Source organism: Caloenas nicobarica, chromosome 2, assembly GCF_036013445.1.
Source record: "Caloenas nicobarica isolate bCalNic1 chromosome 2, bCalNic1.hap1, whole genome shotgun sequence".
In the NCBI taxonomy this organism is placed as follows: Eukaryota; Metazoa; Chordata; class Aves; order Columbiformes; family Columbidae; genus Caloenas; species Caloenas nicobarica.
In genome coordinates, this window is record NC_088246.1 from 134,729,370 (window position 1) to 134,801,458 (window position 72,089).

The 72,089-nt window shown below is 43.0% G+C and overlaps 1 protein-coding gene across 3 annotated transcripts; it reads right to left on the reverse strand.

The window, feature by feature from the left end:
- Positions 1-19,850: 19,850 nt before the first annotated feature.
- TPD52 (tumor protein D52) lies at positions 19,851-60,084 on the reverse strand. Of its 3 annotated transcripts, XM_065629328.1 has the most exons (8): positions 37,276-37,447; positions 32,185-32,300; positions 30,362-30,510; positions 29,398-29,499; positions 28,350-28,376; positions 23,834-23,875; positions 22,327-22,375; positions 19,851-21,292 (listed from the first exon to the last, which is right to left on the reverse strand). In XM_065629328.1, exons 1-8 carry the CDS (start codon positions 37,445-37,447, stop codon positions 21,176-21,178), a joined length of 774 nt encoding a protein of 257 aa, XP_065485400.1. In that variant the 3' UTR covers positions 19,851-21,175. The 3 variants fall into 3 exon arrangements, with proteins under 3 accessions (XP_065485400.1, XP_065485402.1, XP_065485401.1); XM_065629330.1 differs by lacking the exons at positions 23,834-23,875; positions 28,350-28,376; positions 37,276-37,447 and adding an exon at positions 59,997-60,084; XM_065629329.1 differs by lacking the exons at positions 23,834-23,875; positions 28,350-28,376 and having other exon boundaries at positions 37,276-37,399.
- Positions 60,085-72,089: the final 12,005 nt, after the last annotated feature.

Sequence of the window (72,089 nt, forward strand, 5' to 3'; positions counted from 1 at the left end):
AAATGAACGTGCTAGAAAACAGCCTTATTCACATTACCTAGTCTAAAGAGATACATTATTTTTAATTGGATTCCATTCTGTCCTTATCTATAAAATATTTTTTAAAATAGAACAAAAAGAGAAGAATTTAAAATGTTTCCCAAATAAAATTCACCCTGGCAACCATTCAAACAGTGTAAATATTTAGACACAATTTACAGAGACAGCATTAGGTAATGTTTTATGATGCTCATTAAGCTGTCATGTTCTAAATCACAACCAGCATCAAATGATTTCTTCCCTTCTCTACTATTTAAGTTTGGCAAATATGCACTGTATAAAAGGTGTCAAGTAAAATCGCCACAGGATATACTGGAAATCCCTGCACCGGCTGCATACTCAAACATAAAGGAAATGTCTTTCTGATCCTACAGCCTGATAACACTGGAGTTGCTGGAGGGCTACTGCAGTCTTTGAAAACAAAGCTTCATTACACTGGCCTGGAGAGGTGCAGTTTAATCCTCTTTAGAAGCTGGTCCCGCAATCCTACATTTTAGAAAATTACTAAAAGCCATTGTGCTTTTGATGGGAATTGGTCATTAACAGTACAGGTGCAGACCACGCAGCAGCAGCAGTGTCAGCACAACCCCTTCCCACATTTTCTGGTTCTTAGGAATTCCACCTGATAATGGCAAGAGCAGGTTCTAACAGCACCTTTGTGCCATGGATTAAGTTGTTACTCATTTGGAGATGTAAGACAGTCACTTTCCTCTTTAGCACTCCATTTCCTCTGCGTGTTAAAACAAAGAAAAATATGCCACTTTCTTCTACAGCTGAAAAGCTACTTTACCCTTACTTTCCTACAGACCCTTTCTCTTTTGTATGAAGCTGGGATGCTTTACAGAATTGCTGTATGTTTTTGCCATAAACCACAAATTTAATACAGCATTTAAGTCAAAGTGTATCAAGAAATATGTTTTTACTAATTACAGTATATATTAAATAAGTACAGTGCATATTAAATAAGACCTTGAAATCACAAGGGTAATAAATACTCCTGTCACATTCAATAAATCCCAAATAACAAAATGCTGTTGATATTTTTAACCAAATACATCCATGCCTGACTCCAGTGCGATTTTACCAAGAATATCTTTGGTCTTTAACTAAACTGGTGCATGCTTCCAATCTCAATATCATCAATGCTGATAATTTAATACATTTTTTGCAATCCTATGAAACAGCTTTCCCAAAGAGGATAGGAAGAAGGAAAGCGATCAGCAAAAAAAACCCAAAAGAAAATAGCTGGCAGGTTATTCAGATGCTTATTCAATTTAAATTTTGTATCATTACTGTTCTAAGATTTCTTTTAGTTAATAGCTTGTGGTGTTTTGGTTTGGTTTGGGTTTTTTTTGTTTGGTTGGGTTTTTTTGTTGTTTTGGGTTTTTTGTTGTTGTGTTTTTGTGGGTTTGGTTTGGTTTGTGGTTTTGGTTTTTGTTTTTTTAAGGTTGACACTTGCTTTAGAAGAAATGTATTTATGCAGCTACTTCAGATTTTCCAAGCAAGGGATACCTTTTTTGTAGTTGCTCTTTTACCTAAGACAATCTTGAGGGTGGTATCCTTTCTTACGGCCAACTGGTGGTAGCATTACAGGGTCTTTCACTTGGACATCCCAAGAAATCACAACTGATAGGATCAGGACTGAGCAGTTTAAGAGAACGAGCTTTACAGACAACAACCTCTTGTAGGATTTTTGTTTCTTTTCAAGTAACTCCTAGCACGAGGTTACCTGCTCCCCAAACCCGGGAGGAAGCATGCAAGCAAACATGGCACAAGGTAAAGGGGGCTGCACTGGAAGCAAGGAAAAACTTCTCTACTTTGAGGGTGCCAGAGCACTGGAACAGGCTGCCCAGAGAGGCTGTGAAGTCTCCTTCTCTGAGACATTCAAAGCCCGCCTGGATGTATTCATGTGCAATCTGCTCTAGGTGAACCTGCTTTAGCAGGTGGGTTGGACTAGATGATCTCCAGAGGTCCCTTCCAACCCCAACCATTCTGTGATTCTTTGAGAGCACAGAGCCTTGCTATGAACCATGCAAGGAGGGAGCTGAGAGCTACAGGTCAGAATGAGACCAACGAAGACAGTGTCACAGTGGACGTCTGCTATGCGCTGATTGATCAGGAAGAGGGAGTGGATGAAGCCTCATTCAAACAACCAGAAGCCACCTCATGACTGCAGGCCTTGATTCCCACAGGGGACTTCAAATGACCTGATGTCTGCTCAAGCAGAAACATGGAGGGGCAGCAAGCAATCCAGAGCGTGCCCTGGTGGCATTTTTTTTTTCTAGAGTTGGCAGACAGCCCAACTAGGGCAGGTCTTCTACTGGACATGTTATTTGCAGGCAAGAAAGAACTGTTTGGGAATGTGGTAGCTGATGGCAGCCTTGGCTGCAGTGACCATCTGTGACAGAGCTTAAATACTGAAGGAAAGTGCTAAAGGCAAGTGGCAGAAGAGAGATCTGGGCTTCGAGACAGTGGAATTTGGTTTATTCAGGGTAGACAAGAAGCTGTCTACCCTGAAAAAGCAACACGAAAAGATGCCCAAAAGAGGCCATTGATCTATAAGGACAAACTCCTTGATGTTCTAGAAGTGTCTTCCCCAATGTGCAGAAGTCGAGCAGGCTTGGCAGAAGGCTCAGCTTCGGTCTGAACTCTACCACAAACACAAAATGAACAGTTATCGACTGAGATCAACATAGAAACACTTTTCAAGCGTGCAAGAACGGGACTGGGAAAGGCAAAGCTCCTCTCAATTTAGAACGACCAAGAGATAAAAAGTATAGCAAGGGCTTTACCACTACAGCAGCAGCAAAAGACTACGAAAAATCTTTGCCTACTGCCAAATGTGATGCTCACCCTGGGCCATCAATCACATTTGCTTTGATATCAAAAGAAGGAAGCTGAGTATACAAGTGCTCTGATAAAATGCTATCACTAACTTGTACAAAAATCTGTGATTATTTCTGTTAAATCTTTTTAAAATCCACTATTTCAGAACTGTTTATCACAGGAATCATATTTAATGTTTTAGACACAACAATCTTGTAGATTAACAAAGATGCTCCTCCTCTCTCAAGGAAAAAAGAGGGAAAAGAGATGGACTAAAAGATTCTGATGTTATGAATTCAAACACATGCTGTTTTGCCTACATATTAAAAACAAAGTGTTAAAACAACCTAGAGACAAATTAAACAGACAAGGTATCTTTGAATAATACATAAACATAAGGTGTTAAAGGCAGTTTAGAAAGCTTATAAACACTATTTCCACTAGAATTCATTAATTCTTTATCTCTTAGCTGTAACTACTGCATTCCCCAGCACAACTACTCCAGTTCCACCGCAGTTGTTCTAGTTTAGGACACACAGTGAAACTTGCCACCAAAGGCTACATAAAATAATCTTCTACAATATGGAATATTTGACGACATCAGTGCTGATAATCTATTACAAACAGTATTATCACAAATAAGTTGTAAACTCCCCAGTACATCACTTCACGTATATATATTTGGCATAAATAGTTCCTGCCTAAGGATGCTTACAATTTACATGGGACTGAAGTCTCACATTCGCAAAATTCCCAAGTATTTCAATAAATAGTGCTTGTTTTAACAACTTGGATGATAATCATTTCCCCTTTCCTCAGTGACAAAACATCCAGTAACTCCCTTTGGTCATCATAAGATGGAATAACATAGATAGCAATAATGCAAACTTGCAAAGGAATCTGCATTCAAGACAATGACATCTGAGCTACACAGACCTGTTTGTGATCATACTTTCATTCTGCACAATATGTTAACTTCTATATTAACTTCTATTAATTTATATTAACTTCTATTAACCACAAAATTCATATGAACTATCCAAGCTCAGTCCAGAAGACGGTCAAGTCTCATTAGACATGCATTTCCATATGTCGTTCACATATGTTAATTGCTTACCGTAAGTTTATTACTTACTTTCCATCTACTTCTGGTCTTTTGCACACACAGTGAAACTTGGCACCAAAATCTATATAAAGATCATCCTCTACAACATGGAATATTCGACCAACGACAATTTTATCTTTTGCCGGTCCCATCTGAATTAAAGGAGAGCGTCTCAACATGGATGCAAAGGATTCCGATTTTTCTGAAGGAACCTATAGATAGAAAAAAAGCCAAAAAACCATTTCACAAAACACACTATCTGACAGAGGAATTAAACTTCTAACATACAAAAAGGATGTATTCAATAAATTACAAGTAAACATTTCATGAGTCCAGCACATTTTTATTAAGACTTGTAAGGAGACATCTGGTATGTCTCTCCAACCTGAAACATTTTACACATTAAAGGTAAAACTTTCATTAATTAAGTCACACAAAAACATAACACTTTCCATCTCCTGAAAACATCTGCCAGTTAGGTAAGGTAAGTTGGTTGGCTAGGTAAGTTGGTTGGCTAGGTAAGCTGATTTTAAAATGCATTCCCAGTATTAGTAGATACTCCTGAAAAGAACATCTGCCATCTCTTTGTTATCTCAAAACAGAACTAGCAACTATTCATGCAACTATTTCATAAAGAATAATACTTAAATATTTATTTTAAAGAACAAGACCATTTTGCCCAAGCAGCAAAAGTAGAAAGCATGCACAGGACTGACCTAACACATTAAAAAAAAAAACAAAACAACCATCGCTTCTCTCATTTTTCACTCTATAATATCCAAATAAATACTTTAATTCTGTTCCTAAATAAACAAAATGCCAGTTTCTTCTCACAGAGCTTTGGGAAAATGGGAGAACATAAATCCTCCTGCTCTTCTTCGTCGATACATCTCTGTTCTGTGATCTGATAAAGCCAACTATCACAGGCTTCCCATCATATGCTAGGTGAAAATACCCAGCTATATCAAAGTGAGACTCATTCTTACATATGCTTTCCCTGATACACTAAATGTGACCACTTTTTAAGATTACCACCTTTGAAACACAGTTAGTAAGAAAGCCTTCTCGCCAGTAACGAATGAAAGGGGAGATGCATTTTGGAAGCAGTATGTACCTGAAATCTGAAAGTGAATCTAAGGTAATAATTTTAGATATGGATAAACAGATTCCAAAAGAGAGAGCTTATTAATTTTCCCCCACATTTAGCAGTAATTAAAGAATATAACAATTACTTCATGCAAGATTTAAGACTATTTTCAAGCCAGCAAAAAAACTAAACAGAATAATCAAACGACTAAAGGTTCCGAGATCTGTTGGCTTCAACAACACACTTTCCCATTGACTACTTCAAGTGGATGCTGAAAATCCATCTATATTTTATATGAACAGAGAATAATGCCATCATTTGCCATCATTTTCCACTTGTACATTTGGAAACTTTTATTCTTAGAGAAGTCAAAACAAGAAAGAGTTTTGAATTCCAGCTCTGCTGGAAGGCACGAACAGCACGGGCTGTTCTGACATGATACAACCTCAGGAATTACAAGCCAGAGATCTGACACCTGGTAAATTTGCTGCTTCAGAAATGGGAACTGTTAAATGTGGCATCCCAAGGACAAGGGCTGAACAAAGCGCAACATGCACACACGTGCACGCACACGTACCACACACCTCCCAAAAGAAAGTGGCTGGTGATGGTAAACCACAAGCAGAGCAGTAGGATTTTATACAGGAAAGCTCATATCAGATAAGGTTTCAAACAGGATTGTTTGGATTTCACAATGCAGTCTAAATTTAAATGCGTGCAAATTAGTCGTACAGGATGGATTTGTAAGTACTCCAAGAATAAATGCAAAATAGTGGAAGCAATAAGAGGAACTATTTAAATGAGATTTATCATATGAATTGAGGGGGCAGCAGCAATCTAGATGCAACTTTATTTCAATGTATAAGCCATGGGCTAAAAGTAAACATTTCAAAATTAACATCCCATCAAAATTACACCATCTGGGCAAGAGATTACAAATCAATCCACATACTGAAATGTCAAAACCTGTTTTAAGGGAAACTGAGGTACAAAGCAGTGCAAAATTCAGTGGTCTTCCATTGACTTTCTCACTATGAACTCGCTAGTTTGCAGAACCACCCAACTGCCAGGACACAGGTCTGTAAGTGTTGAAACCAGCCCAGCTGGCACTGCCATGCCTCAGCCTGCAGTCCCTCCCAGACAGAACTCGTGTCCCCTTATGGCGTGACAATGCCCACAGACAAGGGCAAAGACAAGAACATGGCAGCAATACATACACTCAGGATGATAAGGACTATCATCTTTTCATCCCATTTCAGTTATCCTTTACAGCAAGGCAAACTAATGAGAAAATTGGTCTAGTGGGAAAAAGTACTCCCCAGCTAAGTTCAGGTTTCAGGTAAAGAGCAGCTTTGTTTTCGTATTTCAACAGGATGCAAGGAGGTCCACCTATGGTTTGCATTAATTTGATGAATGCTACTGGAATCAAGTTGCTACACGAGATGATCCATTCCCAAGGAACAAACTGCCTTATCTTATATGTAGATCATCTGAAAATAGCCCGAGCTAGTACAAAGGATCAAGAGAACTTCTGAGTTTGCTATGAAGACTTTCCTAAATGATCTAGAAAGATGGCATTAATAATGGCCATTGAACACACTGAGCTTATTTTAAGCAATAATACAATTCACAGTAAATTCCTTCATCTCTTGACAATCACACTCAATTAATGGCATTCACCGCATTCTGTCACCTTGATACGACGGCACAGACAGCAGGCTCTCTACCCTGAAAAGACTTGTTGCTTGTGAAATTTTTATCTCCACATCATGAAGAAGGGTACAACAACATCCTATGGATTTCCTGGTTTGATCGCCTAAAAATGGTCCATTCTAATTAATAACATCCCTCTCCTTTTATCTCCCTGCTAGGAAAAAATACAGATACAAAATTCTCTCACATGCAAACTTGCCTGTGAAATAATGTCTGTAGACCACAGACAAGTGCTATCTTCACACATTGACAGATGTGCTCATTCCTTACTAGAACAGAGATTAAACTCACTAAGATACAGATGCTAATGTACAAACAAATCCTTGGTCATTCTTCAGTACGTACAGTTTTCCAAGAAGCCACCAGGAATCAGTTTGAATTCTACCACAGGTCTACAAGTCTTCTGCATTCTCCCTTCTGCTTCCTGGAGAGGAAGTTCTCAAAAGCATAAATATTTAATTTATGTGTACAAGAATCCTCAAGAGACTCAATTGCTTACTGCCACCAAGGATTCTTCTGTGGACAGTCTAGAAACAGTGAGTTCTCAGGAAAGGAGATCTCATTAAACAGTAATTTATCTCAAGCATTTAAAGAGATTTAATGACGTTTTGAGTACTTTCCTCCACAATTTCCAAATCTCCTCAACTGGATTCCACAGAGTAGCACTACAGAAAAACAATAAGACATAAGATAGCAGGGCAATGTACTTTATTAAACACTCTACTACTCTGATTCTTAAGGAGTATTGGCCATGTAGCTGTGACAGATAATGCATAGATAACATGTCAAGTTACAAAAATTTAAGAATATTACAAAATTCAGAATCACAAAGGGCACATTCTCTTCAGGTACCTGAAGTATGAAGCCTTTTTTTCCCCTCCTTCTTCTTAAATGCCTAACCTGTTTGATTTTTCCCTCTAATTTCTAGGTTTTAAAGTTTTTTACAAATATTTGGATGTCTTACTTTCTGTGAGCATAGTTCAATAAAAAAAACAGTAGCTCTTTCAATAAGAGAATAGTCTGCAAGATGATATATATTAACCAGAGAGTGGAAAAAAATCATAGATTTAAACCCTAGTAAGATCCAAACAAAAAAAATAACTCTGATGGAGGAATGGAACATAGGATAATATATCTAGAGCAAAGCCTATGACTATACAAGCAGGGTGGTCCGATCCCCCCCACCGAGTAATATCTCTTTAAAACCCCAGCTACATGTTGTATGTTTGCTTGCAAAGGCAAGTAGCACACATGTGAGAATGTGAGAGATATGGATGAAACACAAACAAGCGAGACGGGTAAATCTGACTGCTGCAGTTAAGGGGTGAATGACAAATTAATAACAAGCAGCATGCAAAGAACACAACCCTCCAAGAATATCAAATTTGTTTTCCTCAGCACTGTCATCCACAGCTAGAAAGATTTTTCTGTCCAAAGTTAGTTACACAAAAGACAGATACGGGAAAATTGATTTGCAATAACGAGTTAGTACAATGCCATAATCACTAAAGGCCCAATGGCTTGGAGATACCCAAAACTTGCCTGGAAAAGGCCCTGAGCAAGCTGAACCAAGTTTGTCCTGCTTGGAGCAAGGGGTCTGAACGGATGACCTCCTAAGATCACTTTCAACAGATTTTATTTTATTTAGGAAAAACAGGAAACTGGAAGCCTGCTGTAAGAATATTAAACCAAAACTCAATACATTAAGCCACTTCCTGACCAAGTATATATCGGTAACGGACCTGTTTCAATCAGCAACCTAAAAAGGTTTCGCTACCTACCAGCCTCCCAGACCTTGATTTCCATACCTTGTCACTACTAAAAGTGTGCACTGTTGTTCAGATGTAAACCTAAATCCCAGAAATTTCTTAACAGTTGTTGTAGGCATTACTAGTGTAACAGGTCATAGTGATTCACGCAGTGCATATACTAAATTCCTCTCTAGTGTACTTCTACTATTTTTTACTCAAATGAATGCAACAAGTTCTATTCCAGTCAAAACTTCCTTGTGCAGAGGAATATCACCTTCAAGGCAACAGGACCACATGGACAACAAACCGCAAAACCTGACGTCCTAATGGCCTTCCATCCAGAAACAGCACAATGAGCATCGCCAGCTCCAGAGTTCTCCTAAATTTATCAAAGAACAAGCATCAAGCTTTGCTTCCATCACCACAGTTTCCCTGTACATTTCAGTTCTTCTAAGAAATGAGGGTGAAGACTCAGGAGGAGGACTGAGAGGGCTGATATATGACTACACTGACTGAAATTTCATCATACATGCAGCTCAAAGTAATTTCTCTGGGTGCTGCCTTCTTTTTATACATAGAACTCTTTGGTCTAATGCCGGTGACTATTGAGAAGTTCAACAGATCTTATTCTGCTCTCAGAATGTAATCACTTAAATTTTAGGCTTTGTGCCTTTAACCCATCTCAAGCAGAGATACAGAGCTCTCAGTCTCCTCTTTGCAAGTAAGTTCAAGTACCTTCTACATCTCCAACTTTGAACACGTTCATGACTTTGTGCCTAGCAGCAGTGATTTTAGAGCTTTCTAAAAGCAAAGGCTCTTCTTCCTGTGTTAGTAGGAAAGAAAAGTTCAGAAAAAAAAATAGAAGAGCTGACATTAACATATATTACTTATTTACTCTAAAATATTATCAACCTCTGGGAAGTGCCTAATTGAGATTTCTTAAAAAATAACCCAGTCTTGCATCTTTAGGCTCATTCCACTGCACCGCTGCTCCCACCGAACCTGCAGAGCCCCTCAAACCTCCTGCAGCCACAGACCTTGTGTCACCTCTCCTGAAGTGGTTCTGCCCTGGGCAAAGTGCCCCGTGCTGCCCGTTTCAGGTCTCTGCCACTCGTGTCTCTACCCAAAGGACAGGCCGACACAGAATTGTTCTTCTTCTGCCTTCTATTTTTTTAAATACTGTCCCACAGTTTACGTACATCCATCAGGAATCGCCTCATTATACAGCACTAACCACAGTATTATGTACCCTACTCCTTTGCAGAAGGCTTGTGCCTACCATTATTTTTTCAGACAAGGTACAGCTCCACAGGCCAGAGATTCACCTACTTCTTTATTATCAACAGATACGTAAACAACAAATAGAAACAAAATCTGATAAATACTTGTACTTGTCATATACAGTACATGACTTGCTTATATCAGACAACTGAAGTTCACACTGTTTTCCAGTATATCCAATTTACAACCCAAACTGGGCAACCACAAAGGCAAGAAAGATCTCTTCGTTTTCCTTTAAACAAGAGACTTTTCCAAGTTATTCTATACAAACAGGTAAAAGCAAAGAGCTAACAGAAACTTCTTGCTAACAAAGGGTTTTGAAAATTAACTACTGTATAAAGCTGAAACAAAAGCAAGATTTGTGTTATTTAATATAAATACTTAAGGAAAATAGTCCAAAGAGAAAGCATAAAAGGGGGATCTGTGATTCAAAGCAGGAATAAAAGCAGTGATGTAGGGAAAAATCCAAGATTAATGACCGCAACGTCACAAAGGACAGCTCTGAAAGCAGTCAAGGGGAAAACTGGAAGGTTCCCTGCTAGTAAGCAAGAAGATATTTATAAAAAGCTTCTTGAATCACTTCCTATGCAAAGATTGTTACAAGGCCAAATTTCTGTAAAGACAGCACTTGCACACCAGCTGACACTATGATGATCTGAATTCTTTAAGGGAATTATTTTAGTTATAAGGATTTTAATATATTCTAAAATTAATTATTTAATATCTAGAGTCCAGTAGAATAAATATCAGTATAACTAAAAATTCCAGCAGATACCACATTCATTAATTTCTGCCCACATCCAAGTAATTATTTGAATTGCATCCTCAATGGCAGCAAACCCCAAATTATATGGGTTTGGAATAAACATAAATAGTGCCTGTAGTCATCTTTTTAAAGGTAAGTTTTGAAGAAAGCAAGAGAGGGGACAAGAAAACAGAACCACTTTTTAATAGAATAGGGTACTACAAACCCAGTGTTCAAGAATAGCAGAGTGAGCAAAAAGGTTTTCCTCCAAGACTCTAAAATTTGGAGGGAATAAACTCAGATTTTATGATCAGAAAAAGCAAAGGAAAACAACACTTTGGTTTTTTTGAAGAGGATGAAGGAAACTGACTGCTATATTTTCATTCTTAGCTTTATTGAACCTTTATTAACTTTCAAAAACCTCGCATACTTAGGGTTTTAATTGTCCAGAGTTATTTCCCCATCACAACCTTAAAACTACAAGCACCCCCAAAGAACTGCCAGAAAGCAAAGCAAATTTCTGCTGTTTCAACCGAAAGAGGAACATACATCCATTCCCCTCAGCATAGTGAAGAAATGTGGTTTAAGAAAGCAAAACAAACCAATCTCTTCAGCCAAAAAGGCTGGAAGTAAAAATCTGAAACTAAGTATTTAAGCATCACTTGGTGAGAAGCAGTTACTAAGTGTTTTGGCAAAGCATAATTTAAATTTCACTGTAGACATTACCATTTTTGGTGACTAACTTACTGTGCAAGCCTAATAGTATTTTGTAAAGACCTCTTCAATAAAACCTTAACGCCTTTTTTTTTTTTTAATACTGCAGGATTAGGCTTTAAGGAGGATAGGTATGTAAGCCAAGGTATCTCCATACTCACTCCTAACTTGAAGGAGAATTGTGACTCATGAAGAGGCTACCACACAAAAATATCTACAAAGCTATTTTGAAATGCATGTAATGCAGAAACAACCAATTTTCCCTGAAGAATATCTTCATTTTGCCCAAGTCACAGTTCCTATTTACCAAGCTTTCTCATCCCAAAAAGAATAAATATCAAAAGGACTGAACTTCATCTTTACTAAGAATAGGTCTATTCATATTTCGTACAATTATCCAAAGGGAAACAAACATGGTTATAGGAAGTTAGAAGTGTAATAGTTGTCACACTTGGCAAAGAGCACTGGAAGATTTTGCTTGGCTACAAATGCAATTTTTAAGCCAACTTCACATATTGAAATCACTTTTTTTTTTTTTTAGTGTTTTAAACTATATTTTGATTGGAGATTAGGAAAGGATTACACTTGTATTTTAAAAACAATGAAAGATTCACCATATACTATTTGATATCAGTTTATGTTCATCAACATCTTTCTATCAAACTCCATATTTTGGTACTTATTGCAATGCTGACTGATGAATATAGTATATTCCAAACGTAATTTTATTTTTTGCATACAAAATAGCTTTTAATTAAAAGTATCTCTGCAGAGAACATGTAATATAGTTGTATGTATATACTTGAATATATATTGTCTTCATAATAATGAACGATGTAATATTGTGAACTAAGCACATTTTTAAAAGAGATGCAAATAACAATTAACCAAATACAGGTAGCACTTAACCAGTAAAATACCATGGCGAAAACAACCTTTGTCTCTCATAATTACATTTTTTAAGTAGGATCATGCAGATCTCAAACAAACAAACAAAAATAATAGTAATAGGATTGGTACGCTGTGCATAATATTTAATATTTAACAGGTTCTCCTGAATTGCATTTTCAATATCAAAACTTCTTTATTGTCTAGAAATCTCTTATTCTTATTAAGGCTACCTGCAGCTTTTATCTATTTGAAAAGGTGTATTCCTTAGACTCATCATTGAGATGCAGTATGTGAACTGTTGAAACTCTTGAAAGAGCATAATTATTTAGAATACTTTGTAAAATTATGTATGTTACCCATGTCTTATCACACGCCGTAGCAATACTGCTCATAAAATAAACGTATTTTTTTCCAATTAACAGACTTTGTATGTCCTACAACAAATACAGGTGATTTTTTTTTAGTCACTATGGTTATACCTACCCCTTATCAGAAGAGTCCAAAGTACACTCTATTTTGTTTGAGTCTGAATTTTTTGGTATTTTTTGGTGACATATGATGAAAATTTAAAACTATACTTTTTCCTGTGACTTTACACAACTGTGCTTAGGAGGAATGGCATAAAATAACACAGCACCTCTGCAAAGGAGAAGGATATCACAGCTGTATCAAGAAAATTAAGCATCTACAGCTGCTTCTAGACCCTTTTTTGAATTTTCTTCATCAATCAATTGCCCATTTAAAATACCAGAAAGCAGAGAAATCATATTGCTGACACAATATAATGCTACTCAAACCACCCAGGCTTACCCAACAAATCTTAAAAATGTATAGTCTGCTGCACTGATTGACTCAATACCAACTTCTCTGTGTTTGTAGTAAAATAAAGATTTTCCAGTTGTCTTCACATTTTGACTGGATACACGGTGCAGAAACTGCAAAACAAGAGTTCCATAAAGAATTTCAAATGCAGCTTTGAAAATATGCTGCTGGCTTTGCAGAAGGATCATTTACTAAACAACACTGAGCTAAAAATTTATTTCGTAACATTAAATAGTACATAATTTGGCCAAAATAAAGCTGTTTATTTTTCTTGAATTTAAATAACTTCTATATAAAATTTAAAACATTAAGTATTTGTCTTTATTTTTCTTTCAAGAATTATTTTATAGCAAAAAATTAGAACATTGCAATGGTATCAATATAAGATTTCAAAAACTTGACACCTTCAGAGAGGTGGAAAGATAACAGATGACAACAAAGAGGTGAAGACAACAGTACAGCCAAAAGTTCATTGATGTTCTGCTTTAAGGAATAAAAGGAGAGCCAAGCCTCACTGCAATTTCTTCATCAGTAATAGGAAAGAAATTCAGATCACTTACAGTTATCTAAATATTTTTAGTACTTTATGTAATATATGGTAAGAGACGAAGAAAAAAACAAACAGGAACCAAGAGATGATTCCTACAATGCCCTGAAACTGTACATCCACGGCTTTTCACATTCCTCCCAGCTACCTCCAGTTCACAGAATGGTTGGGGTTGGAAGGGACCTCTGGAGATCATCTAGTCCAACCCACCTGCTAAAGCAGGTTCACCCAGAGCAGATTGCACAGGAATGTGTCCAGGTGGGTTTGAACGTCTCCAGAGAAGGAGACTCCACCACCTCCCTGGGCCGCCTGTTCCAGTACTCTGGCACCCTCAAAGTAAAGAAGTTTCTCCTCATATTCAGATGGAATCTCCTGTGCTTCAGCCTGTGCCCACTGCCCCTCATCCTATCGTTGGGCACCACTGAAAGGAGTCTGGTCCCATCCTCCTGACACCCACCCTTGAGACATTTATAAACATTGACGAGATCCCCTCTCAGCCTTCTCTTCTCCAGGCTGAACAGACTCAGCCCTCTCGGTCTCTCCTCATAAGAAGCTCCAGACCTCCCATCACCTTTGTAGCCCGCTGCTGGACTTCCTCCAGTAATTCCTTGTCCTTCTTAAACTGGGGAGCCCAGAACTGGACACAGTACTCCAGTACAATTCAACACACTTCTCCCCTGTGCCTGCACCAGTTCCTTAATGGGCTGGGACCAGCTCCCTCAGAGGAAGGTTCCCCCGTCCCCGCTTGCCGCTGGCCGCCCGAGGGGCCCACCAACACCCACTCACCAAAACTCACAGCCTGCGCAGCACCCAGAGTGCCCAGCTCTCCAGTGTCATTCTGAACAGAAATCACCCAGTCTCTACATCAAGGGAAGCGGGTGAACCTACTGCATGCATTACACGAAAAAGAAAATCATACCAGATGAGCACACACAGTCCTAAGAACAGCCCGTGGTGTTTTGAGCCCAGCATTCGCCTGTGCAGTTGGATTGTTTAGAACCGTGCATCATTTCTCTGAGCAATTCTGTGTTCATGTCCTTGCATTTTAGGTTGCTGTATGGGGTTGCCATGCTGAAATGAGACCCTGGCAATCCCGCACAACAGCACTCTTGCATCTTCAGCCTGGCAGTTTCTCCACTGACCACCAGCCTGGCTTTCCAGGCTATTTTTTCCAGGCTCCTGGAGGACAGGATGCTGTTCTAATAGCCATATTTAAGAGAGTAACTGGGATCTCCCACAGCAACAGTGGATGTAAATATCCTGTTGATAACAGTAACCACTAGGAAGGACTTCAAATCCTATTTAACTTTTACATTACGGTTCCGTGCAACTTCTTCTACACGCAGCCAATCAAGAGCAGGCCGTTGTCATTCACTTGCTTTTCTCTGCAATACTAGTAGTCCCAAGACAGTTTGAATTTTGTGATTCCACTCTGACAGCCAGTCATCCACGGCATATCACACATGCCTACCACTCGTGGACCTCCAGCAATGCCAAAGTGATCACTTGCTGACCCAGAGCTATCTGAAGGAGCAAATCTGAGACAACTGCAGCCCACAGCTCCTTGCTGCAGTTTTCCTCACACCGAGGACAGAGCTGTGCACGGTGCTCATGGCCTTGCCACACACATCTGTGTTCCTGAGGCACCGCTGCCTGTCACAGCTCTGCACAACTTAACTGTACTGTAATAACACCCTCCAAAGGGGCAGCCTGCATCATTTGTCTGCTGTTCACCAACAGAATTCAAACTCTTGTCTACTTCACTTCTGAGAGTGTTGCTGCAACACCACCTGAATTTTACAAAATGCGGTCGTGCAGGCACGTCTGCCATGAGCAAAGCAGGTCACCCGACAGACCCAGCTGGGCCCACAGCTGGGACAGGCCCACGTCAGAAGAGCCAAGTTTTGGTGCCTCAGCCAGAGCATTCACAGGTTAAAACTGCTCCTTTCAAGAGGTCTCAAGGAAAAACCAGCTCATTGCGCTGTAATGGAAAGGAGCATTTTGAGCAGATCCAGCTGAGAGGATGCTGAGGAGCCTGCGAACAGCCTTTATCTTGCACACAAACCTGAAAGTACCAGGATGCATTCGCAGTGCAGCAGGAGCAGACACAGCCCAAGTTTCTCAAACGCAGCCGTAGAAGTTGACAAAGTAGGGCAAGAGAAACTTCCAGGTAAAGAGAATTCACTCCAGCTCCCACAAATCCCACACCCATCAAGTCCCACCCTCAGTTAGTCAGCAGTTTCCAGTACTTGAATGCTGGCCAGAAGGTAATCTACCTGAGAGGGGAAACTGTGCCTGGCGTACAGGGTTTTTAAAATGCTGTTACATCTGTAATCAAACCAAAAATGTTTTAAAGTTATTTATTAACACTGGAGAAGCACTCCATCCACACAAGATTGTACTAAGAAATATTATACCATGAAAATTAAATGGGAAAATTGCACTAAATATAAATATTTTTGTTCTCAAATAATGGTAACTTCAGTAAAATTGTAGTTGAAAAGTAAACTTAAGTGGGAAGATAGATTGAAATATTTTCCACCAATAGTTACATTAAAAATAATTGGGTTTTTTTAATGCTTGATTTCAGAACACCCAGTGTTACACATTATTCGAAACTGAGCTTCCCAAGATACTGCATAAGCAAGACACATACATCCTTTCTAAAGAATATCGATGTAGCTTTCAGAACAGAAGTGTAACACATTCCTTTAAAATTATCACTTTTGTGTTTTAGTTTCTAATCTCTCCCCTAAAACATAAATAGATAAGGCAACTCTTTATATCACCTATCAAAATAGTTTTTATTTTCTTCTCTTTATGAATATTGATATGTTATTTTTTAAAATAGTGACAAGAAATCTAAGTATGCAGACACCCTCCTCAAGTTTCTGAATCCTTTCAGGAAAGAATCTCTGGCCGACTAAGTAAATTTTAAAATATGCATATTTCTGGGAGAATAATTTCTAATCTCTTTGTTTCAGAAATTAGTTATTATGATGTACCGACACCAACCCAGTCCTTTCCATCTGAACTTTTCCTAAAGTTATGTTTTTTCTTAATAAATGCTTTCCCTTAAAACACAGCACTCAAGGAACTAACTAGGAAATTCCTCAAATGTGCTACTTTTCCTGCGCCATCTAGAAAGAAGCGATGCCCTCTGCCGTGCCGGGTGCGGAGGTTCACCTGGACCCAAGTGCAGCATCCCTGTCCGGCTGCCTCAGCGGGACCTGCCGTCAAAATCGCTGCTTCTCAACAAACACTACATTTCTGCTTATGTCACTGATTTCTGACATCCACTTGGTGGTCTGTACACTTACCACGAAGTAAAAAAGCACTATGAGAAGTTTTATCATGCTATGTCACAAATTGCAGCCCAGTGGCAAAGCTATCATAGCGATAACCCATTTCTACCTAAAAATACATTTGACAAACTTCACCACTTATTTTTTTAAAACATTTTTTAGACTACTTAGTTCAGAGTGCACAAAATTATGCTAGGTATTATTACTTAGTTACTTCATTCTTACATTTTCTTCTTGTCCTGAGCTGGTAACCCAGCTTGGAAAATGAACCAACACTCACTGCTCTACCCCACATCAACAAAAATCATCACATCCTATGTAAAATGCAAGGTTTCCTATTTTCCTAGGCAGGCAGCTTTAATCACCAAATAAAGGTAACACTTAAAGCATCTCCTGTCCTAAAAGATTTCTTTATGTAATTGTACAGAAAAGAACTTAAAACTTGCCTTTTTTTGTTGAGTTTGAGAATCCAAACCTGAAAAGTTCTAAAAATGCAGAAGGAAAAGGCAGCAAGAAGTAAGCTGCCTGCTGTAGACAAGGTTAAATATCATGTGGGTTTCTCAGAACATTTTGCTTACCATATTGCTAACTCTTTAACAATTTAATCAACACTCAAGTGCCTACTCTATAAGTTCGACTATCTGCAAAACAGTAACAATAGAATTGTGAACTGAAAGTGAAAAATAAAACACAAGCCCCTACAAAATTACCAACATAGCAGAGAATAACACCAGGCAACTACGAAGCAAGGTCAGCAGCACACATTTGCTGCTCTGCCCAAAAAACTTAAAAAGCTACCTAGGAAAAATATCATCATGCTTTTTGAATTATCTTAGACAAACACATGCCAACAAGCCCATTTATCAAGTTTCCTGCCATCCGTATAAAACAAGCCACCGTCTACCAAATACCATTCATGCAGCTTCAAAAATGAGGGAAAAACAGCTGACATGGGAAACCAGTGTTATAACCACCTGTTATGGCCACTGACACAAGAGACACTGGGGGGAAATCAGCATGACAAAAATCAACGCAACAGACAGGGAAAGTGATGGTTATTCACAAAACCCCCACATTCATTTTACCCACTCGCACTCGTTCTTTCACAAATTTTGTTCGCTCACATTATCACGCTCACAGACTCACAAGCAGCACCTACCAAAGCGGTCTGGGCAGCACCACCCGGGTGCAGCTCCCAGAGGAAGGGTGGCAGCTACCAACACCTCACCACATCTCTCACGTTCTCCCTGTTTGACAGTCATAAACCAGGGTCTGGACAAATCTCTTAACCCTTCAGCATCCTCGATTTTACTCCCAAGAAGTGTTTTGTTTTCTTTTTTACTCTTGGAGAATTCTGCTTTTCTTCATTCACACGCACTATTCTTTCAACTCCTGTCTTGCTGCTTCTTTTGACACTTTCATACGTGCATTTCTACGTGTTTCACTCATATCAGCCTTAGTATTTCTGTTACAAATCCCTAGAGCACTGGCCTATCAGGCCTTTGATCCGACCTGCTAAAATTGCTTTAATTAAAAAATTTTCCACATTCTCCCTGCCTGCAAAAGCCAGAATATAGTTCTGCCTACAGAGCCGTACCTTGTATTCTGCACACCCAAACCTACTTGTACGTTTTCTGTATTATTTTGGGGTTTTTTTTAGGAGTGCGTTAAAAAGTAAAGCGTAAGGGCCCTCAGCGTCTCTGTAGGATATTTGCTGCGCGGGGCGGGGCGGCGAGAAGGGAAATAAACACGAGAGGGCAGCGGGAGCGCACACAGGAGGGTGAACCGGAGCCCGCAGGAACGCAGGCCGCCCGCACCGGCCCCGCCGGAGCCCCCCCGGGCTCTGCCCGGCCCTCCCGCCGCGCCCTCACCTGCCGGGGGCCGGTGGCCGCGGTACCGCTGCCCGGCCGCTCCTCCGTCTGCCGCAGGAGGGTCCCGCCAGGCGGCGCTCCCGCCGGCCCGGCACTGCCGCACCGCGTCCCCGCCGGCAGCCGCAGCCGCCACGGCCGAGCGCCGGCCCGCGCAGCGGCGAGGGCCCAGCTCGGCGCCATCACCGCCCGCGTGCGGGGCGGAGCGTGAACTCCAACCCCGCGCCACGCCCGCGTCACCGGCACGCGGCGGGCGCAGGCGCACTGGCGCGGGCTGAGGCGGGCCGGCCGCCATCTTGGCTGCGGGAGGCGGCGGCGGCGGGGCCGATCCCGGCGCGGGCGGCTCGTCCTGCGGCCCCGGGGGGCTGAGGCACCGCCCGGGCGCTCTTGCTGGAGGCGGAGACCCTGCTGGCCGCGGCGCCTGCTCTCCGCCGCCGGTGTCCCCGCCGAGGCGGCTTGCGGGGGCAAGGAACGAACCCCGCGGCCCCCGCCGGGCCGGGCAGTGGCCCCAGGAGCCGGGCCGGGAACGGGAAACGGGTGTCGGCTGCGGCAGGACACGGACAGCCCGTCAGGCGGCACGGAGCGGGGACAGGCACCCGGCAGGCTGCGGGCTGAGCGAGGCGCGGCCGAGGCCGACGGGGCGCTCCGGCGGCAGCGGCCCCAACCTCGGCCACTTGGGCAGCAAAACAAGGGAGTCTTCCTTCGTACCCGGAAAGCACCGCTCCGCACCAGATGAACTCTCTGTTCGTCCCTTAGATAGCTGAAAAAAGAACCCATACAACAAGGACCCTGTTCCAGAAGGACCTGCCCTACATGGTATAGACCCTACGGAGGAAGAGGTCTGCTCCTACTGTGCCCTTCAGTTCTCTGTACCTTTGTTAAGGTGCAGCTGTCAAAGGGTGAGGGCACATCCCTAACCCAAATTCTGAACTTCCCACTCTAATCAGGGCAGATTAATTTTACATACACCACTAGAAGTCTCTCTAGGCCTTGTCTACGCTGGAAATACAAAGCTCATCCATGCAGATCCCCCGTAGCACAGCAGCAAACATCACCACTACTTTGAAACCAAATTTAAAAGAGCGTTTTGATTACAAATAAAAATTTCCTACTTATTTACATCATCATCCATATTCACAAGACACTACATTCCTCACATACAGGTTTTTATTAAGCTCACATGTAATTAAGCATATATACTACATCTGACATGCTAAACAGGTTGTCAAGAGCTAGCTTTTTGTGGTAGTTGGAAGTCTCATGGATTTCACACAAATATTTCGAAACTTGTTTCCAGTTCTAAGCAGGGTGATAAAACACTTGCCTAAAGTTCTAACCTTACTGACACCACGTGCCAGAAACATACAAAATACAAGAAATTTGAAGAGAACATCAGAAAGCAACATGTAGAACAGGTCCTGTGAGAGTATAACAAGGTGCACCTCTCGAAGGAGATTTCTGGGGTATTAAACACGGACAGGGCTGCTAGTAGTACAGGTCTTTGACATGAGAAAAAAAAAAAAAAGACAGTGTAGCAGATGTTTTCAATGGTCAGCCTACAAGGGAAACAACATTAGCCTTTGAGAGCAATTCTCTTGATGCCAAATAAACAAGCACTTTCGTGCTCAGGCTTATTCTCACAGTCCATGCTTTGTTAGTGTAAATATGACACCATCATGGGTAAATTAAGATGAATCTATTCACGACCGATCAAAAGTTCAGAAGAGTGTATCTTGCCACATTAACATCACGGACAAAAAACAAGACTGAAAATGTTACTGTAACTGAACCACACCAGCACTACGAGGCATCTTCCTTCTGTTTGCAATGGTCAGAAGCTTCCTAGGTTAATAATCCACAGACAGATCAACGAATTTTAGATATTACCTATCTGCTTCTGTTGCATGAGGAACACGCTCATAAGACAGTACGTTCCTACCCATGTGTAAATCCTGCTATGAATAACTTGTTTAAAGCCTGCTAGTGCAGAAGTCCGTCCTTTAGCTGGGAGTGATCCTCCTAGGCCAGTGTTCTGTGCAGGCAACACTTAACCAAAATAATCACGAGGGAGTGAAGGAACAAGCTTCAGTTTGGCAGCAGCAGTAGATTCATAATGATTAAACTGAGCAGTAGTTACAGATTCAAAAGAAACTATGTATCCACAGTATATGTACAGTATAATTAACTTCTCAAAAGAGTTTTTCACTGCTATATTTTAAAGGTTGCCTTTAAATTATAGATAAGTCCTTCAAATGCTTGAAAGGCATAAAAATTCCCCTTCCCACACAAAACCCCAAACAATGTATTTTAGTTTCAAAAATATTTTGAACCCACAAACAAGCTTGGTATCAGTTAATCCGGTAAAACAGCTACATGCTAAATAAAAGCACATCTGGTGGAAAGAGCGCAAAGAATGTTACAGGTGTGCTTAGTTTTCGCTTGCAGCATCTGGCAGTGGGTAGCAGGACAGCGGCAGGAATCTCAGTGGGTCTCCTCCTGTGTCTGTTCTGCAATAGTTTCTGTGGCACTGGCGTTGGCAGCAGAGTTGAGAACTTCTCCGAAGTCTCCCCCAGCGTGTCTGCTTCCTCCAACTTTAAACTAGAACACAGACAGAGCCTCAGCATACAATTGCAGTTACCTGGCATGTCAAACGTGGTTAACTGGGTAAACCCCAGTACCTCTGCATGAACAAGTTCAATAACTCTTTTCAGCAGAGGAGCTTTTCCAGGACTGGGCTACCCCCCGCAATGCTCTATAAAGACAAATCTTTAAGTGTCATGGAGAAAACAATCGCCAGCAGCAGATGAACAAAGCAGTCTCCCTTTGACTTCAAGATACACAAAACATGAAGCAGCCCTGACTCCAAGGAGTCTGAAGGTTGGCACGCTCTCAGTTAAAAATGGACCCAGGTACGCTGCAGCCTTTCAAGCCATTTAGGCTTTGAAAGACTCCGAGTTAAAACTTGCTTCTGTATTGCTCAAGAAAGAACCTTGAACAGTTTTCAGTCTCAATAGCAATTCTTGAGGTCTTTAGTGGAGCATAGCAACTATTTTACCTTCTCCAGGTCCTGAGTTTGGCTTTTCACTTCCTTCTACAGTTATGTATATACCCTGTGGGATGGCAGGAGCGTTAATGCCAATTAGTTTGCAAGGGAATCCTGGTTCCTCATGCTACCGCTTGCATGCTTCTCATCCTGGAAAAGCTATTAATTGTTGTTTCTAGCCCCTGTGGCTTTTGTGAGTAAATTTTAAATTAAGTTACAAAGACCTTGCATATTTCATGCCAGGAATAAGAGAAACACCCCAACCTATAGTCCTGTGTAGGATACTAGTCTTTAGTAATGCATAGAAATAAAAGCCTAGACCATTTTGGATACATAATGCTAGGTATGTCACACCAGCTGTTTGTGCAAGTTAGCTAGCTGTTAGTCCTAATTAAAGGCATCCTCCTGTAAGAGGTGCAGGAAGCCCATTTTTAATAATCAAATCATTAGGCAGAGAAACCATTTCCATGGTACTTAAAAGATGTAATCTAAACACCTTCAACAGTTTACCAATATCTAAAAAGCAGGCTACCCAGAGTCCACTTCTGTCTTTTCTCCACATTCACCAAGGCATTTTAGTAACACTTACCTTTAAGTTTTCAACTTTTTCCTCAAAGGATTTGAAAGTAGGAGAATTTCTAGGAAAATAAAAAAAGGAACCACAGAATTAAAACCATTATCTGGTTAGTCTATAAATATCAGAAAACAAGCAGACAGTTGCTTTTTTCCAATGTCAACATGAGTTTTGTTTGTTTGGGGCTCCTTCCTGGTTTTAAGGGTAGCCTGAAAACAGTTCAGATCTGGAAGTACTACAAAACTAAAATTCAAAACATGAAACTACAAACTACAAAACTAAAATTCAAACACACTCAAGTTGCAGCTCATTTGTATCTTTGGCAACTAAGCATTGCCAGGCTCAGCAATAGGATCTTTCATCACAACACAGAAGGGAGAACTAGCAAGTATTTTAGGTTTAGTTTATAATTCCCAGTGTTTTCAAACAGGTTTCTGCCTTAAAGGACTTGTTCAGGAAAGCTCAGTCATCGCTTCTGGTTAGCCTACTGAAGCCTTGCTGGAGAACACTTGTCATCAGTTTTCTCCCTTGTAGGAAAACTAGTTTAATTTAATAGGCTGTGTATCTTCAATTAAAAAAAAAAAAACGTTTCGCAGTGGTATTTTCTGCCAACATGTTAAATTTAAGGGAGACTCCCCCTTGCCTTTTAAATGCTGGAGACAGCTGTGATTACAAATGGTAAGTTCTGCATATGAAGAGCAGGACAGCTTGGAATTTTCAGTGCTGAGGGGCAGTGTATTATTTATTAGGGTCAGAAGAGTGGCTTAATGCTTTAACTAGCTGTCGCTGCCATTTGCAGATTTGTGCAATAGCTTGTACACCTGCCTTCAGAGAGGATGGAAAACGCTTGCCTTCACTGGACCAGGACCGAGGATTCATAGCAGACTCAAAAAAAAAGTTATTATATAAAGACTAAAGACAAGAGGTTTTTTTTTTTCCAAAAGAGGTCTTAAGTTTCCCTTCCCCTTTTGCTCGGCATTTGTGTAGGTCACCCACACTTAGCGGCACTCTCATTTGGGAAAGCACAGTGTGATATACATATATATATATATACACATATATATCTCTATATATCTATCTATCTATCTCAAACGAGACTCCCTCCAGAGATGGAGAGGGACAGTGCCAAGCAAGGGGAGAGAAAAGGCAAACAAGTCAGCAAGAGACTTTTTTTTGTTAAACCACAGTATTTTTACTCTCATTGTTCTACAACAGATACCAAGCTATTGCCTTTAAACCTTGGAATCATTTAGTAGCATTACATTTCTTACAGGCAGGGAGAAGTTGTTCTAGTTCTCCAAACAGCAGGAAAGTGCATTTGGTCACATTCCTGATGTGTCATAACCACCATCATTAAGCAGAAATAAATTTTATCCTATGTGGTAGTACAGGAAATTCATTACAAAGTCAGGTAGGTTTTGTTTGTTTTTTTTTTTTTAAATCTATGTTAGTTGACTTAAGTTCAATTTAACTTGATTCCATACATGAAAATAAATAAAGAGCTGGACTATGCATACATTACCTCATAATAGGCATGCTAATTGAATGTTGTATGGAGCGTATACTAAATGCCAGCATTAAGAAAAAAGAAAGCGAAAAGTTAGTTTAAGTGACAGACCGAGAAGAAATTGGCTTAGAGAGCTGACTTCCACATACTGTATTTGGGAAAGAGCCGAACAGTCCGATACAGTCTTATATAGTAACTGCTTGAATTTGCTTTTTTAGATTGCTTAGCCATGCATACACACAAGTACAACAGAGCAAAAGCAGCAACATTTTTTCTTTTTAGAAAGATTCAAGTGCCATGCTTGTTAGTATATATTCTGCTTAGCTGCAACCATCTGTGTACTCATTCAGGTTCTCAAGCAATGATAGACATGCTGCATTTACAGTTTTGATGATATCACGTAGAAAGCGAACGCTCACGAGTCTTATCAATCAACTAATCTTCTTACTGAAAGAATCACTCCTACATTCAGAAGGCTTCCATTTCAACTGGGTGTAAGATTTCCATAATCACTAATACAAATTATCTACTCATCAACATAAATTATCTAGCGAGAGCAGTCACATCAATCTGTATTCAAGGTCAGGTTTATGCTGGGGGCAGGGAGAAAGTCCTGGTCTCAGCTCTGTTCTGAAATTCATGAAGGATTTCTGTAACCTGCCAGTGTTGCTATACAGTTACTGTTTGTTTAGTGACAACACATACCTACTCCTAGAAGGTGACTGGATACAGATTAAGGAGCTCCCAAATAACTTCAAGACCATCTGGAATCTAATTTAGTTCCATATTCTAGAAAAATCACTGTTTGCTCTTGATGCAAATTAGTCTTATATTTTAAATGTTTCTTGTCAAAAACCATAATAGTAAGTTAGAAAAACTGATGATCACAGTTTTTCCTAACTATATTTGGAGTGTCAAACTTTGACTGGGGTTTATGATGTCTTTCAAGAGAACACTTTCCAGGCAATTGCTAGGGGGGGGGCGGACTCTCATATTTGATGCACTTCCAAAACTCCAATTCGGATTACACACAACGGAAGATACATTCACAGAAGCAAAAAGGTTCTGTATTCATTGCAGAACGAGTTTTAAGAGATTCTTTGGGAGGCCCACCAGTAGAATACAGTGATAGAAAAAACTACACATGTAAGAAATGCCCTTAAGGTTGGGATCCCTTCAGGCTGATGCACGGCTGAATGTTGGTCTGTAGGTACAGTACACCAGCAATCAGACAGGCCAAGGCCAGCTGCTGTCCTGACCCACACTGGTGATGTGTGGCGATGTTTCAGCCCTTTTCCCAGCCCCATTTCTGCTGTGTTTCAACTTCATAGACCGTTTGGCTTCCACAAGCTTTTCCAGAGCACACAGAAGCTGTCTTCTGGCATATAATTTATATTCCTCACTCCGTGATGTGGATTACTAGAAGTTCTGGTTTTGCTATGTGCCAAGTTTTAGTACAGAAATAGGCTGATAATAACTAGTTCTCTTTGTTCAGTCGTGCTCAGCCACTTCCCCTCACTCTGTGCCTCCTGCAAGAAGTTTAAGGCTAAAGAGCGTGAAAGTTACCTTCTTTTCCCCATATATATTTACAATCTGTAGACCTGCTCAGACTGAAAAGCAACAACCTATGGTGTATTGCAGATCTTTTAAGAGGTGTCTAGGGAAGTTTCATTTAGTCTCATAGAGATCATTTAACGGAAGAACTATTTGTACATTCATGAAGGATTTACTTGCTGTTGTACAATACACTTACATATACTCAGTATCCATTTTGCAAAATGTCACGATAAGCTAGTACATAGTTTTATCACAGAATGATCTGGTTTAGATAAATTCAGTTGATTTTTTTTTTTAATATCAAATCACCTGTTCTTCAAGTAGTGCAAAAAAGCACGATTAAGTCTTGAAAAGCTTTACAAAGAAGAGAACTTGTATTTCTTTTCACAAATGACAGAATGCCACATCAAAGCGCTCACTCAACTAGGCCATCAAGTTGGGTTGTTTGAAGAAGAGAGGCTCTTTTCACAAGGCGCACAAGAAAACCCCTAGCTTTAAAAAACCATAAAACCAAAAAAGGCACAATAAATTGCTCTCCAGCCCTCCATGTATTTTGTACTGCATTAAATGCTTTTTTATCCTTTACATAATTATTTGTATAGCTACAACTTGCCTCACATTTTGAAAATGCACAAGGAGGTATGTCAGGGTCTCTGTCTGGAAAACACCATCTTAAGAGTGCATAAGCACTAGTTATTTGCTTTTGTTAATAGTTGGGTTTCCAGCTGATACATGATGATATTTAGGAGCCCATGATCGTATCGGATTTCCAAAGTAAGCAAATAATGTTATTCTGCAATCTCAGAACAGGGCAAAGATGAGGACTTCTGCTCCATAATACGGATGCAGTGCAAGAGGAGCTAAGTGCAAAGTCATGATTGCTCAGAAATTTGCAGAGTGCTACATCTTGGCACTACTGCTGTTTTTCACATATACTGATGCTGCCTACGCAAGGATGGCTAGCTCATCAAGAGTTCAAGATGTTCTTATAAAGGAGAATAAAGGTATTAAGAGAAACCTAAGAAGGAACGGAGTTCATTTTCAGCATAACAAGGAGGACAGGAAACAACCACAAAAAGGAAGCACTAATGCACTGACTCTGCCCTGCCAATCCTCTCTTCCTCTCTATTTCAGTACTTTCCAAGGTCACAGCTCCACCACCTGCCTCAGTTCCTTTTGCAACTCCCTCCAAAAATCACTTTGCAGTGCAAGAATGAAGACACGCGTGTGATGTTTGACGCATGGAATATGTGGAAATGGTCTGATGCAGAAGAAATCATCCCACCACATCTGAGAAGTCCCTAAGCTAAAACAACACAAAAAAGTGAAGCCATGATGAAGAAGCCACATAAGAGTTTAAGAATAAAATTGCACCTGCATATTCAGAATTTGTTCAGATATGTATGAGGCTCATCGATTCTTATTTCCAGAAAAGAACTTGGGCATCTAAAACTTTCTGAAGTTCAGACTTGTGCAGTCTTAAAAGTAGACACCACCTGAGTAGTCACATAACCCTGGGACCTGAATTCACTGGTTGAATCCCAGATGAACTTGGTCCTCATGAAAGCAAAAAATTCAAAGTTTTTTAATCTCCTGTTTAAGTACAATTAAGATCTTGAGGTTTCTAATTTCCTGTAAAATCTTGAACAGTACTAATTCTTCTAATTCTTCACAGGTTTTGTTTGGTTGGTTGGGTTTGTATTTTTTTTCTTTTTTAAACCAGCCGCTCCTGAATTTATAACCATATTTTGAATTTCCATTACCGTGATTCCCCACGAGAAGCACACCAAGAGCGTGGACTCCTCTGGCCCTGTTACATTTCCTCCCAGTGGCCCAGTTTCTGATAGAGAGTACTCAACACCCACCTAGCCACTCACTTGGGTAATTAGGACACACTTCTTCTGTGGTATTACATTCCTGAAGCCAGAGGAGAGCTATAAATCTGTGCTTGTCCTTGTCAAACGCAATAGTCTTAATATGAGTAGGGGAACACCATAGCCTTAAGGAAGATGAACCTGTTAAGTGAGCAGCTGAGCTCTGCATCCAAAAGATAGAGACACATCTTCCAGGCTCTCTTGGTCTTACTGATGCTGAAGGGGAGGTATTTCAGACAGGCTGCTACTCCTAAACTCCAGCAAATCGAGATCCCAGAGTCCTGACAGCATCCTGAGCCGCTGCCCATCTCCTCCCCAGGCACTGCCCTGGGGGCCACAGCTCCCAGGTAGTGTGCTGGGAGCTGGATCCCTACATCTCTACAGAGACTGTGCTGCTGTCTTTAGCTGCTTAGTGGAGGAGTGCAGAAAAGATGAAGCCAGATGCAGAGGTGTGCATAGATGGGGTAAGAAGCAAAGGACAGAAGTTGCTAAACAGGAATTTTAACTACTGAAAACTTGAGTATTTGCTTAGACTAGGCAGATAAAAGGCAACACAGACAAGGCAACTAAAATACTCAGTGTCTGGAGCTGCTAAGGTAATCAACTCAAAGGTAAGGACTGTTTCACTGGACAAACTATGAACAAAGAATGCATGGACTATTTTACATTTAGACTCTAGTGATTAGTCACAATGCTAAACAACCATCGTAATTGACACAGAAAAGGGAAAATTTCTACTCTCTCAAGGCACAAACACTGTACACACAAAGAGAAGGGGGAATTCTGCATGCCATTGACCTCAAAACCATACCCTGTCTCTTTACAAAAAAACTTGCAGAATCATTTTTACAGATTCCTTTCTTACAAGGAAGATAGACTAATTGATTGTTATGTATTCTTAAGATTTCATGTTCTGGGATAGTTACCAGGTGAACATGAAGAAACATCTTCCCTGACATTAAAAGAGCTTCAGTTTTACATTAACTAACATCAGAGAAAAAAAATAAATGACCTTTTACAGACAAAACTTATTTAAAGATTTTAATGGAGACAGTCTGACTACATGCTTAGTTTCAGAACAATTCTTGCGCCCACCTTACCTAAAGGAATGAGAAAATGCCTGTAGTCTGCACAATGCCAGAGTAAGCATTAAAGAGAGAAAGGAAGTTCTGAGAAATCTGAAGCAAAATATGTAACTGTGTAGCTGCACCTCAAAGTGTTTTCTCACTAGACTTCAAAAAGCAAGAAGGAGGTTAATGGCAGCACTTTAAAACAAAAGGGCTGATTTTATTACACTGCTTTCCAATGCAGCAATATTCTGTTAGAATGTGTGAATTTTTAGTTGTCTAATAATGTAAAAATAAATTCGATCCACTATTCACAAGTTACAAGCAGAAATGAGTGGTTGTATATGTTCCAGTAGTAAAAATTACGTAATCAAAAAAAGAATTGTAAGCTAATCATATGATTGGATTGCCTACAGGAAGAGTTTTGCATGCAGGTCACAATAGTGCTAAAAATTACCACCAAACCTACCTAATTTGAAGGACTGTGTAATTCGACACAAAGTCAGAATATGTTGTATGCCAATATTTAAGAATTAAAAAGTGCCAATAGTCTATTAAAAAGGTAATAAAATCAAGCCACTGCTATGAGATAGAATAGATTACAAGGAAATAAAACACACCTGAAAGGAATCCATACAAGACAGAAACAAAACAAACAAAAAAACACCCCACACCAAACAACAAAACCAAACCACAGTTAAAGACACTAGTTGTTTAAATGTAGTATTCCACAAGCTGAGTAAGTTGGAGAACAGAAATGACAGTGCTATGTGCATCGCACAGAGGCAGGTGGGGACACTGCCACCTGCAATCCTACCCAAAAAATACTAGTAGCAGTAGAGGTAATGGCACACGTTGCTTCTCTTGCATATTTAAAATACACACCACAGAACTCTGCATCAGTGAGGACACACAAGCAGATTTTGCGAAAAAGTCGCTCAGCTCTCCTAGAACAGATGCTGAGGGTTCTCGATAGATTAATGTTTAGAAATGCTAGGTACTTTAACAGCATAAATTTATTTCAGTGATCATCTGCTTAAGTCAAAAATGCAACCACTCGGGAAAAGCTAAAGAAACCTACCTGACATCTTCAAACTTCTTGGTTATGACTGAACCAACAGATGAAAAAGCAGCAGAAGCCTTCTGACCAGCCTGAGACAGAGTTTCTGATGTTTTCTTGTATCTGTGTTCAAAAAAGATTAGGTCTGTAGTTGTTTTAATAGAACACATAGGGAACCTTTTAGTATATGTAAATTTGTATCAAACCCAGAGGTATACTTCAGCTTTGGGGTCAAATGAACGAGTTATTTAAAAGATTATTCTGAGCTATTGCAGGCCCTTCTGGCTACAGCATCTCTGACATCTCAGACTTCAGATCAGGTTCACCAACACGTACCTGCAACCTCACCCCCAGAACAGATGCTCTCTGCTATTGTAGGACTTAAAAAAAACCAAAGCCGAACAAACAAAAAAGAAACCACCACCATGCACACACACTGAAAAAGAACAGAGGTCTGGTTTTTGTGTCAAACGTAAAATCTTGTACCGAATGGCTTTCTCAATAAACTTCACCATAAAAAGCTTGAGGTACATCCTCTTACGTTCAGTGTAGGCATTAACTGCAGAAGGCAGTTCACTCTAGACCTTAAGGTAACAGTTGTGTTTGGCAAGAACATTAACTGTGACTTTGCACTCTTCCTGCATGAGCTCAGTTTTCAACAATTTTTCAGCCTGGAAAAGAAGGCTATTCTGGTGGATTTAGGACACCTTGGTATCTCAGTAATGGTATCTCAGCTCTATTAGACAAAAAGTGTATTAGAATCGCCCATATTATGGTAAACCATTCTTATTTTGCATAAGATGATATGGCTAATAGTGGCCCTTCTTGAAAAAAAACTATGATGGTTTATCCAGATAAGTTTTAGTACAACTTGACTTTGTGATATCTACACTCATTTCACAAGAACAGAGGGTTTAGACATGAAACAAGAACTACATAGCTTTCACCTCAACAGCTGAGACAATCATCATGAACTGGTACATACGCTGTGGTTGATGTAACATCTTGCCAGCTTTTGGTAATGTTCTGCTTTAGTTCCTGTAATGAGTTAATTCCCAGCTTTCTCTTGATTTCTGCTAGATGCTTCTCTTTGGCAGCTAGCACTTGTGAGAGTGTCTGGATTTCCTCTTCCACCTGTGGCAGCAGAATTGATAAGAGGTAAGTTAGCAAGCCCATCCATTTGACTATATATTTATTAAAATAGCTACTAGGCATCAGTAATGGGAGGCTAATACGTTTTTAACATTGCCTGACAATTGTTTCTAAATACTAAAAGGGAAATCCAACAGTCTACAAGAGTCTGTTAGTGAAAAAGTAACCTACCTGCAGCCAGTTCTATTACTGGAATGTGCACAAGGAAGCTGGTAACTAAAATACTGTACAGTTAGAGATCATTACCTTTAGACAACATTAGCCTATGGAAAGCTTGAAGATTAGTCAAACCTGGGACAATTGCCAAGCCTGTATTCTCCTTCCATGTCAGAGGAGATAACAATGTATGACCAGTATCAGGAAGCTCAGAGTATGTCTGACACATACACAAGTTTTGTCTCCTTGCTTGCATAGAAAGGTTCTTTTGCAGCTTAAGCCAGCAACTGCAGGCTGGATCCAGCCACAGGAGTGCCTTCCCCAGAGCAGGGGGGGCGGGAAATGGTGGCAGACTAAGCAATTTAAACAATGAATAAATAAATTTTAATTAAAAAAAAACCCCAAAAACCAGCACCTATTCAGCAGCTAGAAATCCATATTGTTTGTATACTTCCTTCTTTACACAGATGTCACTTAAGCCTCTCACAGAAGCATGACCAGATCTCAAAGGTATCACAACAGTTTTATGATGCCATTCTGTGGGCTACTCAGATGTGACAGAGGCACCAAGGCCATCTGTCCAACAGCCAAGGCACACACCCAGCCCTACTTCCTCATCCAGACCGTCTGGTCTTCCACCCTACTTCATGGTATCAGGCTGCCTGCTCATTTAAGCTGCTTGGAGGAAATACCAGTATCTTCAATGCATTTTTGGTTTGGATACCTGTCTGAAGTCCAGCATGACGCAGTCTAGCAGGACTGGATTTCCCCCACCATCCTCAGCTGATTGGTTTGGCATGAAATAATGCTCAGGACTATCAAAACCAGAACTGCATTAAATGTGCTTATTTCACAGTCAACCTTCACCTGCCAACCTTAGGCTTAAGTTACTGTCTTTTATCAGGGTCCTGAAGTCACATAGAGCTACAAAAGTTATAAGACTGGCGGTTCAATAAAGCTTGACTTTGACAACTTTTGAAATCCATGTATAAGACTTGAATATTTGACTGTTCTTTGAAGAGTGCTACTTTAACTCGCTCTTAAAAAGATTTCTGCTATATGAACTATGGACAAGAAGAGTTACATGGTTAGACATTAGCAAGACACAGATATTGCTACAAAGCATCCTGCATGAAAACAACAGCTTTAGTTACTACACACCAGTTGAGACAATATTTGGTTTTGGCTTCCAACCACGTTATCTTTGACAGCTTATTTACCCCCTTCACACTTAGGGGGAAAAAAGGGCTAGCCATTTATGCATCTTGGTTTAAGATCTGTACTCTCAGCACTCCTAGCTTAATCCCCCGTAACTAGAACTGGATGTTCTTTTCTCCTTGAAACCCTCCCTTTCCTTCCCCCCAATACACAGGAGTGCCATACCCAGCCTTACACACTCCCATAATAAATGTGCAAAGCATTAACTGTATGTTCAAAGACAGTATTATCCCAGATTTTCATTCTGAAAACCAGTTTAAGAGCTATTTGCAAGAGATTTACCTTAGCAAGCTCTTTTCTTAGCTCATCCTGTTCTTCTTCTGAGAGTGTTTCTGCCATACCAACTGTAGCAGCAGCATCCTCTCCAACCTCAGGTATGGAGTCACTTCTCAGCAGCCCTTGAGGTGAATAAAACATTAAAAATCAGATCATCAACATGTCTGCCAGACAGCAGCTGATGTTAATACACACAGCCCTTTTGTACCAGTGCGCAAAGAAAACTGATGAGAAGTTACGCTCCCCAAGTACTACAGTGTACAGGAAACCAGAGGCATTTAGCCATCTGTTTTGTTCCACCAAGTTGCACTAAAACTCAATATAATTGCAACTGCTACTGTAACAGGAGACTGGAAACACATCCCAATACTCTGACAGAAACCAAGGCGCTGAATGCTTAGTCCCAAACAGTGGTTCCTACACAGGCTTCGACCAAGCGTCCGTGCCCTTTCCGCCCTCTCTTGCTCGCATGGCACAGAAACTCTGGAAGCGCTGCAGGTGTTCAAGAGGAAAGCAGAGGCTCCCTCCTGACTGCTGTCTGGATCGGACTTAAAAATGCCCATTCTCAGCATACTGGGAGCGGTCACGGCACCAAGCAAGCACAGCAACAGCAGAGAAAACGGTTGCACTGCAAGTACAAACTCTTCCCCTGCACCTGCTCACCCTCTTTTCCTAGTACCTGGGACCACTGTTGCTAGAAACTTGCAGATATTGTGGAACTAGAAGTAAGTCGCTGCTGTTCAGTTTGTGGATATTAAGACAGATGAAGAGCTCAGAGGAGGAGCTTGGGAACAAAAGGCCACCAGTTCAGACAACGCAGTGGAGTGCTGAGAAGGGACTGATGAGGATGTGCATCCACTCACACTGCCGCCCCTTCCCCTTTCAAATCCAGAAACCAAAACTGCCAAACTCCTCTGTATGAATCCCAAACATTCCTATGGTCTTGCTCAACTTTCACTTTCTTCACAGCATCGGGGAATGGAAGGAGAAAGATATTAAGTCACTACGATGCACTAACTTTAAAGATTCATTTATTCTTAGTCTTTAGCACTTGCAGTAAGATCACTTTAAACACCTTTTAATACAACAAACAGATTTTCCAGCAAAAGATTTCCCATTTTGAATCTTTGTAGCTGACACGTAAACATACAGTTTGCCAGAATTAAGGAATCCTGTTCTAATTTGCAAAGAGATCAGTCTGCAGAGAGACTGCATGCTGGAATGGTTGTAGATTCCCAGAACTAATTATTCAAACGGTAAAATAGCTTTATAGATAGTAAAAATTAAATAAAAATCTTTAAATAGAAGGAAAAAACCCCAGGAGGACTGTTTTTAAGGAGGGAGGGTGTGTGTATGTATGTATATATATATACGTAGAAATATATAATTCAGACAAGTTGAGGACATATTAAGTAATGTTCCCTTAGTAGTCACTACAGTAATTAACCAGATAAAATTCCATCCTCATTTCAGCAGCTTCTGATGGCACTGCATAATACCATTTGGTCTGGGAATCCAAAAACTCATTAATGTGCAAGGAGCCCACCACTATGATTTCATTGTTAAGTTTAATATCAAATAGCTACATCACAATCAGCTGAAAAGTCAGGGGAAAAAAGATTCTGAGACTGTAATTAATTAGTTGTCGGTATTCTATGAAACATGCTCCTGGCAGCTGTCAAGCTTAAGAAAAGAGGCGGTCTTGTCCTTGATCAAGTTACTAAACTCAGGAAAAGCTCAATTCCACAATTTTTTTTCCAAAACAGTATGTTTTCTGCCTGTATTTGTGTCTAGAACACTTGTCCCCTAGAAGCACACTCCTACACAGGCAGAACATTTGTACCTGGTTAAGTTAGCATGGAGTATGCCGACAAGGAAGCATACAGAAAGCAACTAACACCCTGTTCTGCATTTATTTATGAAATGTATACCAGGTTTCTCCAGATATTTACATGTATCTTGTAGTTCCTGCAGGTTTCCAAATACACTATTTTCTGGCAGGAATCCAGGGCAGAAAAAACAGCTTGGATCTAATGCCCAAACCAAAGCACAGCACTGCAGCACCAAAAAAACTACTATGGCTCATGTCTCACAATCAGATAATTTTTGTTTTAGACATCAATGTATTTCCTTTTCTTAACATCAAACAGTTAAGAATGCCATATCTTTTGGTCAAATTGCTATTTATCCTATTAATTATATATGCCTATACTGAAGGAAGGCTAACAATTTAAACTGCATTTTCCCCTGACACTCTACGACCCCCAGTACATGAGTCTCCAAGTCCTGACCTTGTTCTCCATCTGCAGCCTCTTCAGGGACCACAGAGGTTGCTGTTGCAAAAGCCATTTCAGACCGTGCTGACTCCTGAGCATTAGCACATCCAGCCGAAAGTCTGTTCAATCTGGTTATGAAGAGTCAGCTGGATTATCTCACCAAAAATAGACCAAGTGAATCCGGCAGTAGAGAAACATGCTGGATTGTCTCCCACAGCAATACCTTCCGTTTTGGGAAGGTACCTTCTCTTTGGAAAACTGGTGTATGAAGGGAATTTGGGCTGCTTGTTGCCTACATTGAACTTAAAACACAATGCTAAGAAGCAAGGGAATGATCTCTCATCCTCTCCCCATTTCTAGATCTTTAGGAAGACAGGAAATCACTGCTACTCAGTCCTCCATACCTCACTCTGTATATCTCACCATGCCTTCCTCTCCTTGCCATCTGCCCCTCTCCCATTTATGACTATTTCTTTAGCTCCATTTGAAGTACGTGAACACCGCCCCTCTCATCCCCTATTACTGTTCACCTCTCTGCTTGCTTTGCTCCTATTTCTTGGTTCACTTCAATACTTGCAGGACACGGGGTTCACCAGGGCTATGGGACAGCTGTGCTGTGCAGCCTGACCCAGAAGCGGTTGTCTACACAGATAACAACCCACAGGCTTTCACAATGATGTGGCTACAACCTAAATATACCATGTAAACTAGGGCTGACCAACAGCAAGATCCTGGCTTTGAGCAAGCTTTGTACGGAAGGGTGCACAGCCCACCTTGTATTTTTGTGGGATGTGGGCAAAAAAACAGAGAAATAGCAGTTAGCCAATGGACAGAAATACTTTGGCTCAATCTGTTATTAAGAGAATGTTTCTCACTTGTGGTCTTCTCTGTTCACCAGCAGAACTTGTTATGTGCTTTCACTACGTCAGTTCTCTCACATCTTTAGAGCTGCAAAGGACTTTAAATCAAGTTGTTCAGTACTGTGATTGCTATAATCAAGTTGAGCCAAGCAATTCATGTCTCAAACTCTTAAACAGAGCAAAAATTGTGTTGGGAAAAAAAATAGGAAAATTCATCTAGTATTGTGAAAACTTACCTAGTTTTAGTTTTAAGGTCAGTTTTTAGGTGTCTATATTTCTAAGATTAATATATTATCCCAGCACTTTATTAGATCTACTTAAGTGAACCACATAAAGACATGAACCAGGTAGTTGATTAGGACTCCACAGATCACATTCAGGGAAACGGCACTTAAGTCTCTATAATTCTGCCAAAGTAGGCCAAGCATTAGAGTCACTCAATTTACACTCAGGTTTTCTGTTTTGGGGTTTGCTTTGGTTGGTTTCAAGCCAAGTTCATGCTGTATTTTAACCTGAAATTCCTACCTCTGTCTGGCCTGAATTCAGAGGTTTGCAGTAAACATTAACCGTTTAAGGAAGTACTGGTCATTTCAGATGCACAGCCTTTGGGATGGGGCAGGGTTGGCCTTCACAAGGGTTTATTCTGTGTCAGACATATTCCGTGTCAGACACTCACAATGAGCATATTTGGCAACCACTATACAGTTGGCAAAGCTAAAGAAAAAAGGTGCTTGTCAGAGTTCAGGAGAACAAGCTGTTACAAGATTATAAGGTCACTCCAACATTTGAGTAATGTACAGCGCTACAGAGGATATTTATTTTGCAATATATAAGAAAGATTGAATTGAAGTGCTTTCTCTGTGAAAAAGCCAAAGCAAGACATATTTCTTCAACGTGGGGGAGGAAGTTCTTGGGCTTCTCCCAAACACTAATCATATATTCATTCAAAGTGAATAAAGAAGAAAAAAAGCCCAGCAAAGGTTGGTGCTTATGGTGATGTCCCACCACCAGATTCAAAGGACTGCTCCCCCTGCTTTAGTAGAGGTGAGAGATGCAGTAATTGCAGAAGTGAAAACCAGGCCCTGTTCCCCAGAGGTCCCTTGCTCATCTAGTTCACAAGGGGGGTTGTTTTAGTTCACACAGAGGTTCCCCAAAAGATGTACATTTATAAGATTTTCAAGAATGAGCCCAGCAAAAAAACAAGTCAGTATCTTTGTAACTTTGCTTCGTCACACCTGAAGCCAGGCTAAGCTTTCTATATTTTTAATTATGTTGACAGATCACACCCAGCGGGAAAAGTGGTAAAGCCAGACTGGGATGTGGCGGTAGGCATGGCTGTAGGTGTTCTGTACAACAGGTTACCAGCTACACATCAGCAGGGTTAAGCGTTAGATGCATGCCGCTACAGCGCCCAACAGCCGCTTCCCCAGGGGAGGGCAAGTACGTTAATTATCTGCAGACATAAGATTTACAGCAATCTAAATGCTAGGTGGAACAGAGGAAAGGTTTTAGAGAGTATCTTTGTTAATCAGTGATACTTTCAGTACTAAGGCAGGAGCAGACATTAGTATGACTTCAGAGCTCTGGACAGTATAAGTACGCAATTCCTACTTCCCTCCTCAAAATAAACCTAATAGTCAAACTAGGCCAACTGCCCTAACCTTGCAGAAGTTGCCCTTTTGTTTCTAATTTTTTTGTTCGTTTCATTTTCCCTCAACCTGCCTTTCCACTGAGTTAATAAGGTAAAGTGGGTAAATGCATAGCACATGAGATACTACCTACATGACACACCAAAGCTAATAAGCTACCAGAGTTAACAGCAAGTCAACTTCTACCTTCATTTACACCTGCATTTCAGGCAAATCTTACAGATTCTTAATTTGAAAAGTTCATTTTTTTCCAGATATTAATCACTAAACTTTCCATGTAGAGGTTTTTAAAAAGAAAAAGCAGTAAGTTACCAGACTTCGCCAGTGTCGGTGATCCGGGTGGAGAAAGATTTATGCTAGGCGACAGGTAAAGATAATTTCTGTTCACTCCAGCATTGAAATCGAAGGGTGATTTGTAATCCTCATACAGATCCATGCCAGAAAATTCAGAGTGTGCAGCCACCCTCTTCTTCCACCGAAGCATTCATCTTCGCTTTCTGGGGCAACCCGGACAGCAGGATTCAGAAATCCTCTGTTTCTTCATATGACACTCACTGTACCACCTCACAAAATTCAGCTCTCTTGCACCTCTGTTAGATTTGATAGAGCCGTATAGCAAGTGATTTCTTAGCCATCTTGTAGCTGCTGCTGTTTACATGGCACAAAGTTAAATTCCTGTAAATTTATAACTGGGGCTGGACTTAAACAGACCGTTCCTTTAACAAACATTCACAGCGCACTATTCATGGCTTCTGGAGGAGACTGGGTCCTCTGCAGAATTGCATCAAGAATTTTCAGTCATTTAAATAAAAAAAGGTCAGCTGACTGCAGCTACACTAGGATATCCTTAATCTTCTAGGACACAAAAGGATTACTAGCCGTAATCTATCCTATATACCATCTGTGTAGGACTTTTTCCTCTGATTAATGGAAAATTCTGTGTGCGTAACTATTTCTCCAGCTGCTCCCACCAGTGTAACAACCAGTAGCCAGCACCCAGTCCCTGCTGCCCAGGTATCACACTGTAGTGCAAGCTCAGAATATGACAACGCAACACTCATCTCTGAAGGCTACGCTATAAACACCACCGAGGTTTTTTAGGAAAGTGCTGATGTACATTATGATTTTTGCCCATGAGGCCAAACATATCTGGGTATTAGGGTGGGTTTTTTGGGGATTTTGGTGTTGTTGCTTTCTTTTTCGAGCTTAGTGAAGTACACAGCCCTATGTCCTTGGTGCTTCAGCCAGAGCCATTTAGAGCAGACAGGCGAGGAACCAGTAACACTGGAATGCACGGTCCTGATGAAATATATTTTTGTTTTGACACATACACCATGAAGAAAGATCAACTTGCGTAAGACATCTGACTTCATGCTGGGGGTTTAAGATTTAGCCCTGGGAAGCAGAAGTGCTTCTTACCTAGAAGGGGCACTCACAGTTTTGCAGCGTTTCACTACATTTATTTCTCCTTCCAAGGCCAGCTTCTTTCACTGAAGAAAACAAGCTTAATAGCAGCATAGATCACCTTTACACCCGAGCAACAATTTGCTCCCAACCCCACACCTTTACCTGGGTTCTTCTCTACAGCCTGCACAGAGAGGGGCAAAATCAAATGGAAGTTTATCTTTTTCTCCACCATAACAGTGATGTTTTAAGACAGAGCCAGACACATTACACCACCCTCCTCTCAAAGCCTTAGAAATGAAGGAACCTTGCAGCGTACCCAAGTACTGGGCAATGTATTTCCCGGAGATACAAAAAGAAAGTGTACCACTTCTGGAGTTTTAACTTCCCATTTGCACTGCAGTCAGCAGGAACAGACCTTCCAGCTAATTATAGAGCAGTTCCTCCAGACCGCAGACCTACATTGGTTTCTGATGCAGACTACCTGCAGGCTCATAACAATGAGTGTGCTGGAGCCTGAAACACAGGTCTCTGCTATTTTCCAAACCCACTGAAAAGAGGAAATACAACGCCCCTCTGTATTTCTGACATGTGGCTGCAGCATCTGCCAGAAATACTGCAAAGTTCACCTTGACAAAGGTCACAGCTTTGGTCACAGATTCTACTTAAAGCGTCGGGAGGCAGGAGAGAACTGTAACGTGGCTACAGTAATCACATACTCTCTATTAACCAAGCACACTAATAGCTACCAATTCTGCTGTGCAGCCTTCTTTCGTGTAACTCAGCAGACAGGGACTGCCTTCTGTACAAAAGGCTCAGGCAGTAGTTGTACTAACTGGATTAAGCAAGTGACAAGTTATCGGATGTGGCACACTGGAAGAGCTGGGTGTTTTCTACCATCGCTCTCCTGACACAGAGAGTGAAGGTGAGGCTATACCACCCAGGATTTCTTCCTGACCTGGGAGAATAATTCAGTGTAACTCTAGTCAATGCTAGCATGCTACAACTGCTGGAAGTAGCTATTACAGGAAAAAGAACCCCATCCAAAGACCTGTTCATCCCTGCCAACAAACAGGAATACCACCTCCTGGCCAAGTACATTTACTGGAGTCAACACTTGCATTCTTGTCATTTACAGGAAACTCCCTGCATCAAGTTTTACCCCACATCGTCCATTCAAAAAAAAAAAAAAAAAAAAAAAAAAAAAATCTGGTCCTCTTCCTGAATCTTTCTTGTGCAAAAGTTGGTTCCATGGTCCTAGAGACATCTGGATTGCCAGTCTAAGACCACTGACCTGGCCTGTTCACCACTACAGACAGAAGCGTGTGCTGGCCAAACGCTCCAACACATCATCAGTGTAGTCAGAGGGACAAGCACACTGTTCTAGTCCACCACTACAACATACCTTTGACTTAAGGGACAGTTTGCAGAGTTACACATCTGAGCCTCCACATGGGAGGCTGAATTCTGCTTTTGCCCTGGCTTGTGCACAGCCTGAGCACAAGCCCAGAAGTCACCCAAGACTCTAGCTTTTTGAAATATTACTGTCCTAAGATCATTACTGTGCAAGCACTCCTTACTTCAAACTACCCTCTTTGCTCAAGATTAATCTACCTTATAGCGACCATACAGCTGGGTTGCTATAGCACCTCCCAAACAAGCCACCTAAACACACCAGCCTCCTGCTCTCTTACCTGCAGGAGTTAACGGGAGCACTGCTCCTCACTCATTCTCAGCTACAAACCCTGCCTGGTGATGAAGGAGCTGTCTCACTGGACAAGCTTCTTCCTCATCACCTAAGGAAGTTTGATGGTCTTCGTCCTGAAGCGCAACCCAATCCAGCTGTAAGGAGAAAGAACTGCAGCCCTCCCTTCCAAACCTGCTGTAGGACTTCTACGCTACTTGTCATTCCTAACTCATCCACTTGAGGCAAGACAAAAACTCACTCCCCTGCCAGTCATAAAAGTCAGTTTATCCGCTTCTTCCCCAGCAGCTCCCCAGCACACGCAGGGACTCGGGGCAGAGTGGGGCAGCGTTCCCTGCACGCTGCTGAAGGCAGTCTGAAGACGGGCCCTGCTAGACGCTGGTGTGGTGCCTTTCTTTGGAAGAGGAAAGAATTTCTCTCCAAGGGACTTTCTAAATTAAAGTGATGGCCCCACGGGAAGAAAGCAGGATGGGGATGACAGACAGAAGCCACATGTAATTGAAAAGAAAGGTTTTGCTCTGCAGTATGAAGCTTTTTGACGAGCTTAGCAGCTTTCAACAGTCTGAACACAGCTAGGCAACGACACAAATCAAAATTTCTCTACACTATGAAAACAGGCTCATTATGAGGCCTTTCTAAAGGGCCCTCCCAAGACCAAAATATCTCACTGTGTGGCCTTCCTTCTCCTCACTCTTCATGGTAATTTGGAGCACAAGCAGCTGGCTCTGAGGCCAAAGCCATACCCTGCTAGATGTACCTTGCCTTCCCAGTGCAAGATACACATTTTAGAGCTGAAGCTTAAGTTTAGATTTCTATTGTGTGGTTTAGAGTAGCTATTCTGCATGCTCAAGTATCTTTGTTCATTGCCCTGCACAGCAAATCCAACTTTTACAGGTGTACCTTGGTTGTTACTGCAGGTATCAGCTGCAAGCCAGTACCTGAAGAGATCTTGAAGCCTAAGGACACACCTGCTCCAGAAACAAGTAGCAGGGAGGTTTTCCTCGCTATGCAAGGGATTGAAACTGAAGATTTTGCTGTTTCAGAACAAGTACTCATTTGTCCTTAATAACTCTGGATAACTAAACTAAGTTGCTACTGAAGTAATCTCTGCCACTTTAGAAACTGGTGTTCAAGAGACTGGCATGAAGGTAGATAATTTCTGTCAATGAGGCTTGAACCAATTACCAATACATTCAACTTAATGTCACAAAGTGACTGAGGAAGGCTTGGCAAGCCTCAGGAAAGTATTACCATCACAACTCCTACCATTAATCATGTTGTAATCTCCTCTGTTAAGGTTAGAGAGTGTGCTTAAAGTTTTCCCAGGGAACTACTTAGCACCAACAGTCAGCACAAATTGTGCACATCATGAATCATACAAGCGAGAACTTGGGCACAGCTAGAAAAGCTGTTAAGTTTGAGCAAATACTGTTAACCAGATCCTTGCCTGCCTGGTCTCAGACGTCATTCTCTCTTCAGATACCAACTGCTACCCAGATTGGCAGCTTCCACCTTAGCCCAAGGCCCTAGCAGCAATTTAAGTAAGGCAACAGAGTATTAAAGCACTTCTGCCTTGTTGGTAGCTAAGCAAGGATGTTACGGTAGCCCTGCAGAGAAGCCGCTTTTCCCACATTCAGGTCTAGCAGAACAATAGTTTGCTATATACCTCTTTCCCTAAAGAAAGCAAACCCTGCTCAAGTATGACTGAATACCATCTCTCGGCTTTGAAGAAACCAAGCTATGTATTCAGTAGTGTTTCATACAAAGAGTTAAATTCAAAATGGAAAGGCTACCACTAATGCCGCAAGACTGGAGGAATCTAGAGGCTACCCTATGACAAGATCCAAACAATACTTTGGATAAAGCTACCTAAATAACCAATCCACAAGATCTGTGCCTAATCAAATTAGAGTTCTGCTGATACGTAGAACCTTCACCATCTTGGACATTCTGCGTTTGTGTCCTGCTTAAGCAGAGATGCCAAACTTGTGCACCACAGCCCATGCTGTCAGCAAGCCTACCATGACTCCAGCACCTAATTCAGCAAGCAAAAGAAGATGTGGGAAGATGAGGGCAAGAGTTTGTTGCCAAAGAGGGAGAAGAGGCGCTTGCTGTTTCAGGGGCACAGCAAAAAGATCCAATCTCTTATTTCAAGGTTGGTTGTTAAGATTCAGCTGGGTGCTCAGCCTATACCTGGTTTGACTGTGCATCTTCTGCAGTCTGCTCACAGGCAAGACTGACTGGAGGCCTTCCAGTAACCGCAGCTGGGGTAAAGACTTCCAGCCAGGTGTTCCCTCACCCACATCCTTCCCAGGTAGATCCCAATCAGGCAGCAACAGTCAGGCTCCTCTCCTCATTCCTACTGGGTTTTATAGGCCATAAGCCATTTTAAAAGCTATAAAGCTACTTAAGCATCTTAAGCCAATCTAGATTCTGTAGCATCCACTTGATCTTGAAAGTCTTACCAGTTCACAACAAGCAAAGCCTTTCAGCACCTGATCCAAGGCCTTAAAGCTGCATTAAGATGCCATGAAGCAATGGGACAGAAGCCCAAACACTAAGCAAGCCTTAAATTTAGTCCATTCATGCTCCTATTTTCACATTGTGCTCTCTCCTCTCCCTTCAACAGCAGATACGTCTTTCAGCCCCCAAAATTTGTGCATGATATGAATGGAGCTGCACAGCTATAGCAGTTGCTGAACAGTACGAGTACAGGCTTCTGCAGCCCTGTTAGTCGCAGTCAGAAGGCTATGGCCTAAGGGTTTAGGCATTTGCTGTCTTCTAGCAGAGCCCAACTCAACACCACCATATTAATCTCATTATTTCAGCCTTCCCGCACATGCTTTCTCAGGACTAGCTCTCCCCAATGCAACAGCATTGTCCAGTATGGTTTGTATCCAGAGAACATATTCTCCAGCATTTTCTTAATACTATATGCTGCCCTCATTTACTCATATTAAAACAACAAACGAACAAACAAACAAGAAAAAACACACCACCACAACCCAAACAGACAAATCCCTTTTAGAATGACCGGTATTCTCTCTAGATGTATCACCCTGCAAAACAAACACTTCTGAGCATTACAATTAAGGATTACTGGGTTGCTAGTGTTGCTCTTTTCTTAAACCAAAGTCTCAGCCCACAGCCTTTCAGACAGCTGACGCATGTCTTAGCAAAACAGCAGTTCTCCCAATCCAATTATAAACTCAGACTAATTTCCTGGGATCTTGTGAGGGAGTAGATCCACACTGCAGCATATTTTGCCACTAGACAAGCTGATACTGCAGTAAGAATTTTAACCCATTCATATCAGACAGAAGTCCCCGTATTTGCACAGGTTCTCCACTACCTTTTGAAGATATCTGCTCCAGCAGTTATAAGATTTTCATCAGACAGAAATCCCTGACTTACGGCAAAGTTTTGTGTCTCAAACAGAGGTCAAAGCAATCACATTTGTCAGCTCCAGCAATAACAGGTGAAAGCATTTCCAGCCTATGGGAAGAGTCCAGGCCAAAGGACGCAGCAGCCAGCAGCCCAGAACCAGTGCACAGGTAGGGCACTGCATCCACTTCGGATGAGTCAGGTCAAGCTCTGCAAATACAGAGGAACATTTCCAAGTGAGATTAACACTCAGCCGCTTATCCCTGTTACGCTGCCATTCTCTTGAGACTCCGATCCCTGGTCAGAGACTGAACCTGCCAAAAATCGCTGGAAAAATACTACTGAGCTACAGCCAGACAACAGCTGGAAAAGAATAAGAATAAAAGGCTGTAGTGCAGAATGGGATTATTTCAAAGAGAGTTTCAATATGTAATTTTCCAATCTAAATAAAAGCTTTACTTGAGCGAGTTAGATTGGAGTGACTCCCAGCCTCCCTCAGAAGGCAAGTCTGCCCTTTTGCACTCTTAAAGCAAACCTTTCTCTTTCAATGTCACAGCCCATTTCTGAAAAGCAGCCCCATAAAAGCCCATCGTTCCCACTCCACAATATCAGGTCCCACCATGAAAATTATACTGAAGCTTTAAGAACAAAGCAGATTTGATTACAGATTAAGCTGGATCACATATTGTGATGTCTGAAAGGATAATCACCAAAAAAAGCATTATCTGTAGGCTTAGCAATACCTTAAATAATAACAGCAAACACACTTCAGTGCTTGAGGTGCACACTAGCTCCCACCATGGAATTACCAAGTTTGTGCCTGGATTTGGTGTAGCACAGAACGTACACCATTTACTATCAACAACAGAAGTACAGAAGCACCTAAGCAGCCAAGCAGCACACAACTGGATGCAAGCAACAGAGCTTACAGTAAGTTCTTCACAAAATCCATCCTCGGAGATATTGAAAAGCCATCTGGACCTCATCCTGGACAACCAGCTCTAGGTGCCTCTGCTTGAGCAGAGGCGTCGGACCAGATGACCTCTAGAGGTCCCTTCCTACCTCAGCCACCCTATGACTAAAACCATGGCTGTACAAAGTCACAGGCTGCTCACCCAGATCCTCCAAGGTCTGCAACCCTGAAGAGATTGTCCAGGAACACGAGGACTCCTGGCGCCCTGCCCCAGGGGAGGTCTTGGGGCCAGCCCTTCATCTTATGAATTAGATTTGCAAACACCTACCTGCTGACAGAATAGAGTTCAATTTTCTCACATATGTTCTAAACCAAAGGTATGGACGGAGACTTCACAGGAGATTCAGCACTTCCTCGCATCTCCCCAGTGTACAGGAGTACTATGACAGCTGACAAGCAAGGCAAGAGCATTTACAGCAGTAGAGACAGTTTCTGTTAGGACTCTGCAGGAAAAAGGTAGCTGACCAGTCCACTCATGCCAGATTTTGGGGAAGAGAGTCCTGTATTTCCATAAAAGGGACTGACTGATGTTTTTCTCACAAGATAAATGAGCAAGCAACTTCTTGGGCCTGACACATGATTGCAGACCTTTAACACATGAGAAGCTCTTGACAAATGTTTTAGAAACCCATCCACTTCCCCCTGATTCTCCCCTTCCCCAGGAGGGAAGTGAATGTAAGCATCTGCAGTAGGAAGAGTTCACTCTTGTACACAAAGAAAAGCTTGAAGTAGACCAATTAGCTATCAGTGTCACTATGCTAAAGCTACTTCATGCTCTGTTTTTAGCAGGAGCCTCTCCTGCTCTTACCCTTTAATCTATCGATTAAATAGAGCCCAGCCAGAAAGTAGGCTGAATTTAAGTACTGGAATTCCCTTCTAAGACTTCTGCAATTTTTCTTCATCCATCCCAGTGCAGCTTTCTTTATTCCTCCAGCTCCTTTCCCTAGTGCTTGCTCTTGGGTTCTCATAGCAAAGCTCCTCAGTCCAGTCCAAAGCTGGCACAAAAGCTTCCAAACATGTCAGTTCAGCTAGAGATGTTAACTTGCCCTTCAAAAGCACTGGGAGAGTCACTTCTGTGCTCAGGACACTGAAATTTTAGCACTGCCGTCTAAGTCACCCAGAAATAGTCAGAGGACAGTAATCCGCAGGTGGGCTCCCACAAGCGATGCACATGTAACACCAGCCAGACTGAAGTTTGTTAGAAGCACTGCTAAGTTTACCACCAGAAGACAATAAAGTGTGGAAACCTCCATCTTGCCAAAACAGCTTCTCCTGTTGACATAAATCCACCCCAGAACAGCCCTGCACTGACAAAGGAAACCAAGCTCACTGGCTGTGCTCTCCTAAGATCCCACTCAATTTTTGAAATGCAGGCAGTGTTCAGATAACTTCGCCCTGGCAACCTCACTGCAGATTTGATGGGACTCAAATCTGGGATGGGAAGCATCATTTTCGACTCCTGTTGTTACGCATACACACACTGCTCTGTGGCAGCCTTCATACGGAAGCCTGGCAATCAACCTTACCTTTTTTTGGTTGTTGTTTTTCCTCTGCCTAATCCCCTCATCAGGCTACTCTGCCCTCCTCTAGGTCCACAGCATTAGCTGGCCTAAAACAGATCCAAACAATATATCAGAAGTCACTTGAAGGTGTACTTGATACTAGCCTGGAGCCATTGCGGTATGCTACAGAAATAAACAAGAGCCCAGACTTCTAACTTACCCTTTTCATCCTCAAACCCAACTTCGAGCATATTGCAACCTTGAAGATAATTATGCCCCTCCAAAAAATGCATATTAAAATGTGGAACTTAATTTGAAAATTACAGCTGACCCTAGCCCTTACTGTACACACTTTTAAACAGAGGTGGCTACGAACAGGTTCCTGGCACACCAGTTACTTTCAAGTGGTCCCTCCCGACAAGCACAAACCTTTCTAATTGCTGAAGTCTCACAGTTCTTTGAAGTTACGACATGTTCTTGGAAACTGCAAAGCTGTGAAAACGTACATTTTTTGCCAGAATTTCTACACAGAAATTACTGCTTGCATGGTTAAGCTGCACTCCTGCTGTAGTCTGGCTCCTTATTCAGTTATCCATGAAAAACTTCAGGTTTTTTGCTTAGTAATTCAACATGATGATGGCAACCACGAGGTTGATACACTCTTCCTTTCCCAGGCCTTGACTAACCCAATCTAAAATTTAGACTGGTGCTGTTAAACACATGTAATCCAGTTGGTTTTATTGCATAGCACTTAAAGTATGATTTCTACAATACAAGCAACTGCAAGTAGCAAGCTATGTAGAATATTGGTTTACCTGAGAAGATAGTATGAAATGTCTATGAAACTGTAAAACCCTGCCTAGCTGGCAGGAGGGGTACAGTGGGATAATAAATATTCAATCATATGTGCACCAGAAATCTCCCAGATCCTAAGAACATGCTCCTGATCCCCTTCTCCAGCAGCTCAAATCACACCTTTAGACTAGTAATGTGTTTTGCCACAAACCCTTCAGGGAACCAGCCTTTCCATGAGGTACCTAAATGCAGACAACAGACATCAAGCCAGTTACACAGCTTATGCAAGCAGGTGAGCCCATAATGAAGACAAACCCATACTATTCATCTGCACTTCTCACCCAGTGCAGAATTTTGGCGAGCCCACCTGAACTTAAGAAACAGAGGAGTGCCAATGGCACAGCAACAGAGTGCAGGTCTAAAGTACTCCTGCACACTGATGCAGGAGTTCACTGTTACTGGGTATCTCTCACTCGAAAACCTATGCCTTCACAGGCCAGCATTTTGCAAGCCACCCACCCAGCTGTGAAGTGCCCCATTCCAGATGGAGTTTGGCTGCATCTTGCTCGTGCTGCTACAGGGCATCCCCAGCTGGGCAGCACCAATTCCTGCAGTGTTTCCAAACTGATTTGCAGCAATGGCTGTCACCAGCAAAGGGACTTTGAAACGCATTCTGCCAAGGCTGCAAATCCATCAAAGTGTGGGGCTTGAGCATTTCTGCACTGCTCTTAATCTCATTGAAGAGATAAGAGGGAGAATCCTGCAGCTGTGCATGCAATGAATCAGGAAGAATTCACTAACAAACCACCTGCATTCACTGGCTTATTTTTTTCTAATATAATGCAGATAATGCATCTACCTTTAAAGTATTACGACCACTGAAGTTCCCATTATATTAATAAGTACTCTGAGATTTTATCAAATTGATGTCCTTGAGTGACTTTTAATGCTGCTTGAGCTGAGTAAATCCTGTTAAAGAGACATTTGTTCCTACTCCAAGTCAGACTAGGACAGTAAATTAAACAAAACTGTTAGCCTACAGAGATAGTGCTGTCACACAAATCAACAGACAGTCATAAAACACCAATCACTCCAAAAGCAGAAGGCAGTGAAGAAAAGGGTCAAGACAGTTTGTTCAGAGATGATTCCCTACAAAGAGGGAAAGCTTTCAAGGATTTCCAAGTCCTAGAAGAACATGAGGATACCACCCCCCTCCCCCAACCAGATCCGACTTTGGACAGGAGATCACCTTCTGTCTCTGGGTGACATTATAGGCAATCTATATTTGCTTTTTTACAACCTATACAGGTTCAGATCAGAAAAGTACCAATCTCTCAAGATTTCCAAGCAGTATTCATACACTTCTGTATGATCCAGTCCTGTCCGAGTCCATTCCATACAAAGGTAAGTTTTCCTAAACACCAACATGCTTGGATAAGCTGATCTCCAGGCTCCTCACTCATATTTCACAGCTAAGTCAGTAGAACAAGTTAAACCATTTATTTTACTGAAGTATATGAGAGTGGACAAAACTGCAAAGACATACCCAGATGGACACAAAGCTGGGCAGACATTTTTCCTGATTCTGGTACAGCTGACGTGATGGAAACTACAAGGAGGAAATTGAGCTTCAATCCTGAAAGCTGGGTGGGGGCAGGGGTGAGGAAAGAAGGGAAGGAGGTTTTGTTGGGGTTTTTTTTGTTAGGTTTTGTGTGGTTTTGGTTGGGGGGTTTGTGGTTGTCGTTTCATTTTTTCAGGAATGCACAATTCCACTGCTCTTAGTAAGCAGCAGGTCCAGACTTGCACTACACTGTTTCTACAAGTTGCCTCCTCACAGTATTTGACCTGGAGCTGAAAATCACTGCAAACCCTAAGAATAAAGCTTTTCACCACTAAGTGAAGTCTAAGTTTAGTATCACTCCCTACTGCACAAGCTAACCCATCACACACCCTATTTCACAACTGTAAACATCAAACAAAAAAACCACATTCATAGCCACTTTAAGTACTGGTCATGCTCCAGGCTAAGTTTAACTGATTGGTTCTGTTTAATGGATTAGTCTGGTAAACTTTTCAACCTTCACGCTTAAGGATTGGTCTAGTTGATACCCATCAGGTTACTGTTACATCAGGTTTGGCATGTCATAGCACAGAAATTGCTTAGAATAATTCAGAGCTTAAATAGCTATTAATAATGCAATTTACAATTATTCATTCCGCATAGCCAGATACAAACTGGACCAGGATACTGAAGAGGGGAAAGTCCAAGCACTGGCTGGCATACTGCTTGTTCCCAGTTGTCAATCCCCAAGTGTGGATTTTAGCTAGGGAGCTGTGATATGGCGTTATTATTAAGGAGCTCTCACACTGCTCAGAAGTGTTGCTGCCACCACCCTGCAGGGAGGGGAAACAAGACCTCTCTAGCGACACTACTCATAGGCTCAGCAATATCCCAAGGACTTGATATTATGAACAGTCTTCTACTCAAATCAAAAGAAATTCTGCATCAAAGCCTTGGAACAGGCAGCCTACAGAAGTTTAGTTATTTTACTTGATGCTTGCTTTGTCCCCAACTTATCAGAGCTTAAAAGTCTTCTCAGCCCTTCTTGATGACACACAGAGGTCTTCCTTTGACTTCTGTATCCTCCTTCCCATTCCATATTTTCACCTTCTCAAACGATGCATCTTAAGAGGAAAGTACTTTTCATTGGGGGTTGGAGGGAAACACATTTCTGTGATTCACCAAGGCAAAGTTTGCTCTTGAATTGTAAATAAGAAACAGAAGCATATTAAAGATATCACATACCACTGTGCTAGAATTGAATTCAAGACGACTGTATATTATAGCAAAGCTCTCCTTTTTGCTCTTTATTCCAAAAACACTCCCTCACCACTGCAGGAAACATTCAGCAGGTTGCTCTGCAGATTCCATGACAGCTGAGTTGCTTTACTTCTTATACAATCTCCAAAAGTCTTTCACACCAAGACACCTGCTCAGTGACAGGCATGCAAGCCAACCTAAACCATTCAGCTTCAGAGCGTTCATTCCACCAGTTTTCACTTTCTACTGTTTAGAAAGATGCAGAAATGAATTCCCCCTGCTCACCGCTGCTCTTGTCAACCACATCACTCAAGCACATCTGCAACCCACACAGAAAAATACCAAAGCAGGATGCCTCAAATACACTTTAAGGGTGGTGTAAGTTTCTCAATTAAAGATTCAGTGTCTGTGATTTGCAGGAACAAATTATACACTTAATATGGCAAACAACTTGCAGCTCAGAAGCTCATGGCAATGCACCCAGAGAGGTGCGTGAGGCAAAAGGCTCACCTACCATCCCGGCCACACTCTCAGAGCACTGACTACCTTTCCTGAAGGACTGCTGGACTGTTAAAACCAAGTCTTCACAACCATGATTTGTGGAGAAACACACTGAACAAGTACCCCCCATACACACTGCAGCAAAGCCATGAATCTCTCACTTCTTCACAGAAGCACTCTGTGCTGTCTAAGCAACCTGAGCAGCAGCAGCTTGTGGGGCACTGCACATGGTGGCAATGTCCTACAGCAGATGCAGCGTCTCTCTGGAAGTTGCTCTGTGCCTGCTGAGCTGCTGGGTTTTTTCCTTCCTTGATGGGAAACAAAACTAAACAAGTTTATATTGAACAGCAACACTGGTTGCTAGAACTGAGTAACAAAGGATGCACTTGCAGTAGACTTATTTCTCTGAATGCAGTCCAAAATTTAATTCTGTCTCCACCATTAAATACTCAGAGATTTCCCCAGAACTGAAAAAACATATTTGACTAAGTATTTAAAGGGCAGGAAAGCAGGATTCTTTCACATCTAGAAATCAAGATCTTTTTCAAAAATAAACATTCAGCCACTGCATTTTACTTTTCCAAAGTTCATTACTAGCCACTTAGTGTCCACACTTGTTCTGCTAGGCTGAGTAAAGTGCTAACATGTTTTCTAGCAAGGCACTGAACCCAGAAAGCACCATTTTTATATTGATTTGCAGTCCTGACAGAGCACCAAGATCAGTATACAAAGCTCAAACAGAAGTTCGTAAGATACCCACAGGTCTCACTGCTGTACCACAGCATCTGCCAGAAGTGTACTAAGAAATGCAAACGTATTTCAGAAATAAGCTAGTATTTAAGACTGATTCCTAGAAACAGTTATTTAAATGGTAGCAGCGACTGTTTATTCCTTCCTCAGAGTCTTGACATGAGGAGGTTTAAAGTGGGTGTCCAGAACACACCTTTACTGCAGTTAAGGACTGATTTATTGGAGAAAACAATAGTAAAGCTTTAAAGTATTCCCCTCCTTCCAAATTACTGCACCTAAATCACAGTACAGTAGTAGCCAGCTAGAAACAGAGTTTTTAGCAGTTAAGCCACATAAATTAAAGGCCAACTTTACTGGACACAGGATCCCCCACACACACATCTTTAACTTGTGTTTGGGGTGTGAGTCCCCAACCCAAGCTTGGCGTTGAGGTGCCCACGCACCCTGTAGCAGGAGCTGGTGGGGACAAGCAGGTAAAACAAATACCTGCCAGGCAGGCACCAGAGCAGTTCTGGAAGAAGAGAACGACAAGAACTCGCTGAAGGTCTATCCTTTTACTCAAGATCAAATCCCCTTTAAAAGCAGTTTTAGAGCACAACACTGCAAGTGGTTTGTCAAGAACATGAAACACACAGCATGAACAGTGCTTTTAAGAGCTCACGGCTCCAAGCAAAGCACGTTGCAGTAAAACAGCCTGTTTTCCTTCTGCCAAGACAGTGACCTCTGGCAACAGGAAATTCAGTATTTAAATAAGGCTCCTTCCCCAACCCATGCACTAGGCTGGTACTCCTGATGCTCCTCACCCCGAACGCACATCAGCTGCTCAGCAAGCCTCTTCAACGACTGCCTAGCACAGATGTGAGCGGTGCTATGGAAACAGCATGCAACAGCCTGGGATCCACTCAGGCAGACTGAAGCCTGTCTATGTTCAGGCATAAAACTAAGCTTTGTAAACAGTAATCAAAGCGCACAGAAGAGTCAGCAGGGTAAAGAACAGCGATTGATTTGGGGGCTTCTGCTCTGCCTTCAGCCTGCTTCTCGAGACTCATCAGAAGTGTGCAAAACACTTTTGAGCTGTGCTGAAGGGATTCATCTTCTACAGAGCACTACAGTGACTAGAGAATAGGACACATTTCAGCCAGTGTGAGCTGTGCCCATTTCATACCCCTGAAGAACTGGTTCCTACATAAGCCCTATAGAGGACAGCTTCTTTAAAGATGCTTATAGGCAAGTACTTGTCCAGCTCCACTCCTGCAACTCTGCACGAGGAAAAGCAGGGGATGTGTCAGCAGCCTAGACTACCCTGCAGAGACTACAGGGGACCAGAAGATGCAAGTGTAAAGAAAGGGCTTCTTGAAAGGCAGCCCTTCCTGCCAGCGGCTGCAGATGCCTGCTGTTACATAGATGAGTATTCCCAGGGACTGGACTGCTGTAGAGCACTGCAGTGAATTTCAGACAGCAATGACTCGAGTGGAAGCATCAGGGGGTTTCTTTTAAATTCTGCTATCCAGATCCAGTTAATCAAGATTTAAATGCCACGATCTGATACACGTTTAGGCAGAGAACAGTCGAAGAGAGAAGGATGAGCAGGATTGCTTTTTCCTCAAGTTAAGACTCTTGTTAGAGTTTAATTAAAGTACTCTAGAAAAAAGTAAACAAAGCAAAACAGATGTCAGCAACATCCCCAGTGTTCATGCTGAAACATGCAGTTTTGCCATGCTAAAGAGCAGCTAAGAAGCATCACTTACAAAGCTTCTTTTTCAGTGTTTTCAAGGTTTTTCTCATGAACTGAGATCACCACGAAGCATGGGCTCCGACCCTACTGAAGTACAGGGGAAGCACCTGACTGAAAACACCAACCCCGGTCCAGGTCACGTCCCTTCGCGCATCTTTTCATCTGTATATCAGGCTTAGGGGGCTCTGATGAAACTCCACTCCCCTCTAGCTGCTACAGAAGGGAAAGCAAACAGAGGAAAAACTGCTGCTCTGCCTCTGCTGGCCTCCCCCAGCACCCCCAGCGAGCTGCAGCTGCTCACCAGCCTCTTTGTTACTCCAGGATCCCTCATTGCCATTGCTCCCAACAGGCCATGAGCTTTGAAGTGAGATCACAAGGCCTCAGGACTAGAGACTTGTCAGGCTTGCTCTGCCTGCAGCTTTGTGTTACTTGGTGTGGCTCAGAAAGCAGAGACATGGGATGTGACAGCACAGGAGCGGTACGATGAGTAGTAAGGCAGAGGGTTGACACTGGAAACCCCACAGCTGTAAGAAAATCAATCGCCAATGGAAATCCACAATTGGACGAAACTATTTTAGAGGTAACAAAAAGAGAAATAAATAGTACCTGACATACATAGAAGGTGTTCGATATAACAGATTTAGATGTAACATGGAACTTGCAGAGCAAAGAAATAAAGAGCAAACATGTAAAAAGCACGTTAGCAAACATAACAGAAATAGCCCAGTAGATCCTAAAGTGAGGAAGAAGCAGCCACCAACATCATATTCCTTCCAGCAAAGGATTCACAATACTGACAACTTGCTATAGTACCTCTGCCACCACCTAAATGACACTACCGGCCTCAGAAGCCAGGGGAAGGATGAGAATAACACCAGGAAAGGTGTACGAACTAAGTGCAAACAACGTCACTTTTATTATTACTGACACTTCACATGCAAAAATAGGCTTTTCCTGTAGTAATAATAAGATCTAAACTAATAATAATTCTTGAATTAGATCATTAGAATTTCAGTTACACTAACAATAAATTCTTGGCACTTTTTTTAAAATATACACACACACAAAGCATGCTTCCTCTTTGCCTGTGAAGTTTTCAAGCACAGCACACATTTGTTGTGCTGCTGGTAGGCTACAAGTAGGAAAGGGGCAGTTCAGAAGCCTGTCACACTGAACCGCATGTGATACGGTATCTTCCTACAGACCTCAGTTCTGCAGAAATTAATGGGGCATCTCAGGCTCGGCCAAGGCAGCAGATGCATCTGCTGGAGCACTCGAGTGCCAGCGAGCACCCCAGGACACTCGCTGCTCTGCTCTCGCACTCTGCAACAGAGAACTCAGCTTGCAAAACAGGAAAGCTGGGTCTTTCAGTGACAGCATTCGCACCACAATAGTAGCCCTGGTTTCTCGCTAGATAGCATCAATCCACCCCTTTCTGTTCAGGAGCAAGTGGTAGCACAATGAGCATTTCTCCGCGCACCAGTATTTGCTGGCACCAGCGCGCTCCCCGCTGCACAGCCCTCCCCGCAAGGGCGACTGGCTGCAGACTCACGCCGACAATTGCCACCACTTGTAGCTGCAATAGCAGAAAAAAATCCATGCAGCTGTCTACACGTCTGCCAGAGAGAAACGTTTTCAGAGAAGGGCAACCATTTCAACACCAGTTACCCCAGTTCATGTACCGCTCTGCCAGGTTGCCAAAGCCAACACACAGCTACATGTTCTTTCAGCTCTGTTAACCAGGGCAGAGGAAAAGGAGGAAGAGGAGCAAGAGGAAATGACAGAAGCAAATTGAACCTTCATGAGAGATCCAGATTAGAAAGTTAAGGGTCGCTGGTCTGTTACTGCAGCCCTTTTCAAAATAGGCGACTTGTGGTTTAACGCCTATCCTTCAATACAAGGTTTTTGAATGAAGGCTCCCAGTCTCTCTGGCTAATGCACACCCAAATACGAGGGATTTTGAAAATGCTCACTATCTTTAACAGGAGGGAAAGCTGTCCCTCTGGAGACTTAAATTGAAGCTGACACAGAGTGACAGTTTCGGCTGAACAAGAGCATTTCAATTTAGTGTTTAATCTCACTTAATGCTTGCTTTCCCTTTCAGTCACCCTTTGGTTGACATTTTTCTGCTTACTCACTGCTGGATATTAAAAGAACAACTGTAAACACCTCCTTCCCTCCATATAGCAAACCAGAAGTGCCCATATTACAAATACTGTGGTGGAGGCAACAATGGGGCCATCATCATCCTACCTGAAGGTGAGCTTCTCTTAAAAACATGAGAAAACCCACACCTATCAGATGTCTGCTGCACTGGGTTCAGCAACCAACACTTGTTCTTTCCTATTAAACTAAGAATGGAGTTGTTTGCATTTTTTCTTTTGAAAGCTGGTCAAGAAAACACTGGCTTTCAAGGAGACTCCCTGCACTGTATTTGCTGCCATGGAAACATCACTTTTTGAAGAGATACAGCTGATATCCTCCTTTACCTGCAGTAATGTCCAGCACCCTCAGGAAACAGCAATCCACAAACAATTCACTGATTTTACATGGTAAATCTAGTCCCCTGACTTCACAGGAGACTTCTCCATACTGCCTGAGGGGCTCCCTCCCCATGAAAACTCTCCGGCCCCCTTCCTGTTAAAGAAGCAAACAGATGCGAAGGAAGAGGGCGAGGCCCATGCAGCACCCCAGCCTTTGCGACACTCAGGGCAGCCAAAGCAGCTTTCAGCAGGGTCAGTGCAAGGCAAAAAGCATCAGAATCCCCATTCCCCTCACCACCCGCCTCCTCCTGGGACTCTGCTCAGATCTGGCTTGTGAAGCAGGGGCTGTTAGTCAAGGCCTACTGTATTTAGCAGCTGTAGAAGACAAGGGGAAAAAATGCATATACAAGATAGAAAGGAGCAACAAAATTAATTCAAATAAAATTCCCAAGGCAGACTGCTGCAGTACATGGTTATTGCCAACCCCTGCAGATGGAAGGGGCCGTGCTCAGAAGTCCCTAGGCACAGCTGAAAGCAGCTCAATAGCACTTGTGCCCCGGCTGGCTTTAGGAGAGGTGTCAGCATATGCCAGCTAACCTCAGCCATAAAAATCAGCTGTTCCCACTTTACCCACAAAGAGCCCAGATGAAGCAGAGGAAGGCGCTTGCCCAGCCCGCGCCAGCACACTTCTTAAACCAGAGCCGAGGCGCAGTGCTTTGTTTTGAGCCAGCAAGGTCAGACTGAGCCTCCAAGGTCTCTCGTTGCTCACATGCAGGTTTGCGGCGAGAGAAAGGGGAACGCATGGGCTGTTTCACAGGGCTTCAAGTGTGGGAAACTGGAACAAACAAGACTTGCATCAATTTCATGTCACTGGGATTTTAAAAGCCCTGAGCAGTTACAGTTTGGCCTCCTTTGAGGATCAAAGGAAGCAGATCCTCAGCTAAGCTTTCCCCACCCCGAAAGGTCTGAGAGCAGACTTGACTCTGGCTGGGTGAAGGATTTTCTTGACTGCATGTGATAGCACTGGTTACAGGGAACAGGGACAGCAGGTCCATGCACGCCACAAGCAACAGACTCCTGCTATCAGAGAGCCAGGCAGGCTCCCTCCTCCACCTCCTGAAGCGCGTGTGAGCATGAACGGAGAGTTCAACTGTTGGAAGGGGCAGAACAGCTGACATGGCTCCAGCCCCCGGCTGCCCACCCAGCCCCCGGCTGCCCACCCAGCCCCGGTGCCAGGTGGCCACTTGTGCACCAGCTGCTCCAGCATCCCTCCAATATGCTGTACAGATCCTCTGCATCTCAGTACCTCGTCCGTGCACTGAGGGAGGGGGAGGACAACAATCATGCTAAATAACTCACATAACGCTGCCCTGTCAAGCAAGGACCCTCAGCCTGAGCCGCAACAATGAGATTCTCCCCCTGTCCCCAGAGTTTTTTATGCAAGAGGGGGAAGACTTGCTGCTGTTCAAGGGACCTACTGATGTAACTGGTTTGCTATTTTTGCTCCTCTTTCATCTTCAAGTCACTGCTACAGACGCCCAGTTCAGTTAAATCATTCTTCCTTTGCAGTTCTGACAACAGCTGTCTACTCTTATTTGCTTACAAGTGTTTGATTTCACAATTGCATGTTAAAGTTAAAAAAAAAAAAAAATCTTACCTACAGTACTGCAAGTACCTAGTGATAAAGAAAACAAATAAAGCAGTAGAAAAAGGTGTGGCTTTGTCCATTAGGACAATGGGGAAATCTGTCCTACTGCCAGCAACAAGTTCTTTCTGCACACAAAAGGAACATTAAAGTCCATTTTCTCAGCCCCAAATATGCAAGTCAAGGAAAGAAAGGCTTAGACACTCTTGTCGAGAAATCATGTGTAGTGTTTTGGGACTCCTAAGTCCCACATAGCCAGAAGATTTTGAAAGACACCAGGTTACGTAAGCGAAGAGCTGCTGAAGTATACGAGGAACCACCTAAACACAACATCAGAGGTGCAGTATTGCTGGGTAACTGTTTGTGCCATGCTGCACGTCTTCATGAAACTGCTCGGTGACACGGTCTCTTCGTTCACAGCACATCAGCACATTGCTTCTATTGCTGGGGCAGCTTCATCCTTATTTTTCCAGTGGCGAACTGTACCAGCACTAACAGCAACAGTGGCAAGTCACAGAGCGACTCTTTGCTAGCAAAACCAGGTACACGATTTAAAAAAAAAACAACAAAAAAAACCCCACGCAAACACAGAATCTCTGCTCAAATGCAACTGCAGTTATTAGTCCATTAACCGACTGAGTCCATACAGTGAAAGACTAGATTTTTGTTCATGGCAGCTTAACGCAAAGCAACAGAGCAGGGGACTCCTCATCTCAGGAGAATATTAGATCCATTCGGCTTGAGCCCAGACCTTCTGCTCTGGTGCTTGTAATCGCAGAACAAGAGACCTCAAGTGCTCGCAGCCCAAGGGCGCTGAGCACCATGCAGAGGCACACAGCCAGGCCAAACATCCCTTCGCTGAAAATGAAGACGCTTCAAGTGAAAAATTGCCAAATAGCTCTGCTGCTGGTAGGCTAGTAACAACTGTTTAAGGACAGCTGCCATACCTGATCACTCAAGAAAGAGGGAAGACTTTAACACGTTACACACCCGGAGGATTAGCCTTGTCTACTCTGGCCACGTTCTTAACTACAGCCTAGATTTTCTTCCCACCTCCTAACTTTCGCTAGCTGAAAAAGCTGTCATCATAACAACGAAAAGTGCAACCTCTGACTCATACTTTAAACAAATTAGTTTCTGGTTAGAGTAGGCGATCCAGGATGTTGAAGCCAGTCCCACATACAGGACCTGGCAGCCTGGTTTTTAGCCAAGTACGTGGCTTTGGTGAGTAATACCGTATCATCAAGCACAATTTCCAATGCGAGCACTCAGGTTTGCCAGGGAGATGGGTCTTTGAGAGCTAAGCAGCAGGGTATTAGAAGCCATCCACTGCCACAAATGCGTTGGGTATTCTAGATTTTCCCACTGTACCTGCAGGTCTTCACCTCACCCAAAAGAGAAATAATCACCTCCAAAAAGAAGGCAGAGGAGGAAGGTGTTGCACGATGTTTGTGCCATAACAGTCACTTATGTCACACTAGATACGCTATTCTGATGTACAACCTGAGGTGCAATACCCTCTTCATACAAAGCAGTATTTATACATGAGTTCAATAGCAAAACAAGCCTCTAGAAATTGGCAGCATTGTCACTAAAGCTTTTGAGGAGATTATTTTATTCTCCTTTTCCATTAGAAGTTGTCCAAGATACTACAGTTTCAATAAAGGTTTTTGCCTTTTAATAGGCTTAAATGCAAAGAAAGAACTTCAGGTCAAATACTGAAATATGTGCTAATGCTCCTGCAACTGGAATTAACACCCTGATCAAGCAGATAGTTGTGCTGTTTTCTAGGTGAACAGTTCTATTTGTTAGTCTCCAAGAATAGGGTTTGGAGGTTTGTTTTCTGGAGGTTTTTTTCATAAGGTATATACCGAAGTTAGACACAAGACTTCAGAATGATTGAAAGAAAGTCTCTGAGGAGGTTCAGCCTTCAGCGCCTCACTATATTATCTTCTGCTCTGGCAAAGATAACCTGCCCTTTTTGCTATACACAGAGAAAAGCAGAAGTCATTGCTAATTACACAAGTGCACTACAGCAGCCTGGAAACACATGAGCGCACAGACAGATCAAGGCTGGCACCTGAACCAGCTCACCTGGCTGCACACAGTCGGGGCAGTGCTCCCAGCACCTCGTGTGCGTCCAGCACAACACCCACGTCCTACTGTCCCAAGCATGCTCAGCAGGAAAACACCGAACATAATCAGTCCAAGGGCACAGACACTGAGCTGGGGCAAGCAGCCCTACCAGCTTACTCAAAGTAACTTACTGACCCCAGCCTGCCTTACTCCATTCAGTGGAAAGCAGCTGGTGTATAGCTCAGTACACCACCATATAACAGACTCTGACTAATGCATTGATCGGTAAGATATACACAATATACCTTCATGGGAGACTCTCTTAGAGCAGGAGATCCTGCTTTGCCCACGTTCATTTCAGCACCCGTCAAGGCACCACCTACTCTCTTGGGCACCAGTCCCAAGGTTTTATTGTTTTAAATAAACCACAAAGTTTCAAGGAGAGTGTTGCAACCGCGGCAGCTCGGACAACAGTCTTCCCCAGGCAAAGTGCCCGTCGGTGAAGCCCCATCGGAGGGAGCACCACGGCCTTCCGCAGCCCACAGAGCCACACAGGTGCCCGCCCGCAGCGCCCAGAAGCCACGGGGCAGCTGCCGAAACGGAGCTGCCAGCTGCTGAGCAGCCCCGGCACGGAGAGAATTAAGAAGGAACGAACCCCACGAACACCGCCAGTTAATCGAAAGTTACACACTCGTAAAATGGAAGCGCGCTACTTTTGCTCCAAGGCGAAACCAGAAAGTTTGTTTTCCTCCCTAACCCCAGCAGGAAGGCCGCGATTTACTGCCCATGCCCGCGGCCCGGGCAGTGGCGGCACCCACGGCGGGGGGGCGCCCCGGGCTCCGCCACCCGCCCCCCGGTTCCGCATTTTCCGAGCCGAGGGCGCGGCGGGAGGCGCAGCCCCGCCACAGGCCGGCGTCCCTCTCCCGCACCGGCCCCGGGCTCCCGCGGAGTTACCCGCGCCGGGCGCGCTCGGCTCTCGCAGCGGAGCCCTCCCGCCCGCCACGGGAGTCCCCTCCTGAGGAGATTCCACCCCCGCCCAGTCCCGGGGGCGCGGAGCGGGACACCGGGTGCGCCCAGCCGGGCCCGCCGCGGGCTGGGCAGGGCTGGGCAGGGCAGGTCCGGGCCGGGCGTGCCGGCGGCGGAAGGGCTGCGAGGGGAACCGCCGTCCCCCGCCACACGGCAGCGCCAGGCACCGCCACCCGCCGCGCGGGGCCGCCTGAGGCGCGGCGGCAGCAGCCCCCGCCGCCCCCCGGTACTACCTTGGTCCCTCGGGGGCTCCATGGCCGGCCCGGCGCCGCTCCCCGCGCTCCCCGCTCCGGCTCGGCAGCCGCCGCCTCCCCCCGCCGGTTGCTGGTTGGCAGCAGAGGCGCCGCCCGCGCCCGTGGGGGCGAGGCCGCCGCACGTCAGTCAGCGGCCGCCCCGCCCCGCCCAGGTGAGGCCCGGGGAGCGCGGCCGGGCCGGGCCCCGCAGCGCGGGCAGCTGCGCCAGCCGGCGCTGGAACGCCGGAGAGATCGCAGAATCACAGGATGTTAGGGATTGGAAGGGACCTCGGAAGATCATCCAGTCCAATCTCCCTGCCGGAGCAGGAACACCCAGATGAGGTTACACAGGAGGCGTCCAGGCGGGTTTTGAATGTCTCCAGAGAAGGAGACCCCACAACCTCCCTGGGCAGCCTGTTCCAGTGTCTGTCACCCTCACTGAGAAGAAGTTTCTTCTGAAATTTAAGTGGAACCTCTTGCGTTCCAGCTTGAACCCATTGCCTGTTGTCTTACTGTTGGTTGTCACCGAGAAGAGCCTGGCTCCATCCTCATGACACTCACCCTTTATATATTTATAAACACTAATGAGGTCACCCCTCAGTCTTCTCCAAGCTAAAGAGACCCAGCTCCCTCAGCCTTTCCTCATACGGGAGATGCTCCGCTCAGAACCGGCCGAAGCAATTCACCGTGGAGCAGGTCTTCGCGTTACGTGCCCATGGTGCTTTTAATCCAGCACTAGCAGCCCTAAAGCCGGACCTATAGGCCTGTCCCACCGCAGCCCCGTGTCTCCGGCCGCAGTGCTTTCCGCTCAGCTGTGGTGTTTTTCTCCCCTGGCTCTGTGCGGTGCCGCGGCCCCTGGGGCAGCCAGTGCCATCCTGCCGTGCGCATCTGTTACCGCAGCTTTGCACAGGCTGGGCGAGGAAAGGCAAGAACAACCTGCTGTCTGAAAGTTACCGCTACGAGCGGGAAGAGGCTGAATAAGACATCCAGTTGTGCTGCCGTGGAAGCCGCTGTTGTCGGTTCTGCCTCCTATTTGTTACGCATTTGCTAGCAAAGCACACGCACCCTCACAAATCGTACTACATTACAGAAATTAAATTGTGATTTTTATTTGCACTTGAGAAGTTCTCCTGTGAGACTCGCTAGCAATTACACCAGGCAAACTGATGCATTGTGGATGCATTAAAGAGACTTTTAACAGCTGAAAACCACCACCAACTCTCCTAGCTGAAAGCTGTGCTCTTTCTATTAAAATATCACTAAGTGCAGAGAAGTTTCCATTATGTATTATAGTTTGCCCAGCAAGCTGCTTTATAAACCTACCAAGAATATGAAGCCAAACAGATCTTTTACTCCACCCTTTTCAAATCCCCGAGCTTGACATCTGTGGATTTGTTTGTTCAAAAAGATCAATGTTTATACAGAATGAGCGGCAAGGCCTGCGCGACGTGGGGCTGTGTGAATAGCCAAATTGTCACCAGCGTTCAGCATGCACGGTCACATGCTAAAGCAGAGCACAATAGCGAGTCAGGAGGTGCCGACTCAGGATGTCCTTGCTTTGGATAACAACAGCAGCAGCAAATCCAGGTATCTTTCAGTCTGTGAAGCAGCTGAGGAATGTGAGCTTTTTCTAGGGTAAAGGAACACTTGCTTGTATTCTAGGATCTGCATAGCTGCAGCAGGAGGTTGTTACAATGGTGCCATAAAAATAGCAAGTGGATCAGGCTATATCCCTGCATGTTTGTACCTTGTTTCATCTCACAGCACATAAATTAATTTGCTTAAATGTATTATTCTCACCACAAGTTCATCTCCCTTCTCAGTTATGTTTTATGACTCTTTCAAACAATAAACTCAGATATTTGAGAAGGTACATCTGCTTTTTTTCTTTAAAGGAAAAAATAATAGATTTTTTCCTGCAGCATTCCACTTGAAGTCCCAAGCTTTCCCACTGAGCAGCTGATACATGATCTGTAATTACAGCGGAAGGATATCAACAGCATTAAAATTTGCCCCTCTGTGCAAGTACTTTACACTAGCAGCCGCCCTGGCAGCGCTGAAACATCTGTCGGAAACCAACCTGCAGAGCCATGAAGTTGTCAGCATCTCACTGCTTCTTTTTGGGGAAGGGATATCTCATCGCCACATCCCAAAAAGCAAGGGCTAGCGATCAGGCAAGGAGTATTACCTGGAGAGCTGATTCAATATGCTCTGCTAATGAACTCCCACCTGGGTCTGTGTGCAGTGCACTGCTGCTGAGTCGCTTAGTGCCCACCCGGCTGAGGAATCCCTGTTCAATGCAGGTGCAGCCTTTATGTACATGGGCTTGCACCCATTTTGCTGAACTTGGTGTCTAGGTTTAGAAATCCTCCCTTCCCAGTTCCCTTAGGCACGCTGAAGTTCGATTTTCCTAGCAGCTGTGGCCCACTCAAAGTGACAACGGGGCTACCTGTGGGCTTGGAGCCCAACCAGGTCCCCAGCTGTCCTGTCCAGAAAGATTTTAGATGTAAAGATGCTCAAAACCCACCATCTCCAAATACAACGGCATATTCCCTTTTTACACATAGCCCTGACTAGCGAGGAGACAGAATCGTTGTAATGAGTATTTGTTACTCAAACTGATGCCTATTAAAAGTAGTATGAATATTGCCTACAGGGTCCAATTGTGATCGTAGAATAGAAACACACAAACTGAAAAGACTGAATCTGCCCTGAAGGTCTTGTTGCCTTTATGAAACAGGACAAAAATGAAGGACAATAGGGCTAGAGTTGTAACCGAGTTGCTGAGCTTTGCGCCTGCAACTTCTTGTTTCCTCCAGTTATAAAAATAAAAACAAAACATATGCACGTATAGAAGGTGAACCTATTTGAACTTGAGACTACCTACCGAAATACAGGTCTTCAAAATACTTTGTTCCAAGTGGGACTGAGCCTCTCCCATGAAAATATCATTTATTGTAAGGGAATACAAGTAGGGTGGCAACTGCAGAAACAGCTCACGTTATAGCCATATGTCGTGTTTCATTTCACACTCATAACACATGAGCCTTCCCAGAGCTCTGCCATATAGATAGCCCAGATCTCCCACTGTGCAAGCAGGGCCCAGTTTTAAAACATATTCCTCCTAGATCAACTGTTTATTGCAAATAACAGGCAAGGCAGCCAGAAGTGAATAAAGGCCAACGTTTCAAAGAATTAATACTGCCAAGGTAATTGAAGAATCCAGCTTTAAGACAACTAATTATTTTTTCAAAGAACCTTGCCACCCTTTAGCTTTCCTGCCATAGTTACAAGTGCAATTACCTCCAAATGGATACCTTCCTACATACACCGAGCTGAATCGGATTACGATTAAGCTATACTAGTTCAGGGTCGCTGTTACGTGGATCTAATGGCAAACACAACCAAGACTGTGCAACTGTAAGTGTGCTGAGTAGGCTGTGTCTACCAAGACAGCCAAGTCTCAAAGCATTTTAGACCTGAATCATGTAGGTCACATAACCTCAGCACTAGAAAGTGCAAAAGAAATCTGTCCTGAATCCTTTGCCTTGCCAGGGTTGTAGTACTTTACTTGGCACAAAATGTCCTCCATTCATTCACAGCCTTGAGTCATCTTCTGGGAGAAATGCTTCCTGAGGAACATGTCCAACATTTTGTTTCAAAAATGCCGTGAAAGAGCACCATCAGCTTGGCTCCTTTATAAGTCAGTGCCTAGAAGGATTTTGTTAACCTAAACCTGAGTTCAACTTGCTCTTCTCTCCCATAAACCTGTCCCAAGCTCAGTGGGAAGCACGCTGCCTTGGGGCAGGAAGAAGTTCAGTTCCTCCAATGCAAAAGCTTCCACTGCACATGGAAAAAACCAACATTCATGGGATCAAAAGGGTCTGACATTAAACTTTAGTGAGAGAAAAACCTAGTCGCTTCAGCTGCATTCCACTAGGGACATGATTAAATATTCAGTGTGATACAGCTGAACACAGAGGGGTGTTTTGGTGGTTTTTTTAATCTCCTCCCCACACGACAGCCCCAACGGCAGGGCAGCATTCACACCGCACTCGGGCTCACCTGGCAGCCTCTTCCTCATGACCTGCTGGCTTGGGCACTGTCCTGCAAAGTGCAAATTCAAAACCCTTTCAGCAGGGGAGAAAAGTACATACTGAACCATCTGTGTGACAGATAAGTAAAAACTGTAGCTGCTCAGTGGACCTATAATTGCCATATCCTATGTGGGTATCAGTGGGATATTAGGGGAAGGAACACAGACAAGCAAGCACACTGCCCCTCTCAATGTTATTTCCTGATGCATCAGACATATCCTGGAGGCACTTACTAGATCAAAGTCCTGGCAGCTAAAGAAGGGTATATACTGGGTCAGAAATCCCATGCAATACATCCCACCTGAGGCAGCATTAGAACTTAAAAGCAGAATTGCCTGCACCCAATTAACTGTACTGTTAGAAGAGACGCTGAACATGTGAGTACTTCTTTAAGGCTAGGTATCATCTGACAGGTTGAGATCATACCTATGTACACATTGGGATAGATAAGCAGAAGCCTAGTGTGATTCCAAAATCCCATATGGTCCCACCTCACCGCAAGCAAAGTGCAGTACGTTGCTGAAAATATCTGCAGATGCCTTTCTGCCTCTTTAAATGCCTGAGTGTCTCCAAGTCCAAGGTCCCTTTTGCAAGTTGGAGTTAAACTGTCGATTGGTTAAATGCTTTAGAAGATAATTACCCCACAGTTCTAATCATGTCGGTGTGGACACATTAAGGGCAGGGCTGTTGGAGATGCCTCCAAAAGAACCTGGAGGTCTACAGCTGAGTAGTCCAGCATAGTGGAGCTAACTTGAGCATTGCACAGTGGTCAGGTAGCTGTAAGACAGTTACTTGTCCCAGGCCATATCCCCAAATCCCTACAGGAACTAAACCTTCCATCAAAGGACCAGGCTTGTGACACCTGCCTGCATGAAGCTTGTTTCCTGTAACTAATGTGACTGGGTGCCTGCAAAAGGCTCTTAGCTGGGAGTTCATGGTTCCCATCTGTGGCAGCACTGCACACTCACTGCACAGCTGCTAGCAAGTATGGGATAAACAGGCTTTGTGGAGGGGGGCAGTAAAAAAAACAAACCCCATGTTAAATCTGCTGCAGAGGCACTAGAGGGAGAGCTAGAACACTCCAAGGATTTTGATTTTGTCTGTGTCCTGGTTATTTTATCATTTCCCAGTGAAGGGAGAGCACCGACATACTTCTTTTAATTAGGACCCTAAAACTTGTAACCAGGCTTATTTTGCATGAGATACAAGAAATTCAGCTTAGATGTGCGCGTGGATGTGCTTCATCACATGAAAGACAATGATAAAATGCAGCTATTAATTTGATGTTAACGTCACTATTTTTTCCCCTTGCAAGGTACTAAACCTCATGTATATCTAGGAATACTTTGTACTTCTCCTTATTTCCCCCCTTTCCCACCCTCCCTTTTTGCTTTCCCTTGTGAGCAGAACAAATGTTTCGAACTCCTTATTACTTACTTTTGTACCACAGCTGCCTTTCATAGCATTTGCTCAATTATAGCTCCAGGAATGATGTGATAAAGTATTCTCACTCATCCGAGCTGTTTCCAGTTATGACATAAATATATTGATTAGGGAGCATAGTCATTTGTCACATACATTACCATCTGCAGCAAGCACCTTTATTGCTGTAGTAAATATACTGTAGATAAAGCTTTAGCTAAACTATATCTGTGTCAACTAACTGCTAATCGGTCAGTTACAAAGTCTCTGTTCTAGAAAAATCAACTAAATTGAATATTTTTACACTCTAAAAATTGATACTAAGAATAAAATGAGGTCGATGTCTTCAGTAACTCATTACTAAATTATTTTTAAGGCTATAGTGCTGTACAGTAATTAAGAACCAGAGGATCTAGGATTGCTTTTCAAATTGTAGTTAACTTTCAGTATACTCTTGTGAGATGACTAGGTATTAACAGGTCCACTTTATTACTGGTAAACCAAAACACAAAAATTATACATAATTTGCTAGAAGCAGACAGAAAAAGCAGAAGCAGAGCCATAAGAAATATATATGAGTCCAAATAAAATGTTGCAAGGGATGAAAAAGGCAATGACCCAATTAACTAAAACTGCTACAAATTATTAATGGATTTTTTACAAGTTGAAAAAGACTGTTGCAAAAGCCTACTCACTTGCATAACACAAGCCATAGAAATCCAGCCTTTACATTCCCTCAGTAGATACTTTCTCCTTCCCTATTTCGCAAACAAAAAGTCTAAGCATATCACTGTTGTCATTGATAAGGCATTTCAGTGAGCTAGCCAATGTAAAGTCAAAATAAAAGCAAATTATACTACAAACACTGAGATTAAAGATTCATTAATCTCATTAATCTTTTATTAGTAACAGGGTCTACTCCCTGCTGCCATTACCCACCCAGTAGGCAGTTCCATCACCATCTCACTTAGAAATACATTCTCAACACAAAAGATGCACAAATCAGATGTAACTCATGCAAGTTAGTTTTTCCTTCAGACCATTGTGAAGCAAACTACACTACATCTCTTAACACAGTTCCTACCTGACCTTGCAAAGCTCATTTTGAAACTCCTTGCAAAAATCCCACCTTGAAATTGCCCCAAAGCAGACAGGCTGTACTTACAGTGTCAGCCACAACAAAACAGATAAAGCAAGCCTCCTCACTTCCTTTCCCACCATATATCTATTTGCTTAAAACCACCACAGAGTTTATCTGATTGTTCAGTGAACCCAAACTTCCACCAGAAGATCTCAAAAAATGGGGCAGCCACCTCCCTGCTCATCAGCAGCGAGGAGGCACAGATGTGGTTCTACAAAGTCAACAACTTGCCATCCTCAGCCTGAGCAAGTGGGTTTGATTTTACTTTTTCTCCCAAAGAGAAAATCCAGGTACTTGTTTCATTTGCAAAAGCCTGTACATCTTGCACCTGAATTACACATCAGTGCCTGTGCTAAATACAAGCACGAGGGTGTTTTTATTTCCCATGCAATCGCTGAGGCTGTGTGTAAGCCGTGATAAAGCAACACCGCTGGCTGATTGCAAGCAGCGTATGTGCAGTTAGCTGACCTAAAGGAGAACTTATGTCTTTTGGAGTTGTACTCTGCCCTCCTACGGCACTAGCTGGGCTGCATACACATGTTTACACCCCCACTCCAAAGTTGCATTTCTCAGGTCTTTCTTTCAGCTCAAGATGTGCTCAGTTGATGCTTTGAGAGCTCCAGTCTCAGTCCCCACTGCAGCAGCAGCTCTCCAGATTGATACACAAATACAAACTGGGTCAATAGCTGTGCCTAAAAAATCCCCCTACTCTCCTAAAACTGTACTTTTGCATTACACGTCTTTCATTTCCATTACTTCACTAAATAAACAGTCTGAGTTACCGCTGTGAATCTGATTAATAGCCAGACTTGGTTTCAGTACATTCTGCTCCCTTCATGGCAGCAAAGTCTGCTGTGCATTCCCAGCATCCCAGGGCTACAAAGATGATGGGGGGTCTGGAGCTTCTTACGAGGAGACACTGAGAATGCTGGGTCTGTTCAGCCTGGAGAAGAGAAGGCTGAGAGGGGATCTCATCAATGTTTATAAATATCTCAAGGATGAGTGTCAAGAGGATGGGACCAGACTCCTTTCAGTGGTGCCCAACAACAGGATAAGGGGCAACGGGCACCGACTGAAGCATAAGAGGTTCCTTCCAAACATGAGGAGAAACTTCTTTACTTTGAGGGTGCCAGAGCACTGGAACAGGCTGCCCAGAGAGGTGGTGGAGTCTCCTTCTCTGGAGACGTTCAAACCCACCTGGACACATTCCTGTGCAATCTGCTCTGGGTGAACCTGCTTTAGCAGGTGGGTTGGACTAGATGGTCTCCAGAGGTCTCTTCCAAACCCAACCATTCTGTGATTCATTCTGTGATTCTGTAAGCAAGGTGGTTTTCATTTGCAATTTTGGAGGAAAGTCATTGCAGGCAGGGTGGCTGCCTCTCAGTGCTAACTGGAAGTGGCTGGAAGATAAAGAATGTAAATCTCTTTCCAGAGAGTGTGGTGTGCAGTACAGCAGGGGATGTAGCTACAGTCTGGATTTGTTGAACTTCCATATCTCCCTCTGCAATGTAGCCATTCACACACCCATCCAGCCTCTTGTGTGCACAATTGTTCACCCCTTATGCATATGCATCATGTCCCAGCTGCTCCATTTGTCCCTCACACAGCCACTTGGTCACCCCGACTCACAGTTGCTCCTGTTTTCCGCATCCTCCAAGGCAAAGATGGCAGCTGTGGGATCTTGGTCAGGTTTCCATGGGCAGGACCCCATGATAATTAATCATGTACTCAAGGTCTTCACAGTAGCTTTCTGAGCAATGTTTTGGTTTGCTGTGAAGGAAAGAGGCACGTGAATAGTTTTGTTGCTGAGCCTGGAGCCAGTACCTGACTAGCTGGGTGAACAACTAGTATTTGCAGCTGTCGTCCCTGAACACTGAACTCTGGATTTTAATTTCTTTTGTGATAACACTACACAATGAAGTCTCCAGTATGTTTTCCACTTAATGTATTATCTACTGCTGGTGACTTAAAACAGCCTAGGACAAAGTCCATAGTTTCTTTTGCAGCTCTTCTATGCGTTATCCTTAGGGTTTATGAAGTAAATCTGTATGTGGCTCTGTGTCTCCTGCTAATTTCAGCGTTAAGAGAAAATATCACAGATGACATACCTAATTATCTTCTTGCATATACCAAGATACAGTCAGAGTCAACTCATTGGTGTGAAGTATTCACTGCTATCAAAACAGAAAATGAGAGGGGAATTAGGCTATGCATATAATATGCATCTTGAAGAAACTAAAGACGTGCTGCACTTTCTTTTTCCTTATTGAACAGAGCAATAACAAAGAGGTTTATTTAATTGTGAAAAAGTAATTAACTTTTGAAGATGTTTCCTGCTCCTGTGAGGAAGCTTGATTTTGTGCAGCATATTTCTTTCAAACTAGAATCTCTAAGTGCCTTGCAGTATTAAATGCATCAGCTGAGGAACTAAATAATAAATAAGACCAGGGGAAGACAGACCTTTTAGCAAAGCTTCCTCTGTCTCTAAGTGGTCATTTCTTTCGTTTTTAAAGAGGATGTACACTTCCTCCCCCCGCAAAAATATTTTAAAATAACATTTTAAACTGGCTGATGATAAATACTCCACCTATTTACACACCCCATCTATCTGCACACAAGTGTATACAATAAGAGGAGGTGTGGATATTTAGGAATTCAGTTTACACATGGATTATTTCCTTGGCTTTTACTTGCCTGATTGCTTGGCTCTTCCAGCAACCTGTTTCTGTAGCAACTGCCACCTCCCCCCACAGTCACACTGTCTCACAGTCATCGAGCACCCTTTGGAAGGCACACGTACACGTACTCATTTATCACATACACATACTAATTTACCAAGAGCCAGGGAAAATGCTGGTACCTTCCATGTGATGTTAATGGGCTCCCCGCCAGAGCACCCCCAGGCACTGCGCGACGGTTGTTTACAGAGTTCAGCAGCCAGGTCTGCTGATGGGGACCTCCCTTCTCGCTGCTCGTTGTGCTTTGCTTGCAGCCTCCCAGCCTGCAAACCACAGGGGTCCCTCACCCAGGGCAGGAGGAAAGGAGAGGACAGCAGACCAAAGAGCAGAAACAACCCCCAAGACCAGCAGCTGGAGGAAGGCACGCCAAGGTGGCTCTGGTCAGGGGGAAAAAAGACAAAGCTCCAAGAGTTTTCTTTTTTCACCAGGTTTATTACATGGCTTTTCTTTATTTACCTTGTCTTTTTTTCTTCAGGGACAGCAGGACTATAAATACTAAAAGGAATTGACAAGAACGTACCCTTTAACAGCTTTAATGTACTTGCATGTGCTGGAGAAGGGAGCAGTGCAAAGTGTTCAGGCTCACGTGCTCTCCCTAAATAGCCGCCTTCTTACTGTCACCGTTGAAGACAGCATAAAATCTCCAAAATCACTAAAATGGCTTAAAAAGTGGTGTTTGCGATCATTCTGATTATTTTCGCTGTCTTTCCCATCTGGAAGCTTGAGGGAGCACAGTGATCATCTCTTTAGACCCATCTTTATGCCTCCTGGGAAGTTTTAATGACGTGGTGCTGTCTTCATCTTGATCACATGCGCATTAGAGTCAAAACAGCTTAATTAACTCTACTCCATAAAGAAAAGATGAAGAAAAATTGAGGTGAACACCATACATAATCAAGAACTGGGAGATGGTGGAACTTCGAGAAAGAAGACCAAACACTATAGCTCACACATGGCTGCAAGACCTGCTCACCACAGACCTGATGCCTTGTGCTCAGAACTCCAAACCCATTAATTACCATTTTTAGATCACTCCTGCAAGTTTATTGTTATTACCTCTACTGGCAAAACAATGCCAGATTCAAATGGAAACACATTTCTCAGGCCCAGTCAATCATGATACTCTATTGCTGTCCACTGCCCTGTTGTGCTTTGCTGCACCACTGCGATGACTCCAGGTCAGCTCTGTAGGACCCAACTCTGGGATTTTCAGTAACGTAGCTGTAGAGCAAGGAACTGAATGTGGGTTTTAAAATCTTCCCAAGGAGCAGCATAAATATGGAGGACAGCATGACTCCCAAGTCAGTCCCCGAACTGGTCAGGTTGTGCCTCCATGAGACACGGTTTTGGTGGTGTCACCAGTATGCAAAGAGGTACCTTTGCTTTTCGTGAGGTGCATACTGCAACAGGAGATGTTCAAGTAATCTCCACACAATACATCACAACTAAATTCAGAATTGAGTTTTATAAAGCAGGTCAATCTGAGAGCATTTATTCACATGAGAAATGGAGTTAAAATGGTGGCTTTAATTACTTGTTTAGTACTTGATATATCTATCTGGAAGGCAACACTGTGCTCATACAGCTTGGGAATTCATATGTGCTGTGCCTTTTCCCAGGGTCACCCACAAACCAAGAGGGCTGGATCTGAGTTTCAGGGTTCCCATTCCCTTCTCTCTCTGCTGGCATGTTGTCCTTACAGCCACTGTGAAGGCAACAGTGGAAATAGAGACTGTCTGCATATACAACACTGCTTCACTAGAAGCTCATGAGAATATTTATATGTGACATTGCATGACAGCTAAATAATACTTTTAATAAAAACATAACTCAGGTGGTGTCTTCAGCCTGCTGACTCTGCTTTTCATGACACACTTATCAATGTCAGGAAGCTGTCAAAAGCTATAAATGGCATTGAAGGAAAGAGTTAATGTCATTTCCCCAAGTCTCTAATCTACATAAGAGGAAAATATCAACACAGAGATATTAACACAAGATATTTCTTGTCCTAAACGTGAAGGGATTTTACCTCAACTGAAGTGTTTAGAAGATATGGACAGATTTTTCAGCCAGCATGAATCAGTATAGTTTATATTGACTTCAACTTAAACAAGCTGACTTTTACTGAGGATGCAGTATAAATATTGACAAATCTGCTATTACTCATTGGAAATAACAAGCTGGGCATAAACAGCTTCATCACGTGGCCGCACAAGGCCAATTCAGTCTCACTTGGGTTTTGCATTGGAAGGAATATTAATGAATGGGATTCAGTCCTTCTCTGGAAAGCCAAAAGTGAGTCGGGTGCTCCATGTACAGCCAGTGGGGCAGAGCCCTCACTGACAAGGGACCAGGGTGCTGAGCAGCCGGTCTGGGGCAGGATCAGGTCTGGGGCAGCGATTGGGATCAGATACAGTTGTCTGGTCACCAAGCAAATCCACAGCAGCAAGACATGTCCCAGGGCAAGCCAGGGAGCTGAGCTGGTGGAGATGGGTCAGGGCCAGAATCGCAGGAGCAGCAGCCTGGGAGCGGGCATCACTGCAGCACGGTGGTGATGTAGCACAGGAGGGGGCCAGGGCTGAAGCCTCAGCTAAGAAGCAGCTCCCACGAGGCAGGAGGAACAGGCCCTCGCTTCTGTGTTTCTTCACAACAGCCCTTATCAGCGGAGAATCCGACCTTGGACACAGCCAGCTAC

Excerpts from the sequence above, each read along its gene's own strand:
- TPD52 (XM_065629328.1), bottom strand. The coding sequence starts at position 37,447 with ATGCTTCGGTGGAAGAAGAGGGTGGCTGCACACTCTGAATTTTCTGGC. Across the intron at positions 32,301-37,275 it reads ACCGACACTGGCGAAGTCTG|GGCTGCTGAGAAGTGACTCC; the intron begins GTAACTTACTGC and ends ATTCACCTCAAG. Across the intron at positions 28,377-29,397 it reads AAGAAGTTTGAAGATGTCAG|ACTACAGGCATTTTCTCATT; the intron begins GTAGGTTTCTTT and ends GGCATTGTGCAG.